Source organism: Silene latifolia, chromosome 11 (assembly GCF_048544455.1).
Source record: "Silene latifolia isolate original U9 population chromosome 11, ASM4854445v1, whole genome shotgun sequence".
NCBI classification, from domain to species: domain Eukaryota; kingdom Viridiplantae; phylum Streptophyta; class Magnoliopsida; order Caryophyllales; family Caryophyllaceae; genus Silene; species Silene latifolia.
Genome location: NC_133536.1, coordinates 208,007,792 through 208,079,880, shown reverse-complemented (window position 1 = coordinate 208,079,880; position 72,089 = coordinate 208,007,792). Strand labels below are relative to the sequence as shown.

Here is a 72,089-nt window from a genome sequence, read left to right as displayed (position 1 = left end):
CCTTATCCTTAGGCGCCTACGTATCCGTTTCTGACGGAATCAAACCCGCGTCGTAGTTCGGCCACTGCTGACACTTGCCCAAAGTTTATCATCTGCTGGCGTTTGTCCAAAATTCTCATCTGCTGACATTTGCCCAAAATTTATCATCTGCTGGCACTTGTCCGAAATTCATCTGTTGACACTTGCCCAAAGCTTATCATCTGCTGGCAGGTGTCCAAAATAGGACGGGACTTTCCGAGGAGGTTGCCGCCACTTTCATCATTTGCTTTCAGCTACGGAATTCTTCAATTTTCACATTCTTGTATTGAATTGAATTCTTGGTGGATGTCATCCTTTATATCTTGATAATGGTCTCTGAAGCCAACGGCTTCAGAGCCCCCAGTTTGCAATGGCTCTAAAGTCGAAGACTTTAGAGCCCCCAGTTGAAGCATATCCTGTTATATTTGAAACACAAAAACGTACTAGCAATAATCATCACATAAGCACATTTGGATCATCGATCTTAAAATTGGATTATTTGAAATACTGGGTCATCGACCCGAAAATTGAATTTGAAAATTTTGAATAATTGGGCCATCGACCCGAAGTTTAAATTTGACATCACTTGGTATGTTGGGCCATCGACCCGAAATTTGAGTTTGAAAGACAGGGTCATCGACCCGAAATTTGAACATGTTGAAAATTTTGAATAATTGGGCTATCGACCCAAATTTTGAATTTGAAATGAATCACTTGGATGTTGGGTCGTCGACCCAAAATTTGATTTTGAACTTTGAGATTTGAACCTTGACTTGGATCATCTATCCATAATTCGCAAAAAGTTTTTGAAATTTCGGAATTCTGAAATATTTGGCATTTTGAAATCGAACCTTGACGGGTGAGCATGAAACACGACTCAGACACTCTGTATGACTGCAAACAACGTGGGCGTAGCCCGCTACCGTAAAACAAAAAAGGAAAATAAAACCGTAAGTGTGCACGGGTTTTAATTCAATTATTGACTTGTTAGGGGTAGAAATGTAAATTGGCCATTCCGGCGCCAAAAGATGGCAAATGGGAATCACAAGGTCGTCGAACTTGGGACGGAGATATCGTATGGCATGGGCGTGCTCCCAAGGGCACATGGGAATCAAGATCACTTGGCATTGACAAGGTGGATTAAACTCACGGAGCAACAACGTTAGCTTCGCCTAGACACTAAACAAAGACTGATTTTATGAGAGTACTTAGACATCACACATCACTCTTGTTGGGAACATTCTGCCACTCTTCTCCTCGCCTCCTTTCTTTTCAGCGAGTTTCATCATTTCTTGCCACCGCCTTCTTTCTTTTCAGCGGGCTTTTACTATTTTTCTTCCACGCCTTCTTTCTTTTCAGCGGGTTTTTCATATTTTCTGTTCCCAACACAAACCCACATCTATGTGACTCAACATCTTTGCCTACATCGTTAAATAAAGCTCATTCCGAGACTTGACACTACTCATCTGAACCTATATCCTTATCCTAGCCTACATCGAGTGCTAAGACCGACTCAAACAAAGGTGGCTTCATTTGGACTTGGTTAAGACCCGTAAGAAACCGACAAGATGACAACTTGGTTGATGAGTGGATTGAATCCCTTATTCTGAAGGACTGCCTACGTATTCGCGTGGAGCGAAATCAAATCCGACGTAGTTCGATCATGGTGCATAAACATGGCATTTTGATTTTGTGTACACACTCTAAGGTTTCACCTAAGGTATTATGTCATATCCCATTCTAGCCTGTAAAGTATCGTTAAATCCCGTGTCTAGGGTTGGTACGAAAGGTTGTAGTTCTTTGGGATGTGGAGCTTGGTGAAAATAGGTTCGCAAGGTAAACCATCATTCTGAAGGTTCGTTTTGTGGTGTTAAGGCCAAGGGCTATGGCTTATAACGTGGTTGGAAATGGTGTCTCAGATTTGATGAAACCCGAGTACAAATGGGTTGGTAATCGATGTGGGTTCAAATTTCCATGTCTGGACCCTAAAGGCTAGGTATAACAACACAAGCGGAATGATTCTCAAAATTCCCGACTATCCCCTTGTAACTGTCTCAGGAAGGACTTAGGGGTAAAGAGGTTACTACTTAAGCTTTTGGGCTTCGCCCAATGAACTTCAACTATGGGTACTTGACTTGACTTATGGCTTCCGTAACTTCGACATCCAACCAAAAGCATTCTGCAATGACTTCAACATCTTTTTTCCTTTTTTTCTTTTTCTTTCATCACTTTTCTTTTTCTTTTTCTTTTTTCTTTTTTCATTTTTCTAATTTTTCTCTTTTTCTCATTTTTTCATTCTTTTTCATCTTTTTTCTCTCTTTGAAAATGATCTTCTATTCATTCTCTTAGTCACAAATGGATACACCTTGAAAACTGGGCTTCGCCAACTAAATTGGGTAGGAACTATCAATTCCTTGTTAGAACGATTGATATCTTCTCTCTTCGAGATGGGATGATTTTGTTGGGGAAAAGGCTTGCCTTCCATCATCGATAGGGGAAACAAGGAGCTAGTCCGGGTTTGTCATAGAATCATCTAAAAGCTTGTCACAAACATTGGTTCAGATGGAGGTTTTCTACCACCAGACATGGAATAGGTAAAGGAATCAAACACGGGATCCTAATGTACCTTACATTTTGAAACAGGACATATTTCTACCCCAGGGATTCCTTTGAGTGTGTTGTGCATTTTATCATGTTTCGAAATGATTGAGGATTGGAAACAAGACAAATTTGGAAACGAAACTGCAACTTTTATTGGAATGACAAATGCTTAACAGACTCGAAGAAACGATTCCTAGGACACATCCTAGGTCATCGCGGAACAAACGACTCAAATTCAAAAAAACGAAAGTCCTAGACTCGACTCGACTAAGATAAGAAAACAGATCCCGACTTATAATTTTCAAATCTGGTCTTGAGCTTTCTCTTGTTCAGCTGTCCGCTTAGATGCTCGGCTCTTGTCCTTGATCCCTTTGATGGTCTGCCTCCATCCCGAGGTAGTCCTCTGAGGATCTACGCCAGTGATGAAGGTTAGTGAATCGAATTGTCTTTTATTAACTTCGTTAATGAGAGGAGTACATTCTAGAGCGAGACTCCCGATTTGAATTTCATTCTTCGGGTTTGGCAAGAATTCACAGCAATCCACAAATATCTTCCCGATGAACACCCCTTTCAAGTGACATGGGCGTATAAGATGGGAATAATCGACATTGTCTTCGACAGAAACAAAATTGGTGTGATCACCAAATGGATTGGTGATGTTATTGGGTTTAACAGTTGGGATTGGGAGTGTTCCATTCTCAATCATGTCTTGGATTTCGTGCTTCAGTCGATAGCACCTTTCAGTATCATGGCCTTTCCCTTGATGAAAGGCACAGTAGGCATTTGGTTTATACCATTTACCTTGTTGATCAGCGGGAGGGTCCGGAGTTGGACCAATAGGCTTCAGCTTTCCTTGGGCTATGAGCCTTTGGAGAGCGTAGGCGTAAGTGCACCCGATATCGGTGAATACCCTCGGAGCTTGGCGCGGAGGCCTTTTTGACTGTCCATCTAAGAGATTGACAGTTTCAACAAAGTGGGCCGCTGCGGGCGCTTTTGCTTTAGATGACGAAGCCCCTTGGTATCCCTTTGGCTTCTCAGCTTCAGCAATTCGGACATCGTCCTCTACCTTTATCCCGATCCTTATCAATTCTTTGAAAGAACCAAAATTCTGGTATTTCAGAGCATTACGGTAAACAGGTCGTAAATTCTTCACGAACTTATCCACCATTTCAACTTCATCAGGCTTCTTAGCTAACTTCACGCTTTCAGCGCGCCATCTTGCGAGGAATTCAGTAAAGCCCTCTTTCTCCTTTTGTGTCATAACCTCCAAAGTTTTTATGTTGGTTTGAATCTCAACATTATCAGCATAGTGCTTACAGAACTCCACCGTAATATCTTCGAAAGTGGGGAAGTTCTTGAGGTCAAGATTATAGAACCACGCCTTTGGGTGTTGAAAATTTCAGAGAGCATATCAGCAGGTACTCCCTTCAGTGCTAAGTACCCTTTATAGGCCTTAACATGGTGGACTGGATATTCGGTGCCCTTGAACTTTGGGATGTCAGTGAGTACCATGTTCGTGGGCAACTTATCCTGAACTGGGGCATAAGCCCTAGCATTCTCATAGTGAATGTTCTTCCCCTGGTTGTAACACCCCGGTTTATGAAGGAGCCTTTAGCAAGACGTTCCCTAATAAACCGGACTGTTACCATCTCGGTTTCCCGAGGTAGTGAATAACAAAGTACAACGACACCAAATTACTTTAAATTAAAACTTAACGATTACATGTTTATTACAAATTATCCAACCAAACTTATGATAAGATAAATACAACTCGCAGCGGAAAATAAATTAAGTGATAAAATCCTCTATGTGGTCTAGACTTCTAGGTAGATTGGCCAAGTCCTCACGCATCCCATAGCTCCCAAGTCAACTAATCTTTAGTACCTGTCAAATCTGCTCCCCATTATGGTTCATCACAGGTGTTCACGAATACACAGGGTCAACCACGAGGTTGAGTAGAGAAAACAATGAAACAACAAAATATGTTATGCATGCTCCTCCGTCACCTCCATCTCCACCTCAACTCATATATCATAACTCATATCTCATAACTCATAACCCGGACAACCCAGCCATACCGATCCCCGGTAGACTATATACATCGACCGTAGCCGATCTGCCAGCTCGCAGCTGAGGACACCAGGGCAAGTCCTGCAGAACCCGCCTGGGCCTTATCACAACCTCATCATCACCACACCCTATCACATCATCATCCTCCACCTCCAATGCATATGAAATGCTCAACAGTAATCAATGCAACTTAATATGTATACCAATGAATGAAATCATGCCAGCTATCAAAATGATGAGATAACATAGTCAACACGAACAGTTCAGTCCACCACACTCCAGTATAAGAAATATAACATAATCACAACCACGAACAAGTCAACGATCACAGCTTGGTCACATGGAACACAACAATCAACACAATTTAACAACACCGGTAAGTCAAGTGTATTTCCCTACCTCAGAACTGCAGTCAAATAGTCGGAAGCTCGGTGATAATCCACAACAATTCGCCCTCTGAAAGATAATAAAATGATAACCAATTACTTAACTATTCCCGTTCCCAAAATAGAAGTTACTAAAAATAGAATTTCTTAAAATGGAAACTTTCCCGATATAGTAACTTTTCTCTTTTAACAAACCCGACTCAATACCCGTCTCTAATTATATTAAATAACTCGGGGATTAAATTAAATAAATTATTTAAAGGACTCGGGAATAAAATTAAATACGAATATGATACATAAAAGATTAAACGAATTAAACGATTTAGAAAACCCGAATCAACCATAAAACAACTCGAAAAACCCGACTCCACCACCCGTGACATCTCACTCGCCCAAACCCCTCACACGACGCCTGAACCACCGCGACAACCGCCAGGCTTGCTGCCCACTTCGCCCCAGCCACCAACAACCAAGCCCCACCTGGTCGACTGCCGCCGGCGAGTCGAACCAGGGCTGACATTGGGCCTGGTTCACCACCGAGCCTCACCACAAAGAAATTCTACACCACCCCTCGGCCACCACCACTCACCAACAAAACACTAATCTATCACCACCCTTCTGCTCGCCGCCAACCCACGCACACAGACAACCTAGCGCCACCGTTTCGACCTCCCCCTGGTCCACGGTGGCACCACCCCAAAACTACCCACCTAAACCCGTCTGAAACCGCAACCCAAAACCCGTTTTGGCTACCCCCCCGTCGCCGCCGCCTCTCACAACCACCACCACCACCCAAAACCTCCCTAACCACCACCAATACACTCGTCCCTTTCCACCCAATTCCCTTACCCTATCAACAACCACCAGCCTCACCTCTCTAAGGCACGAAACAACCAACAAAACTGCCAGAAAGTGAAAACCGAGAAGAAGGGTTGTGTTCTTACCTTTTCCTGCCACCACTACTGCCGCCGGAGCCGCCTATGAATGTCGACAAACACCCCTATCCCTTCCCTGCTGCGCCGTTAATGCCCACGCCCTCTCACTCACTCTTGAATTGCGTGAAGATGGAGATTGGTGTTGCTGAAATGAGGGTGACGGTTTGAGGGAGTGGCGATTTGTGTTAGGGTAGATTTAGGTTAAACTTAGGTTAAATGGTTAATTGGGTCATGGGTAATTAATTCTGGGTAAATGGGTAAACGTCATGGTCCGCGTGGTTAAATGGTTAACGGGACTTCGTTCAGATAAACCCATCTTAACAAGCTCACGAATAACTTAACCCTACGATATCAATACGACCAGACAATTACTCGACTCGATAAACAATATAAAATACGGGGTATTACAGTCTTCCCCCCTTAAAATGAACTTCGTCCCGAAGTTCGCTCAACTACCAAACAGCTTTTCTAGTACAAGGATTCATGGACTCAAGCGATTGAAACGGAATATTACATTCTACCCTCCTAAAAAGAAAGTTACGTCCCGGAACTTACTTCATGCAAACCTATCACCACTCATAAACTCATGCAAACTATCGAGCACCATAACAAAGACAGCAGCTTTAATTACACAACATAGAGGACTCATCTGTGTGGGTACCACGCAACGAAACATCAGCTTGGTCAAAACTACGATCTACAACTTGATCAAAACCACAATCTATAAACAAGTGGGACATAAACATTAAGATTTTACAATCCTACCCAACTAAAAACACGGTTACGTCCTCGTAACCTCTTCTCAACTTTCATATTCTTATGTAACAAAACACTGTCAACATGTAACAGAAAAGAACACGTGATAAAAGATTGCGCAGGAACATTAACGTCGAAAACAAGGTTTTATTATGGGATTAACTGATTGTCAACAAGTAACACTTATTACTTAGCTCATGCTTGACTTAAAACACAACATCAAACTAAAGAACAACAAGAAAGGAGCCAAAGGTTTACACGGCTCCACAACAGACCGATCATGGTGTCACTAACCCTAACCTAACGGTTCTTAGGTCGCGCCTCCTCGATTCTTGGTGACTTCTATGTCATTCCCTTCCTGGTTCACCTCTTCCCCGAAGTCTGGCATGGGTGGTTCAGTCGTACTTTCGGCATCAGATACATTAGCGTAAAATTCATATCTCAGGTCACCTGCTATAAAGTCAAAGGTATGCTCGGGCGGGTATCCGGCCCCGCCGATAATTGGGGTCACGGAATAGCCTCATGCAATGGGTGGTCAACTCTCTCATATAGAAGCGTTTGCTGTCCTTTAGTATGCCAGAGTCAGGGATAGAATCGATAAGGGTATACGCTCTTAACTGAGTATTAGTTAGGTACTCAGGGTGCCCATTATGGCCATACTTGTCCATGACAGCACAAAGTTTCTCACAATGCTCATTAAAGTCAGCGTCAAGTGACATGTAACAGTCTTGCGGGTGTACATTGTAGGGATCCATCCTACAAAATGGAAAGTTAACAAATTAAGACACAAGGGTGTTAAGACAAAGGATTCGTCCTCGAGGTTTAAGTGTGCGAAAGCTATATAACAAGTTTTCAAGGTAATCGTTGTAATACCAGGGTTTTGGTCAACTCAAGATCATCACAATTCGCATTATCTACCAGGGAACAACCACTTTAGGAATATCAACCGCAAGAATACACGTAACTCAAAGATACAATCTAACATTGACTCCACCGAATTCCTCTCCCAAGTCAAAACTATTACCAATTTCGAACAATTGAACCGCCCTACCACTAATAAATCACCAGGAGTATTAAAACATGCGGTACATAAGCACTACTTAACACCTTGAAACCATGGAAACATAACACGTAATCAAAACCCTTGACTCATCAGACATACAACACGAATTAGCCAATTTGTTTGATATAATTTCTGAATGATCCCTGATAACAACAACATTAATTCCATATCACACATGTGTTTGACATTTTAGCAACCATATCGTTCAATTGTGTCCAGCACTTAGTACAACTCATTTTCAGCAAAACAAACGATATCACATAAAGAGTCTAAACATACATTTGCCATCATATACTTTGTAGAATTCTAGCTATGGTAAAAGATTAGCAGCTTGGACAACTTCTCTGATTTGCACGACTTAAATACGTAGGCAACTCATAGGCTCAATTAAATGCAGCTATAACGACTATCATTAAAACCAATGCATATCATGTGAATCATCAAAGGATTATCCTATTATAATTGTCAACATAGTTATCATAAAAATCTTTATTTTAATATAATTGATAGTAACGATTCGAGAATATAAATATGCCAACTGTCGTGTTATATCAAACAGTTTCCTTTATATCACGCCCATACAATTGTAAGAATCACTTTAGCATATTCGACATTGTAATAACGAACATATTCAATAAGAAATAACAACACTGTTTATTATCATGTTATAGGTTTAGGTTCAACTGAAATACTTTATTGCAATGAAAGTACTAAGCATAACTAGAGGCACACAAGATTCGCATAGAAGACATTGGAACTCAGATGACACCCTACACGTGTGAACATTTAGACACAATTATTATAATTATTCATGCGTGTATATTGGAACGATCAACTAACTTTTAACACCATCAACTTACCAAGATATAACAATATAGTTTTATATTTATATATATACCCGACCACTATGCAAATAGGTTGCACACCCAGAGACATTACACCATGCCAAATGTATACAAAGTATGCAAACCACTAGACTCGTATAAACATTTTACCCTCGATTAAGAATCAAATTAAGCTATCCAATTTTATTCATGTTATCGTGCCAACAATGTTATCAACTAAGTTTTAAATTTTATCACTTGTTAAGGTATATAACTACTGAACATGCGTGCTACTATCATCATATAAAACATTATAATTTCACATTACTAAGGCTCATGAATTAATCAATCAACTGTATGAAAACTTAATATATAACGCACATTTTACAAAATCGATTCACGTTGTAACTTTCAAAAATCACGAATAAACAAAGTGTTCAACGAAAACTTGAGTTACATTACTTTTCATAACATACAGAGAGTTAATAATTCGTGATAAAAGAAGGAGGTCGAAAGTTCAAGAATTCAATTTTTAAAGAATTTTACAACTCAGTTGGTCCAACAAGTATGTGACTGCAATTGGTCCGAAACTTGGGTCAGTTTGCAACGCTTACCATTTAATATGGAGACATCAAGAATTTTCGTGGCTTATCAATTTGAAAACGTATGCGAAACCTCTAGTCGATGGAGTTGGAATTATGCAAAAATCATTTACACAATTTAAATGAGGATTTTTACAAAATCGTTGGTCAAAACATCACTGCACAGGAACTTCCCGACCACAGCCCACTAAAACATTTATTACTCCTAATCCTTATATCCTATAAGCATGAAACCAACGCCAAATGAACACTAACTCACGAGGCTATCTCTCATAAAATTTCCATCCATAGAAAATTAACAGAAAAGAAATGACAGCAAGATCAATTACAGAGTAAAATAAAAAAAAAACGGATTTCAACACTAAATCATTCATTTTCCATGTTCCAAACTCTTACAACCATACTATCGATACTAACTCATCCTAACTTAAATCTCACACTTTTGTATTTACGTAAACATCTATCCCATAAAAGTCCCCTCGCATCCTGACCTACCCCTTACATCTAATCACGATTGCTACGACTAGAAACGAGCAAGTCAATAGAGTTTCTAATTACTATCACAATACTATACTAGCATGGCTTCGGGATCACATAACCGCATATCACTGGACATAATAGTACTATCAGCACATCATTCAACATCTATCCAGATAATTATCATCAATTCGCAATTATTTTCACGCTCACGATTACCACAATCCAACACTTCATTGATTATTAAACTGAACACGAAAAATTTATTCTCATCTCCACGACATCATATGGTTACGTCATCATTTATACAAAACACTTACCGTAACGTTGTCCAAATAGAAATGGTTAGAATATATGGGTCTCAAGGTATACATCAACCCGCTTATATCCAAGGTTTTTCTTCTAACTACCCCATTCACTCGTTTTCTCTTGGGTTGCCTGGTTCAAAACTGAGAGGGCAAAAGAGCACGCATTAAGGGCGCCTTCTTAACCGCACTGTGAGCTCCTAGCAGTTTATTCCCAGGGGTTCATTTTATTTAGACACATCCTACGTTCATTAGGTTCATTGGTTTAGGCCTAAGGATCATTCGCTCTGATACCACTTTGTAACACCCCGGTTTATGAAGGAGCCTTTAGCAAGACGTTCCCTAATAAACCGGACTGTTACCATCTCGGTTTCCCGAGGTAGTGAATAACAAAGTACAACGACACCAAAGTACTTTAAATTAAAACTTAACGATTACATGTTTATTACAAATTATCCAACCAAACTTATGATAAGATAAATACAACTCGCAGCGGAAAATAAATTAAGTGATAAAATCCTCTATGTGGTCTAGACTTCTAGGTAGATTGGCCAAGTCCTCACGCATCCCATAGCTCCCAAGTCAACTAATCTTTAGTACCTGTCAAATCTGCTCCCCATTATGGTTCATCACAGGTGTTCACGAATACACAGGGTCAACCACGAGGTTGAGTAGAGAAAACAATGAAACAACAAAATATGTTATGCATGCTCCTCCGTCACCTCCATCTCCACCTCAACTCATATATCATAACTCATATCTCATAACTCATAACCCGGACAACCCAGCCATACCGATCCCCGGTAGACTATATACATCGACCGTAGCCGATCCGCCATTTCCTTGTGAGGACACCAGGGCAAGTCCCGAGAACCCGCCCGGGCCTTATCACAACCTCATCATCACCACACCCTATCACATCATCATCCTCCACCTCCAATGCATATGAAATGCTCAACAGTAATCAATGCAACTTAATATGTATACCAATGAATGAAATCATGCCAGCTATCAAAATGATGAGATAACATAGTCAACACGAACAGATTCACCACCACACTCCAAAGATAAGAAATATAACATAATCACAACCACGAACAAGTCAACGATCACAGCTTGGTCACATGGAACACAACAATCAACACAATTTAACAACACCGGTAAGTCAAGTGTATTTCCCTACCTCAGAACTGCAGTCAAATAGTCGGAAGCTCGGTGATAATCCACAACAATTCGCCCTCTGAAAGATAATAAAATGATAACCAATTACTTAACTATTCCCGTTCCCAAAATAGAAGTTACTAAAAATAGAATTTCTTAAAATGGAAACTTTCCCGATATAGTAACTTTTCTCTTTTAACAAACCCGACTCAATACCCGTCTCTAATTATATTAAATAACTCGGGGATTAAATTAAATAAATTATTTAAAGGACTCGGGAATAAAATTAAATACGAATATGATACATAAAAGATTAAACGAATTAAACGATTTAGAAAACCCGAATCAACCATAAAACAACTCGAAAAACCCGACTCCACCACCCGTGACATCTCACTCGCCCAAACCCCTCACACGACGCCTGAACCACCGCGACAACCGCCAGGCTTGCTGCCCACTTCGCCCCAGCCACCAACAACCAAGCCCCACCTGGTCGACTGCCGCCGGCGAGTCGAACCAGGGCTGACATTGGGCCTGGTTCACCACCGAGCCTCACCACAGCAGCCCCTACACCACCCCTCGGCCACCACCACTGTCAACAAAACACTAATCTATCACCACCCTTCTGCTCGCCGCCAACCCACGCACACAGACAACCTAGCGCCACCGTTTCGACCTCCCCCTGGTCCACGGTGGCACCACCCCAAAACTACCCACCTAAACCCGTCTGAAACCGCAACCCAAAACCCGTTTTGGCTACCCCTGTCGCTGCCGCCTCTCACAACCACCACCACCACCCAAAACCTCCCTAACCACCACCAATACACTCGTCCCTTTCCACCCAATTCCCTTACCCTATCAACAACCACCAGCCTCACCTCTCTAAGGCACGAAACAACCAACAAAACTGCCAGAAAGTGAAAACCGAGAAGAAGGGTTGTGTTCTTACCTTTTCCTGCCACCACTACTGCCGCCGGAGCCGCCTATGAATGTCGACAAACACCCCTATCCCTTCCCTGCTGCGCCGTTAATGCCCACGCCCTCTCACTCACTCTTGAATTGCGTGAAGATGGAGATTGGTGTTGCTGAAATGAGGGTGACGGTTTGAGGGAGTGGCGATTTGTGTTAGGGTAGATTTAGGTTAAACTTAGGTTAAATGGTTAATTGGGTCATGGGTAATTAATTCTGGGTAAATGGGTAAACGTCATGGTCCGCGTGGTTAAATGGTTAACGGGACTTCGTTCAGATAAACCCATCTTAACAAGCTCACGAATAACTTAACCCTACGATATCAATACGACCAGACAATTACTCGACTCGATAAACAATATAAAATACGGGGTATTACACTGGTAGAGTTTCAAATGGTCTTCGATGAACTTGAACCGTTTTTCCAGATTAGTCAGTGGTGGAGGGGAATCTTCACCCAGCTTAGATTCGATTGCATCCATTCGGGTCATCATGAGGTTCACGGCCTCAGTGAGTTTGTTAACAGCATCTTTCATTACTTGAAGTCGGGTTTTTTGGCGGCCTTTCTACAAGAAAACCCCGTACTGAGTCAATATTTAAAGTAAGAGCCCCTGCACACTTAAGGACACGACCCCAACTTGACTTAAACAAAGACTCGACTTGAGACTGATTAAACAAGGGTTCGACTCACGGTTTGATTTAGACATCGGTTCACTTTAGACTCGACAAAACGACATGACTCAAACTGTCATAACTCGATTCTAAACTGGACTTGGTGTGACTAAACCCGTGATTGGGCTAACATAGCCCATGGATTCGAGTGAAAACGTCCTAAAGGGCCTAGCTTGGACGTTTCTGTGGACTATCCTAGACGAAAAGGTCGACCAACATGACTCGAAGCCCAAGAGGTGAGCTTGGGTGACCCAACAAGGTCGTGTTCTAGACTCTTAGAACAGAACACACCCGGCCTAACACGGCCATGACCCGGACACGACTCGCCGCATTTCATGCTTGGTTGAGGTTTGAGAAACATTTTGGATTGATTTTGAAAAAAGAAGGATTGATTTGAAAGTGAGATTTGAAATGGGCAGCATGCCGGCTATAAAAGCTCATTTTGGGCCGAAATTTCTAGTCCTATTTGGGCAGCGTTCCGCGTTTTTAAAACCATGCTATTTTGAAAATAAGTTGTTCAAAAGTTCGGTTTTGAAAAGGACATGGGAATTTTCGAAAATAAAGACTCGGGAAAACATATTGCACATTGTCATTCTCATGTTATAAGGATGTATGCTCCTAGACATCTCTAAGTCTCGGCAAGTCTTCTACAAGAAGGTCTATGCCCTCCATCCTTTTGCGGTCTTATAGAGCAAGGTGTCTTAAGGTAAAGTACCTAGAAGATCGTCCCCACTCCCAAGAACCACGCGAGGCGAAGTGGAAGCGAGCAATGTGCAGCTTCTGGCATAGTGGGACGTCGCCCCCACGCATCACGAAGAAACGCCGGGACGGCCCGGCAAGTCCTTAAGGGTTTATGCATGAATCGTAGCACTATGAGTAATGTTTTACTTTCCAACACTTTCTTTTCAAGTTTCACCTCGGAGGAAAAGACCCTAGAAACACAAAGTGTAACTAGTCCTCTTTTCCCAAATGAGTCGCCAAATCAGGGACAAGGCCCTCGGGAACTGCGTCCGAGGGATCCACACCCGGCATAATCGACTCGAGGTTCTTTCGAATCGAATTAAGACAAATTAGAGTCGCCACCAAGTTTTTTGGGAACTTGGAACCGTTCAAGTCAACTTTACACCTTTCATCGAAAAGCATAAAGCCAATCGACTACGAGTGATTAAAGATAAAGACTTGTACCCTATATCACTCGATTTGAATGACTCTCGTAATCCAATGGTATTTAGACGGATCCACAAACCATAGATCTTGAGTAAGGGGTGAGGGTACGTGTTGGGAAGCCCATAAGGACACCCAACCCCGCCCGTCAATAACGGCCTCTGCTAAGTCAAGTGTCGGATTTCAAACAAGGTCATAGCTACTGCGATGTATGAAATGCAAACGTTGTTTTAACCCTATCATGTGACAACAATTTCTATGTCGTTTTAGATGCAACTAAACCTACTTTGTCAAAGTTGTAATTTAGCATGTGGGTTGATTAATCTAGGCAACATACAAAACAAACAAGGCTTGATGGGGAATGGGGGAGCCGTTGGGATCTACCTATTACAAACCAGGCATTTCATGCCGACACAACGAAAAAACTAAAGATACAACTCGATCTAAAATACAATTGCTACATACGAAACCATACACGACACAAAACACGGCCACTTGGCCTAGAAAACCGTGCACAAAGGGGGTGACTCACGGCCTACATAACACACGGCCTTGGGTCACTCCTCGTAATGCGTGCTTTCACTTAATCTCATCGAATTAGACATAGGGCTACGCACCAAAGCATGCATTAGCATAAACCGGGCCATGTTGCTTTAGACAACATGCGGTTTACTACGCTCCTACAAGCATTTAGGAACAACCGTCTAACCAAACAAGACTAAGGTTTTTTGAAAAGGTTTTGACTCAAATAAAAGACAACTAACTCGAAAATTACAACTCGATAAACAAACGATAAATTACAAACAATGAAACAACGAGAAAACAAACGGTATAGAAACAAAACGAGAAAGGTAAATAAAACGGCCACCTCACGGCCCAAACCAACGGCCACCCTCACGGCCAAGACAAGGCCAACCTAGTTCCTAAGTTAGGTTCATTAGTTAGATCGAATGATTGCGAAACGGATTAGAAAACGAGTCAGAAAACAAGTTATAAAACAAGGTTGATCGATTGAGAAGAAACGCGCGAGTGTGTTATTCTACACGGCCTAAAGGGTCCAATTAGGTCAGATATCATAAGATTAATGCTTACTCGTCGAGTGTTAATAGGAAGGTGCTAATCACGCACTCCTATGCTAGCGAGAAATCAAGTGATAAGAAAGATGTATTCAATTAGGTTATAGAATTGTTAATCGATTTTTAAATCTATGTCGATGTACCCTGTGTCTAATTAGGTTATTAAATTAAATTAATGTTATCTAAATATGTCGTAGGTTAACAATCAGAGGTTAAACTAACATACAACGGGTCCTAGGGTATGTCGATTTGGCCGAAACAAAAGGGGGTCGAAAGCGAAGAACGAAGTTAGACAATTGTTTTATTTATGCCCTACCTTGAACACGAGGATATGTAAATGAGACGGGGGTGTACGACCGACAGAAGGAGCGGTTTCTTTTCCCATCTCAAGTCAACGCGGGTGTTCATGGTGGTACTTGAACTCATACTCGGACTAACTAGTTTCATAGTTAAATTAAAACAAACGATAAACAAAACGAAAACAAACAAAAAACAAACTATGAAAAAACAAGCATAAAACAAAAGAAATAAAAGGGAAAAGAGGAGGATTTGATGCACCCTCAACCTACATGTATCGTTGACACCGTCTTGGGTCGTAATCGATGGTAGATTTTATCTCGAGAGGCCGTCGTCGACGAAGAATAAAGCAAACACGCGTTTTGGAAACTTTCTGGACAGCGATTTTCAAACAGTGATATCTCCCTCGTTTCACGACGAAAATTCGATTTAAAAGATGTTTTGGAAACTAGAAAGAGAGGAGAACAAGGATCTTAAAGCAACCCCTGCTCGTTTTGGGTTATTGGGCACGAAAAACGAGCACAAACAGAACTGGACAGACAAGAAGAAACCGCGAAAACAGAGTGTTATTTCACTCTGTTTTTCGAGGGATTTCGTGTACTCTCAAGGGCAATTTGGCTCGTAATTCTTTGTCTAATGTGTAGATGGATGTTATGTGGTTAATTAGGAACAAGAAACTCGAATTTTTATGGAGGTTTGATGGAGGAACGAATGAGTTTTCGAAGAGGACACACAAACAGTTTCAGTTTGTGTGTCGGTTTTGTTTAGGGTTTTTGGAGGATGTTTAGGGTTTGTTTCTGAGGTTTAAAGCTTGTGAGTGATGGTTGGATGTATGGAGAACTTAGAGGAATGAATGTATGGTGAAGGGGTGGTATTTATAAGGGTTTAAAATAGGGTAAAAGGGAGGAGGAAGCAGTCGGGCTCAATCCCGTATGGCTGCTGTCCATGGGTTTTTGTGAGGGTTTGAGGGGGGTTTTCTTGGTGATTAAGTTAGGATAATATGGGTAGGATACTAGGGTATGGGTTAGGGTTAATGGGTACGGGTCTTGGTAGTGTTTGGAGCGGGTTTGAGCTCGAGAATTGGCTCGCAAAAACAGGGGGCTCGGTTTATGCGTGGGCTGCTTGTGAGGGGTTTGGGACGAGAATTTGGGCTGCTTGTGAGGGGGTTCGAACATGGGTTGATGGGTATTGGTCTAGGTGGGTTAGTGTACTCGAGATTCGTGCCAATTCGTAAAAGAAACGGGCTCAAAAAACGAGCTAAAATCGAGCTCAAAACACACGGTTAAAAACGAGTTCTTCGCTTTTAAAATCGATTTTTCAAATCAATAACCCATTAAAATAAATGACTTTTCAAATCAAATATACCCAAAAAATGATTTTTCAAATCAAATACTTATTTTATTTTCAATAAAATAAACTTAAGAAAATAAATTCAAAATAAAATAAAATAAATTGAATTTATCTAAAAAACCATATTTTAAATATCATTTAAAATAACAAAATGAACTCACTAAAAAACATTAATTTAAATATCATTTAAAATAATAAAAATGAATTCACTTAAAAAAACATTAATTTAAATATCATTTAAATTAATAGAATACTTCATCGACGACGCCCTTTCTACCTCGTAAAACGAGCTCCAAATAATGACAATGACAACTAAAGAATACATGTGTCCTATCATCATCGGGTGTTTGTCGGGTTCTCTATAAATTCCAATATCGACGGATACGGGTATCTACAGCTCGTTATTAGAGGCTGAATCGAATAGACTAACTCCTGAAATGACCTCGGACGCATGATAGCAAAACTGGGAGAAAAATAAACTGGGTCCGTTACGACCTCCCGAACGGCTCAACTTTAAGTGTACATATAATACACGGTTTTTCGGCATTCAAGGGTCACGAAACAAAATTCTCCGGAAATAACATAGAAAGTTCCCCGGTTGAGATAAAGCGGCCACGCAAAATTTGGGCAGCAACGGAAGACATTTGGGGGTGCCGGTATGCCATAAACCTGCATTCGTCGAACCTCGGATAATCGTGAAAAATGGATTAATGCTAGTTTAATGCTCGTTATTAGAGGTTGAATCGAATAGGTTAACTCCTGAAATGACCTCGGACGCGTGATAGAAAAACCAGGTGAAAAAGAAACTGGGTCCGGTACGACCTCTCGAACGGCTCAAATTGAAGTGTATAATAGACTGTTTTTCGGGATTCCAGGGTCCTGGAAAAAAATTCTCCTGAAATCACATAGAAAGTTCCTCGGGTTAGATAAAGCGGTCACGCAAAATTTGAGTAGCAACGGAAGACATTTGGGGGTGCCGATATGCCAAAAACCAGCATTCGTCGAATCTCGGATAATCCTTAAAAATGTATTAATGCTCTTTAAATGCACGTTATTAGAGGCTGAATCGAATTTGTTAACTCCTGAAATGACCTCAGACGCGTGACAGAAAAACAGGGAGAAAAAGAAACTCGGTCTGATACGACCTCCTGAACGGCTCAAATTGAAGTGTATAATACACGTTTTTTCGGGATTCCAGGGTCCCGGAACAAAATTCTCCGAAAATCACATTGAAAGTTCCTCGAGTAAGATAAAGCAGCCACGCAAAATTTGAGTAGCTACGGAAGACATTTGGGGGTTCCGGTATGCCATAAACCAGCATTCGTCGAACCTCGGATAATCGTGAAAAATGGATTAATGCTCGTTTAATGCTCGTTATTAGAGGCTGAATCGAATAGGTTAACTCCTAAAATGACCTCGGACGCATGATAGAAAAACTGGGAGAAAAGAAACTGGGTCCGTTACGACCTCCCGAACGGCTCAAATTGAAGTGTACATATAATACACGGTTTTTCGTGATTCAAGGGTCAGGGAACAAAATTCTCCGGAAATCACATAGAAAGTTCCCTGGGTGAGATAAAGCGGCGACGCAAAATTTGAGTAGCAACGGAAGACATTTGAGGGTGCCAGTATGCCATAAACCAGCATTCGTCGAATCTCGGATAACCGTGAAATGATCTTTCCCGACTACAATGTAACCTAGTGGGACCCATTATCCAAGTAAATAAAATTAGCATTGTGAAATGAGACGATTTCTCATCTCACTCACGTTTTTCGAGCATGGGGAGCGGGAAAGGGGACCAAAATGCAAACTAAAAGCACTACTATACTCCTAAACAGGTTTCTAACCTAATGCAATCATCAATTTCACTCGAAATGGGCTCAATCAAAAACGCCCAAATCGATTTTCTAGGGTAAAGGTTCGCCCTAATTCAATTAAGCTAAAGACCAACAAAAAAAATGGATTCGAGAGGAAATGCATACCTTGAGACGACATTATTGTTGATGACACGAATGGAAGCTAGCAAAAGTCCAACAATGGCGAGTTTTTGCGGGTTTTTATGTCAAAGGTTAAAGATGAATGAGGAATGAAATGCAGTCAAACCTCGCGTCTTTTTACAGAAAAAAGGGAAGCCCCTTTGGTTCGCCAGGTGGCTCGCGCCTCAATTAGGTGTCCCTTACTCTTTCAGCGAATTTTGGGCTTTAGCCCAATTTCCACATAACAAACTTCAAATTTTCATTGACGATATCAAATATCGTCATTCTCTCAAAGACCAAAAACAAATAGTGAAAATTTACCTTCGCTATTTTCGGAAATTTCAAACAAACGGCGATCAAAACCGCCAATTTCAAAAATTATAGTGAAAATTCAAAATTCGCTATTTTCTTCAATTTTCAAAAATAATAGTGAAGATTCCAAATTCACTATTCCCATCAAATGTCAACGGCGGCACATAAACCGTCACTTCAATCAATAGTGAAGATTCCAAATTCACTATTTCCATCAAATGTCAACGGCGGCACGTAAACCGTCACTTCAATCAATAGTGAAGATTCCAAATTCACTATTTCTATCAAATGTCAACGGCGGCACATCAACCGTCACTTCAATCAATAGTGAAGATTCCAAATTCACTATTTCCATCAAATGTCAACGGCGGCACATAAACCGTCACCTCAATCAATAGTGAAGTTTCCAAATTCACTATTTCCATCAAATGTCAACGGCGGCACATAAACCGTCACTTCAATCAATAGTGAAGATTCCAAATTCACTATTTCCATCAAATGTCAACGACAGCACATAAACCGTCACTTCAATCAATAGTGAAGATTCCAAATTCACTATTTCCATCAAATGACAACGGCGGCACATAAACCGTCACCTGAATCAATAGGGAAGATTATTTCAAATTCGTTATCCCTTCAAATGTAAACAGGGGGCTTCCTCACGGAACCCGCTTATTTCAACAACATTGATAGTGAAATTCAAAATTCATTATTTTCACGGCGGCATCACAAGTTCGCTACTTCCAAAACTAGCCCATTTGACGCGGCTATTCTCACGGTCCATTAACCGACCGCCATGGCTGGCGAGCCTTACTACGCGTCGTGGCTGGCGAGCCTTACTACGCGCCATGGCTGGCGAGCCTTACTACGCGCCATGGCTGGCAAGCCTTACTACGCGCCATGGCTGGCGAGCCTTACTACGCCTCATAGCTGGCGAGCCTTTGTCCACATACACCCAAGGACATATCCCGAAGATGCCTCGGGTACAACTCCTTGTCACAGCTGGGGAGCCCTTGTCCGCAAACACGTAAGGACATATCCGAAGATGCCTCAGGTATGACTCCTTCTTATGGTTGGCGAGCCTTCATACGTAGTCTAACGGACTTTAAACGACCCACACGGATAGTCGACAGACTCTAAACTGTTCCCGACGATAGGTCCTTGACTCTTACCCTCGAGTCGCCTCGGCGTCGCCCTTCCCGACGGCAGGTCCTTGGCCCGAATCCTTTCGAGCCGCCTTGACATCGCTTGGGTCTCCAGGTTGTAATCTTCGATTGACCTGGGGCTATACTTTGAATTTTGTCCTATCCAAGCCTCAGTCAAAGTGGGGGCTCTGTAGATACCCAGTATCTGCTGAGACTCCAACAAACACCCGATGATTATCGGACTACAACATGTTTTGGAATCGCGGCGTTTGATCGACAGTTTGTGTACAACTTTACGCCGGAAAACTTAAAACGATTTCGAAAATAAGACATTTCAAAACATTTCAAAAATACCTGGAGTGTTTAATGCACGACGACGAGGTCGCAATGACACTAACTAGAGTCAAAACCGACACCGGACTAAAAACCGACTCAAAAATTCAAATCCCGACTCCAACAACGAGTCAAACCGAGTCAACCACCAAAAACAAAACATTTCAAACCTTCTACCTTAAGTTTTATCGGATTTATGTTTGGTCAAGTACCAAACATATGACTACAAAACCTAGGATAGAACAAATCATGATTGCATTTGTGTGAAAGCGACAACACACCTCGAAGACCTGCGACGTGACTCGCGCCTCTTTGAGCGGCCCAGGTGGCCACGTCGCTCAAAACTCACACAACCACTCATTTCCCTATAAATACCCCTCAAATTCCCCCCTTTTGGGACTTACGCGAGTGTCCGCCCCCTCTTTTCTCCCTTAAAATTCTCGACTCGACTTCTTAAGTCCCAATCCGACGCGTATTTACGACCTACCGATCGTAAATACAAGCCTTACACATTTTTGGGTACCGTCATCGTGCATTAAATCACTTGACCGACCACTTCGACCACTACACCGTCACTAATCTTAAAACACTCTTTTTACTTACCAAAACGGTTTTAAACCGAGTTTTTTCCGACCAAACGAGTTGTCACACTTACGTCGGTCACTCGCAATAACCAAACATGTAAGTATGAGGGTGTAAAAATCCTCTTTTTATCATGTTTTCATTTGTTTCATGACTATAACATGCTAAAACGTGCATAACATGAACCAAAATATGGGATAAACGAGCCAAAACCGATTTTCGGCCTGAGGCAGAAGCCCCTTGGTTCGCCGGCTTGCCCGCGCCTAAATGGGCTGTTCAGGTCAGAGATCAACCGTGTTTGTTCTCGTCTTTCCCCTTTAGTTCATTTTCATATTTGTAATCAGTTTTTACCATTTCAAATATTTTCAAACCCTTTTTTATTTCATTTCATGTACTTTAACCATAAAATATTTTTCACCCTTGGTTCCTCATACCATGACAGTTAAATCCGTGTTTCGGTGATAATATTTGGTTAATGACATTTAAAAGGTATTTAAAACCTTTTTATTTCATTTCTTTACATTTTGGAAGGTATTTTAAAGCCTTTCGTCATTTCTTTACATTTTCAAAATAAACATATTAGTCACCAACACAAAGTCATCCTTGGTTCTACATACCATGCCGGATTTCAACCCGGGTACGATGATGAGTATCGACTAATTATATTCAAATGAACTTAAAACAATTATTTCATAATCATTTTCAAAACTATTCATGTCAAGCTTGTCAAGTCGAACCCGACACCGAATATTATCAAAATAATGATGATTATTCGAGTTTAGTTCTTCAAATCAACAAATGCGGTCTAAACGACCCTTTCAAACAAAATCGGGTTCAAATACCCATTTTTCAACACGTTTTATAACGTCTTCAAAAGGTCAGAACACGGCATATAACCGTAGGCTGACCCGCGCCTCAAGCAGGCCTTTTCTTTCTCATTTTCAGAACCAGGGGAGGCCCCTTTACACCGTCGGCTGGCTCGCGCCTCATGTAGCCGTCTGGTACAGGGCCTGTTCCCTTTCCAGCATTAGTCTAGGACGATCCCGACTCCGGTTAGCCCGGATATAGGACGGATCAGATGACTATTCGTTTATTTAAAATCATATTTGCAAAATGCTTTACTAAGACAAATAGATCACGTTATGCACCCTAAACCTAATACGGTAAATGGATGTTTAATTTCCGTCTTGCATGCAAATCAATCATTAATCCAACTCGGCATCTTATACTTGATACTTGGATTAAATCAACCGACTTAGAAAGCTCTCACATGTTAGGTTTAAATTATTGGATGTGCATTCATGCATTTAAACCGTTTTATCAACTTTTGCATTCAACCAACCAAGATCGATCCGTAGAGGCCGCTACCGCGGGCGGGATTGGGTGTCTGATTAAAGGGCTTCCCAATACATACCTTCACCTCTTACTCAGAAACTTTGGATAGTGGACGACCTTATCCAGGGCGTACGAGAGTCATTCTAGAGATAGGATGTTAAAGATGGACGATTTCCTTATCTTTAGTATCTATGTCAAACGCTGCTTTGTGCTTCGATTTGACCGAGGTATAAAGTGGAATTCGAATGGGTTCCAAGCATCCCACAAATGCTTGGTGGCGAATCCGAACATCTCTAATCGTTTCGAGACCCTTACCGAGACGAAACCGACCGATCTAAAACGATCCGGTCGAAAGCATTTTTACGCCGCCGAGCGTGGCTTTCAAAAGACCGCTGCATGTCCACAGATTGGCCTGACGTGCAGGTGGCCCGTGACTACGGACCGGTAGATGGCCCGAAATCCACAGATCGAGGCGTGGCCCATGTCCACAGTTAATGTTACACCATTATATTAAAAACTCGTACACTTTTGTCTGTTCACCAAATTATTAGAAGACAATTGATGTTCCCAGAGGAATATGAACATAAGATGTTATTTATCCGTTTGTCTTTCAGACTACAATAAAACTACACATCAAAATAAAAATAAAAATGAACTACAGATTACATTATAACCAAATACTACCTAGCTACCACATCCGTTTGTCTTTCAGGCTCGGGATTAGGAACTGATCGTCACTGTCATTCTCCAGAACTCGCACTGTCCCATATTCTGTGCCATCCAGGATGCAGCCACCTAAAACAATGCGAGTCATAACTGATAAGGAATTCTGAGCTTAAAAAAATTGACAAGGCACTACACGTAGGAAACCATTACATTATTAAGGGTTTTGAGTAAACTGCGAGGCCATGTCAACCATTTAAGCCGCAAGAATCTCATGTAGGCCATGATAGCCAATACAAAATACGAAACAAAAAAACGGGAAATAAAATAACATAGATAGAAACAATTCTAATGAATCCCAAGTTGTTACCCAGCCAACAGTCACAAAATCTCTTGAAAGTAAAGTGTCCAGAAGCTTACTGATTGAATTTGTCTGGGTTAGCCTCTTCAATCACCAAGCTCAAATTCAATTCCTCACCGTTGGTCACTCTAAAAACATTGAACTCTACAAATTTCTAATCTTTTTCCCATATTGTCTCGAAAAACTAAAAATCAAAAACATTGTACGAAATCAAACTCTGATGCTAGTCATTAAACAGGAAAAACGGCAAATATCATCTTATTTACAACATAAGCATAATTAGCATAACCACTGTAACTGAATTGTCTACTCCCCAGATTGAGGTTTTTTCTAAGACACGAAATTTGATCAATAAAAAAGAAAGGTAAAAACATCTGGGAGGCTAAAGAACATCAACAAGTCTCAATAACAACACAACCTGAGGCCAAAACTGATTTGGCTTGCTGACATGAACTGTCATGTTAATCATCAATATACTCTCATTTAACTTGAAGTTTACGTATTCCGTTTTTTGGCATGTTCAACTACTTGTTTATGTTTCCTTTTAATGAGACTTTTGCAAAGTCAGAATACCAAACTACTACTACCACTCTACGCTTATCAATTACTATTCTCCCAACTCTCAACTTAGCCTCCAGAGTCCAGCCCCTATCCACCTCAACCACCGTAACAGACCACCCCTACCTAGGAACAACACTCATTCTGCCGGAAAGGAGGCCACCAGCCCTGGGGGTCCTACGTTGTTTTGATACTATGTATATTGCCACGATATATTTACATTTACCTCAATTTATTAGAAATTCGCCCCGATTTATTAATATTTTCTCACGACTATTGTTATCTTTATTAGTATTTTCTCAAGACTATTGTTATTATTATCATTCTTATTGCCATTTTTCTTCTTTTGTTATTCTTTTTTGAAATATTGTGAGCGCCTGGTATAAGAATTTTTAAAGATGTCCAATGAGAGGAAAATCACTTAGTAGGAGATTATAGCAGGGTATACTTGATAGAATAAGCTGATATTTGAAAAAGGAATAACAAGACATTCTTGATAGCTAATCTACATGTCAGCAAAAGAAACTAAAGCAATTAATAGAACAAAACACTTCGTTGAACTTGGAAGTTAACCTTCAAATTTACAACACATGATAGTTATTCGTGGCTTCGTTATTGAGATAGATCTCACACAAAACACAAAACTTCCAGTATTTATAGGGTATACTTGATAGAATTAGCTAATGATCCCAATAAATTAGAGATAATGATCATAGCAGGCCGCATATGACATATAGCACTCGTTAGAGGCATAGAGCAACCCCTCACCACTTTCTTAAATGCTTTCATCAAGAGCTAATTTTATCAAACATCATTACACTAGACAAAAAAATGTACCTTTAATTTACTGTTCACTAGTTTGCCATTTACTTTTACTATGACATCTCTGATTTGTAATCCTGAACAAGAAGCTGGAGAGCCTTCCTCAACCTGCTCCATAGAAAAAAAAATCATAAGGTTCTAGAATCATGTATAGGGCGATTCATCTAGGGTAAGAAGCTTACGAGCTACTCTATCTAACATTCCCTTCGACCATACATATGTAATCACAAACATTTATTCTACATTCAATACGAATATGCATATAATATTCAAAATTATATTGTTCAATTTATCAAACACGAGCATTGAGGTCAAATTCACAATTTCGACAATAAATTGTAGAGTATGGCTTCTAAGTCCTAACCTATCAAATGGATGGGAGCGAGTATTAATTTTCTACAATTCTACATATCCATTATTCCAACCACCACCACCATGGCGCGATTCACTTCCTCCCCTTCTACACAAGGAAATTTTCTGAATACATTATTAATTCAAATTCCTACCCAGACCAATAATGAGTAAACAAAATAATGGAAAAGTAATAACATAGTGAAAAAAAGGTACGATACATAGAGAGGTAAATGACGAATGACGAATGACGACCACAAGGTGATCCTGAAGTTCACATAGCAGCAAGGGAAATAACTAACCTTTGTTACAATTACACGAGTTGAGATATTGGGAAATTTAGTTGTAAATAGTGCTAGAAAATCCAAATCAATATCAAGAAGATTAACAACTTCCAAACTAAGAAAAGAGTGGCAGAATTCCCTAGACCAAATAGTTCATATATAGTTAAAGATATGATAATGGCGAGGAAAATAATAGGAATATTTATAATAGTTGGGCATCAACCATCACCTTAAGGTTTTGGTTGAGATGGTTCATCTATCAGAAAGTATCAGAGCCAGTGTGACCGAAGGTCACGGGTTCAAATCCTGGCTACCTCAAAACCCCTCAAAAACTCGAAGTGAAAACCCAGCACACGGTACGGGGGAGCCGGTGCACAACCAACCACTTTTCAAGCCCAACGGGCATTTGAGTGAGGGAGCGTAATAGGAATATTTATAATAGTTGGGCCTTAACCATCACCTTAAGATTTTGGTTGAGATGGTTCATCTATCAGAAAGTATATATTTATAAAATGAAAATTTTTCTTGAGGAAATTGTAAACTCGACAAGGACAAATCAAGTTATATATTAGATTTCCACTTCCACCAACCTGAATTCCTGAAATTATGTTCTATTAGAGCATCCACAATGAGTTTTGTTTCTTTCTTGCTACCATCACTTGTAAGATTTTCATTTCAAACATTTTTAAGCTAAACTACTACAACTGATAAAATACTAGTGTTGTGGCTTAGATGGGCCCATATGCACAACAACATTTCTGAAAATGCAATTGTACTTCATGCCTATTTCCACGTGTATTAGTTTAGTTGACAGATTTTTTTTGTAGGACCATTTGAGCTACTAGCTCCATGGAGCTAGTTGCTCAATTTAAGCTAGTTCAATGGGAGTCTTTCCGATGGTTAAACAAGTAAATTTGAATTTTTTTTTATTTGCAAGTTGTTCTTTTGGGTAGAACTGGAATCTTTCTTACCTTCTCTCCAGGCAACAAATTCCAACAAGGAGCAAATGAAGGGAAAAAAGGAATCACAATTATCCGTTTGTCCCCTCTGCAATTTCTTTTATTTCCTCTCTCTATGTGTCTCTACCGTGCTCTAATCTCCCCCACTACTCACTAACACGAGATATCCGCCACGCTCTACCCACCATCCGCTTAAGAGATGAAAAGTGAAGCAATGGTGAAATGAAGCATATGATTTGAACTTCTGAATTACATTAAACGTCAAAAGGCAGAAGAGGAACTAAGCTCTCTGACTATTTTCTTCGTTGTGAAGTAAGCTCTCTGACTATTTTCTTCGCTGTAAGAAGCTCTATCTCAGCTTGGGATGTTACTGTCTCTGCCGATCTTCTGTTCTCGTTGATTTTGTCGACTGTCTTCTTCGCTATATGGAGCTCTTGCGCCTTTGAACTCGCTTCCTGCTCAAAGATTAACAATGTCAGTTTGGTGAATTCATATAAGTAGACCTGTCAAAATTCGACCTGCATTTTTTTTACAGTTAGTAAATTTTTACCTCTGAGACTGGTGCATCTGTCTGAGGGTCAATTCTGAGACCCGGTCCTCTATAAACCTTCCCACCATATCTGTTAATGGCCGCTTTAACAGACCCGAGTTCACTTCCGAGTTCCGCCCTTTAATTCTTTATCCGCCATCTCAACTCAATATTCTGAAAAATACAGCCTTACATTTCCATTGCCGGTTTTCTGGTAAACTTTGATTGACGTCGATTGCTCTCCCGTATTTGTTCCGCTTAAAATGGATAATGAAATCGATAAAATGGGAGCTGAAGCTGGTTTATTTTTTTTTGTATTGTATAGAATGGTAGGGTCTGTAGAAAGAACAATGTTTGGTGGAAGTTGAATAGCAATGTCATCCATCTATTTTGGCTGGATTTTGAGACTGCAACGTTATCTATCATCTGTTTTCTTGTAAATTTTTCCAACTTGCTTGCTGTATGTCATTTTCTAGTTATTAATCTCTCAGAAGATTTCGACCGGCTTGGGTCGTAATGTTGTTCGTCTTTCGGTCACCAAAATATGTTGCAATTATTTTTATTTTCCAAGTACAATGACGCGGCTCTTTTTTTTTCTTTTTCTTTTTTTGCTTTCAATTAAGAGGCGTAATCCATTGATTCGAAAACGTCTACTAGATAAGTAATCTTCATCCCACTGCTGCCGGAGATACGAGATTCAAAAACATTACTCTCACTCGTCTTGACGGTTGCATGACTTGCCGAATTGTGGTGTTATTTTAGGTAAAAAGGCACTGACCGTACTACTCAGTCCGGCTGATAGACGATAGTGTCCGATCATTACGATATTTTCGTGAGCTCAAATGTGCCTACTGAAACGGTCTTGGACGTGAATTATAACCCCTTCAAATTCCGCTTTGTTTTAATAACTCGTGTATGTATACCTTAGGAGCATCTATCGTAGTCTCGTGTTATGATACATTCTCGGCCTTTACATCCATGATTACAAGTGTATATAGTGGTGGCACATGGGTCAATCGCGTCGGTTATGGGTCGGGTCATTTTGGGTCTGCCATACATTTCGGGTCGGGTTGGGTCAGGATGGGTCGAGTCGAGTTACGGGTCAATTTCGGATGACCTGTTTTCAGGTTACTTTCGGATATGGGTCATTTTGGGTCGGGTCGTTTTCGGGTTAATGGCTAAAACACTTTAGTTAGTACTGTTTTAATTAAGAAATACTATTTTGCAAATAACTCCTTTTACAGCCGCCAAAAAAAAGAAAAAACTATTTATTAAGTATGGAATACTATGGAGGTAATCAATGAAACTCTATTTTGATGTATATAACATTAATATGACTTAGTACTTGTCGTTTTGGATCATTTTGAGTCATTTTAAGTCATTTTGAATCGGGTCAATTATGGGGCGGTCTTTCCGGGTCGGGTCAACATTGGTTCAATCAAGGTTCGGGTCAAGTCAATTCGAGTTTCGGGTCATTTCGGGCCTGTCATACATTTCGAGTCACTTTCAAGTTTCAAATTAGCCTTATCGAATCGGGTCAACTCTGGCACGTCTAAGTGTATACAACCAAACTTCCACATACACTCAACACACACACTTGCACAACCTAGCATGCACCCAAGTGTCTATGCACATATTTTGACATCACATTCCATACAAAAATGCCAAATCTTCATCTATATAAATATAAATTTTCATTTTACAAAACTTATTTTATCATACAACCTTAATTCTAGTTTCCATCAATAAAATCTTATTCCTTGATCATGGCAAACAAGGTAATTATCCTTGCCCTGGTGGTGGTGGTTGTTGCGGCGACTACAACCCTGTCAACGGCCCAAATAACATGCAACCCGATGATTCTAGCACCATGTGGACCGGCAATGATGTATGGTCAACAACCATCAAGAGCATGTTGTACGCAACTCGCGTACCAGAAACCATGCCTTTGTCAGTACAAGAGGAGTCCTGCTCTTCGGCGATATGTCGACTCACCTAATGCTAAGCGCATTGCGTCTGCATGTAATGTCAATGTTTCATGTCCTTAATCACGGTCGTCTAGTTTTTTTTATAAAGAACCTGTTGAATGGGAGAGAAGGAATACTTTTATGTAATAAGGATGAAGCTATTCATTCATAGGCTAAGACTCTCGTTGACAAGTCATTTCAGCTTGCTTATTTAACTAAAATCGCTAATTTAAATATGGTCAATAAGGTAAAGAGAACGATAATTTGATACTTTATTTCATCTAACTTATTTGGTTAATGTAGCTAACGTAAATTCGATCAATTTACGTAACAGCCCATATATAAACGAATAAGTGGATAGTGATGTGGTCAATAAAATGATTTGAAACAAGTGGTGTTAGTCCAGTGATAGCCGGGTTAAACCTTGAAGCTTGCAGAAATGCAGGAGTTGAGAGGTCCCGGATTCGACTACCAGTTGAGGCGATGATCACTTGGTCACTGCAGCCCCCGAAGGGGTGGCTTACATGGTCCATGTGGTGGGGCGGGAATGCATGGCCTCGGGCCCGGGGGATTCAACCCCTTGTCATCAATAAATAAAATAAAAAAAATAAAATGATTTGAACTGAGAGAGTACATGTTACGTTCTTAATTAAATAATCTTTCAAAGTTTAACAATTATTCTGTATTTATCAACTACGAATCTAAGATAGATATGTTTGTATTAATGATATAGGGAGTATATCATTAAAAAATGTCGTGCCATGCATGTCGAATATCTTATCCTTCTAAAGCAGGGAATTCTTCTTTTTATTATTGATTTTTATTTTAAGGATTTGATCAAATATAGTAGTGAAACATTTCTTCTAAAGCAGGGAATATCTTATGTCGAATCATTTTTTTTTTTTTTTTGATTTCGAGTCTAATTAAGAAAGTCGGTCATATATTCTTTTTATTATTGGTTTTGGATTTATCTAGTCTATTCTTTTTTTGGTGTATCACTTTGGATAAATAACAAAGTAAAATCTACGTAGAATAAATAACAAGGTTTATTATTTACCGTGTGTATCATAATGTGATATACTCGACATACATGAAAATTTTGATTCATATCTATTTATTAATCGGTCAAAACTCAAAACCACAATATGTATTTTTTAAGTTCGTATTCAATTTATGATAAAATGATAATCAACTTCCGATAAGCTATACTACATACATTTATATAATTGTTATATAGGTACATAGCAAGAAAATTTGTCGTCACCACTACTCGTTTATTTTATACTTACATGCATTGCTCTAGGCAACTTTATAATTTTATCTAGTTTTATATACTAGTTTACGCCAATTATCACGTTGTAGATAATGCTTGTAATTAAAAATCATTTCATTGACTAACTGAATTGCTTTGCTCTTTTAAAATGTATATGTTCCAGGATAAGGATTATGAAAATTATTCGAAATAGGAAATTAAAATGCGAAAAGAGGACCTACCACCGTCCAGCTGAATAATAATAGTTAATTCATGCAAAACATGATCTAGATATTTTATTTAGATGCTCAAATAATCCCCCATTAAATTAAAAGTACACTTAATTTATGCAAGTATACTTTATTTATGGAAATAATTTAATTGATACCGTCTCCATAAACAAAAAACAAAACAAAAAATTACCGTGCAATAGCACGGGAATTACACTAGTATCCAAGCATATCGTTATCTTAATTACTCGTATTACTGAACTCCGCTGCAGAAACTAAAAACACAAATTTTCATTTGTGACATCTGTTTTGTCTTATCTATCTATATGAGTAATACTTAACCCGTCACGAAGCGAGATTTGCTAACTAAAAAAATGCTGTCGTAAACCAAACACGTAACAAAGAAAATCTGACGTTGCATGCACCATGCACGCAAGTTATTACTCTTTGTTCAGCATGCATTAATTAATGTGGCTTTCCTAACATTGAGGGGTTCAAATTAGAAAACCTAAATTAATCAATAGATAACGCATTTAAACTTATTAGTGACTCCTTGTGAGCTAACATGATTGAGAAATACCCCTCTATTCCGGTCATTTATTTAATTTTATCTTGAATGTCTAAATTAACTCTTTTATTGTTGTTATTTCTTTTCCTAACAATTTTGGTGGTTATCATTCTTGTGTTCTCATATAGAGTAATAACGTTGTGTACTTTGTATACAAATTTGTGGATTAAAAACTAATAAATCGAAGTCATACTCTCTCTATCTTGAAATAATTTTTTTAGTTTAATTTTTACTTCTTTCATGGTTCTGCCCTATTAATTTATTTATCTTTGATTAAGAGTGATATCTATTTATATTAATTAAAAGGTAAACAAATTATTAGAACAGAGGTTGTGTAATCAACATTTTGAAACAGTGACCTTGAATTGAATAATAGAAATTATAACATAATAATTAAAAATATTCATTTATCATAAAAATTAAAAGTCTTCGACGTCGTAAAAACTATGCAATACGTCATGGCTTCATGTATGATTAACATGAGGAAAAGAGTCACGTGGGAATTATGAGGTGCAGTGAACCAACATAACTAAATATTAGGTATACGGATTCCGTTTTCATAATATTTGGATTTTTTTTTCTCTCTTTCCTTTTTTGGAAGGTTTTGTGTGGTCTACATTCAATTTTATGTAGGATAGAGTATTTTTTGCGGTCTAAAATCATTTTCTTACCTCTTGTGCAAAATAAAAGGAGAAGAAATGATCATTGAATTCGGCCCAGGACAACACTTTAACTTGTCCTCGACATTCCCTTGCTTCCATGAATAACAACTCTAGCCAATAAAAACTTATCACAAATTCTTATTTAAAGTGGCATTATCCGCTAAAATGATAAAACGAATTATTGAAGTATAAGAAAACGACGTCTAATTTAAAAAAAATCGTGACCTGAATTTAAATCTCTTCAAATATAAGCAACCACGTTATGTAAAATAGCATACGCGGCGCACCCTTAATAATCTCGAGTCTTACATGTAAAAAAGGTATATACCGCGTGCATAGCCGATCTAAACCCGACCTGACTAACTCGATTGCCACACGTAAAACAGGGTACCGTATAATCTGGAGTGCTACACATATTTTTCCACATATTCCATGCCCTTTGTATGTCTAGACAACAGTTACATAATTTCAACGAACTTTTACGGTCCTTAACTCCTTTTCGTTGGTGTTTCCTTAATTCTCATCAACTGCTATAAAAAGGTACAAAACTAGCTCATTTGCTACACCACAACTAAAACATACTCCGTATTACACAACTTTGTTCCTCTTTCTTACATAAATAAAATAAATGGCAGCTAACAATGTCTCCGAAATCCTTCCTCGTGTTCTGATTGTGTCTCGTCGGACCCTTCGCAAGAATAAGTTTGTCGACTTCGTTGGTATTATTTCATTCTCGTTTTCTTTCATTTCTTCACTTTTGTGTAATAATAAACTGTTGGAAATATAGTATCACTATAGGGGCGAAGATATAATTAGAGAATATTTGTTGTTGTGTCGTGGTATGGAGGCCACTGAATGAGAAACGAAATCGCCCCGACTACGGTACAAATCGATGTAGGCGTCGTCCCCCAAGGTCACACAACACTCCTAAAAGTTGTGTACTCAACTATTAGGAGTTGGAACTCATATGGTATGCTCAAAATTATCATAGAGAAGGTAGTAAAGATATATGAAGATGTGTCTCTCAAATGACTACACTTCTCATATTTATAGTGATTAATTAACATAATAATCACAAAGATAATGGCATAACTCCACCATAAACATGGCAATAAACATGGAGTTAATGGCTATAATTATGCAAGTAGTGGTTAGATGCTTTTACGAGGTAATGGAAGGCATCTCTCTAATACAATGTATTTAGACGACATTGCTAGCCTTAGCATTACTTCCAACAATCCCCCACTAATGCAAAGGATAGGCAAAATTCTGAGCATATTAATAAGGATTGATACTTAAGCATTAATATCTTTCGATTTGAATTAACACATAGTGAAATGGAACAATTCTTTCATCACCTAGAGAGTGAACGAATCTTGAACTCCTAGACTCCGGGGTAAATTCCAAACACATATCTCACCTTAAGTTCCAGACGAGTTCCGCGATACAATTCAACAATTTTATGGCCAAATGAACCTTGGGATTCTCACGAGTGCTCTAGAGAGATAGCCTAGTCTCTCATAGAAGGAGGCCAATCCTTCACACTCACGTAGGTGATTCCAACAAGTCTATCTCCATATAAACCACTCACGCATGAGCTATAGAATCATTAAGAGCTCTAAGGCTCAACCTCTCAACATAGCGGTGAATCATCAAGTCCTTCTCAATAAGACCACCCAAATAAAGGGATATAGATTCATTAAAAGCTCTAAGGCTCAACCTTTCAACGTAGCGGTGAATCCATCAAGTCCTTCTCAATAGGACCACCCAAATAAAGGGATATAGATTCATTAAGAGAAATATCTCAACCTCCATCATTACGGTGATCTCATCAAGTCCGTCTCACAAGGACCACCCAATTTTGGGCTATAAGACCATTAAGAGCTATATGCTCAACCTTCCAAAATAGTGTACATGTCATAGGAATGGGATGTGTACACAAGTATGAGTTATCTATGGCTTCGTTAGACCACCCTTGCATAGCAAGTTCCGGTATCCACCACAAATTCCTCAACTAATAGGCTTTTGCCCATTCCCCTCGACAATTCTAGGACATTTTCTTTCTTAGTCCATTAGCTTAAATATGTTTCACTCAAATTTCACAAAGATAATAATTTGTGAGCATATTATTCTCAATCAACTTTCTCAAATTTCAAATCTGCATAAAATGTGTAAATCTGCAAGTCATTATACACATTATTTTTGCATTATTAAGTTGATGCTAGCATTATGCTAAAGATAAACATTAGGCAAAACTACATGCCCCCACAATTAAGTAGTAGTTAATAATAACTTCACAATCACCTTGCATCTTACCCTGCAAGATTATGAGCAATATAATATGCTTACACAATAGACAAGGTTATAATAGTCTTCTCAATAGACTTAAAACAAGATCACCATTAAAGGTGGAAATGTATAGTACTCACCATAAATCTCACCTTGTCGATCGTCATTACCTTTTTGTCGATCCAATATCTTTCTAGATATTCAACATAGTGCAATTCTTAATATTGCGCCTTAGGCACTTCACTAAATGTGAATGATAACTTTGGTAATGAATACACAAACAAAATGTACTTAGCTGCATAAGCTACATTGAAACAACTATAATTATACATATTAGACTTCTCACAATAGTCAAAACATGTTTTCTAATAACTCATTAGCATCATTGTTCTAATTAAATATAGAGCTCCACTCTCATGTCGTTTAAAAGAACAAATATCTTCTTTATTATTTTCTCTTTCTAATAAATTGACATAGAATAAAACATACACGTAGTATTTGTGATTTTGTACCCAAAATCATATTATTTACTAAAAGCTCTATATACATCATCATTCTTATATTAGAAAACAACGAATCTCGATGATTGTTTCACTTATATTTACTCTTTGCAAATCCACAATATTTTACAAAAAGAATTTTACACCTTACTCATATAATAACAATCACCAGAATCTCATATAATGTGGTATAAGCTAAGTGACGTAACCAACAAAATACACTACAATATTTTAGTCAGTTAATCATGTATAAAACATACACTCGTCATTTTCTATGTACCCCCACAATCAAAATATTTCTTAGATACATACTCCACATAGCTGAAATATCAAATCTAAACATGATGAATAATTTTATCAAATAATAAATTGAACGTCTTCCCCCACATGTTGTCACGCCACAAATTAGTGACAAACATAATCGTTCAAACAAAATATACACATTATTCATTCATTAATCATCTCAACTTTTAGATATCATATAATTGTACAAGACAATTTATAATCTCCATAATCTACTTTTATGAAGGTTTAATAAATAATCGTTTCCAATTTTTGTCACACATGTCCAAGATATTATATCAATTTAAAACAAAATATTTAATCCCCACATTTGGTTCATAACTCAAATATCAATTTTAGTTTGTCTCATAATCAAAACTAAATAACCAATCCAAATGTGTGAAATATTTTGCTTGATAAACATATTGTACACATAACAATATATTGGACACTTAATCATTCTAGCTACTTGTCAATCAAAAATCTTGGAACAATTTCATTCACATATTCTTGAAATCAATTATCAAAAGAGTAATTTTGCCAAGATTATAGACATATCATACCAAATAAAGTAGTAGCTTAAACATACGAACGATTAAGGCATATATAATTTGACCAAACCTTCATATTTATCATCATAAATATTTTAAAGGAAATTCTCGAGAACATACCTTAACCACAAGAATGGAATTGAGCAATAAAATTATAGATAATACCATTCTTTTATAAGTCTTCATAAAAACTTTCAGCATACTACCATGACATTGTTGTCCATTTTAAGGATGGAATATGACCGAATCTGCTCACGGCTTCAACTACAAAGTTGTAGCCCTTCTTCTTAGCTTTCCAACGCCATCTTACATGCCTCAAACAAAGCTCTAGAGACCGAGTTATGGCCAAAATACCAAACTGTTGTCTCACCCTTCGCGGCCTGATTCTTATACCCGAAGAACAATATTTTTGGCCAATAGAAATAATTCCAATGACAAAAAAAATGAACACAACAACAATAATAGCGATAAAATTTCGTTTCTCATTCAGTGGCCTCCATACCACGACACAACAACAAATATTCTCTAATTATATCTTCGCCCCTATAGTGATACTATATTTCCAACGAATGAGAAACGAAATCGCCCCGACTACGGTACAAATCGATGTAGGCGTCGTCCCCCAAGGTCACACAACACTCCTAAAAGTTGTGTACTCAACTATTAGGAGTTGGAACTCATATGGTATGCTCAAAATTATCATAGAAAAGGTAGTAAAGATATATGAAGATGTGTCTCTCAAATGACTACACTTCTCATATTTATAGTGATTAATTAACATAATAATCACAAAGATAATGGCATAACTCCACCATAAACATGGCAATAAACATGGAGTTAATGGCTATAATTATGCAAGTAGTGGTTAGATGCTTTTACGAGGTAATGGAAGGCATCTCTCTAATACAATGTATTTAGACGACATTGCTAGCCTTAGCATTACTTCCAACATAAACAAGTAAAAGGAACGATTTCAAAAATTTAACGAGTTGTAAAAGTAGTTAGTCTCGAGTAAAATGATTTTATGTAAAAATTTTACCTTTAAATGATCGATCTTTTGAACGTGACACGTGTATTTCAGGAGAGTACCACCTAGACTTGATAGTAAAATACGGGGCAATACCCGTAATAGTTCCCCGGGTAGCAGGTATTCACATGCATTTAGCGAGCTTCGAGCCTATTCACGGCGTACTTTTGTGTGAAGGCGAAGATATTGACCCGTCAAGATATCAACCTGCTAACTCGGAAACTGATAAACTCTCACCCGAAGAGCTTGATGAGATTCGCAACCTCCATGCTAGCGATACCGCTATTGATAAAGAGAAGGACTCGATCGAGTTTCACCTTGCCAAGTTGTGCCTTGAGCGTAACATCCCTTTTCTTGGAATTTGTCGTGGCTCACAGGTATATACCCGTTTTTATGTACTCTCTACGTACCAATCATTTGTTTACCTTTTTTATTTTCTTAAAGTTACGATGAATGTTCTATGGAGATTAGGTTGTATGTTCGATTCTAATTCCATTTGTGTTAAAATTTTAAAAGGTTATACTATATACTCCCTCCGTTCCAATCATTTGTCTATGTTGATAAACAAACTAGTGTAAATCCCGTGCATAAATACACGGTATTTTTAGATAGGGATGTTAAAGAGCTTAACAAATAAAGATGATAAATTTAAAGCGAATTTAAATATTTACACACTATAAATAAGAGAGATATTAAGTTAAAGTGGAAGAATATATATGTATTCGTAAGTTTAATTATAGTATTAGAAAGCTAAAATGCTCTATGAATATTTTCATAGATAATGTCAATTAAAATTACGTAAAACATTTAGCGGAGAATATATGAATTTTCATATTTATAAAATTTAGATTAAATATATTATTTATATGAATTTTGTTTTATTTTAATTAAATGATTACAATTCAGAGCTTAGAAAAGATTATATCATGATTAAAAGATTATAAATTAATGAAGAGAGAAAAATTAATGAAATAAAGACTTGTTTCCTTATATAGTGAGATTACTTTTGAAGGGAAAACTTTTGAGAATATTTATTCTCTTAGTATATAGTGGGATGATTGAGACCAAGAATGTAGTTTAGACCGTACAAAAACTCAAATAATACCGTCTTAAGAAGCTCAGTCACTCACACATCGATTAATGTGGTTCACTTGCATTTGTTGTTTATAGGTTCTTAACGTTGCATGTGGTGGAACATTATACCAAGACATTGTGACGGAGATTTCACGTAAAATACCCGAAGAGAATCGGGTTAAACACATGGATTACGACAACTACGATGGACATAGGCATAAGATTAAGGTATTGGATGGTACCCCATTGCACAAATGGTTCAAGGATTCTTTAGAAGGAAAGGATCAAATGGATATCATGGTTAATAGTTACCATCATCAAGGTGTCAAGAAATTGGCCCCACGGTTCGTTCCTATGGCGTATGCCCCGGACGGGCTTATCGAAGGATACTACGACCCAGATAGTTACAAACCCGAAGAAGGGAAGTTCGTCATGGGCCTCCAGTTTCATCCTGAGCGGATGAGACTAGCCGACTCGGAAGAGTTTGATCATCCGGGTTGCCCATGTGTTTATCAGGTACATACTAAAACAATTCTAAAATTACATTATCCATATTTATAAAAGATATACATGTCGTGTTCAATTAATAGGACGACCTATGAACAACTCTGCTTTAAATATTTTATGTTTCATTGATTTTGAACAAATGAATAGGAATTCGTAAAGGCGGTAATTGCATACCAGAAAAAGGTAACTCGTGCAACGAACGGGCCTAAGTCGCTAATGTTGAACAATCACGTTTTGGAGAAGAAACGAAGAATTGTTCGAAGTTTTTCACTTGCTAGGGATATTTACTCTGCTGGAAACGGGTTTAATTCGATCAAAGAATCTGAGCTCAATTTTGGAGCAGATTTTCTTGCGGTAAGCATATTAAATTATAGAATCATGTGCGCATTTATTCATAATTTCGTACTCTATAATACTCTTTTCGTTTCGTGGCATTTATCTTTAATCAAATTACAAATAATAATCTCTGTTGTTGGCAATTACGACTCGGTTATAAAATAGTCGACTTCACTCAGACTACATAATCCGTATAAAAATATATATCAAGTATTTATAATCTAGTTTGGATAATCATGATTATATATGTTTCGAAATTAAATTTAATAATTTATGTAATAATGTTTGTGACGTGCAGACAAAGACAATGTTGAGTGAGCAGCAAGAAATAAAGCTAAAAGAAATAGGGGCGACGGTTAGGAACGCATTCACGTATTATAATAACTAGTTGAGATCCCATGCTAAAGTACGGCATTTGTGAGGGTTAATTAATTGAGCTTTAATTTTTACATAAATGAGTTGTAGTTATAATAATATGTTGTAATCTGCTGATTATAATGTTAGTAATATTATTATAAAAAAAAAGTTTATTATTCAAAAGAATTTTAGATTAAGTTATTTTTGTGTAAATTTATTTTTATTATTAAAAATAATGATAGCATCCTAGATCTTTTTATGATGAGAATATATAAAAAAGCACAAAATAACAATAATAATATGGGAAGTGCTAGGGCGACACCGGGTGTTACCGAGTTCGGTAACACCCTAATAAAAAAATATAAAAAATTAAAAAGTAATTTTCTTTTTTACGCCAACATCGTAAGGATAAGACCGTAATTTACAATCTATTATATTAATAAAATAAAATATACAAGACACTAATTAAAACTAAACTATATCTAATGTTATACAATCATACATATCATAACAAACACATTATTCATCTTCCTGAAATCATATGTTTACCATAAAAAAAAAGAGAGAATTATATTGTTAAAGTTAAACCTTCATGACAAATACCTTACGGAGATTTCCTCCACTGGATTGATAGTTGTTAAGATACATTCAATTGTACGAAGGAAAGATGAAATATAATTTATTCATTAAATTTATTGTGTTTTAATTCACATGGAAGAACAAATAGCCATTTAGTTCTCTAGCGGTAATCGAAATGTTGGTGTTAATTAATAATAGGGAAATGATAAATACAACCTAGTGGGTTGTATTTAAGCATTTAATACCCTTCTATATTTGACATTAATTTAGAAATTATAGAGTAAATTATACATAAATCAATGTAATTAATGCATATATTAATTATTTATTTCCTCTTTTAGTTGCTTAAATACAACCCACTGGGTTGTATTTATCATAACCCTTAATAATAATATTGCTGTTGCTTTTAGGTATAATCCTAATACCAACATCGTACTTTTGTTGATAGTGGCAATGCTAATAATGATGATAACCATTACTAGAAATGAATGTTTGGGGAGGAAAGCTGGGGAACCATTGATGTTGGAGAATTGGAGCTCGAAAGTGAATACAAGGATGGAAAGGAGTAATACGTAAACAAAGGAGACACTTTAATAAGAAATATTTGTTTCGTTACATAAAAACGAGTCCGTTTTTGAAATAATGCTCAAAAATAAAAGAATTGTCGTTTTGGGTCGGTTTTGAAAACAATTATCGAAATGGTGTCCACGTAGGCTCGTTTTTGACGAGCCTGTATGAGGCTTAAACACGCCATACGTATTGGCGTGTTTACTTCAATGAACACGCCATACGTAATGGCGTGTTTAGGCAGTTCAAAATTGGAACCAAAGTCAGTTGTTGAATAAGGAAGGAAAGGAAACACGCCATTACGTATGGCGTGTCTTAAGAACAAAACACGCCATTACGTATGGCGTGTTTAAGCAGCCCAAATTTCTTACCTGACTCCAGTAGCTATCATAATGGAAGAAAATAGAACACGCCATACGTAATGGCGTGTCTTAAGACAGAAACACGCCAATACGTATGGCGTGTTTAGGCAGATTCTTTTTTTTTTTTTTAGTATATCCGTCCCTTTCTACCAAATTAAACAAAACATTCATCATCTCCGCCTCACAAACACCAAGTGCGATAGAACAAACCTCAACAAACCTCACTCCCCTTCTTATTTCTTCACCTCACACTCATCTCCGGCGAATCTCCGGCGTATCTCCCTTCGATGTAGGTCACACTTAGTTTCGCACAAGGGGTTTTTGGTAAGTGATCAAGTAGTTGATTTCATTAGGGACACTCAGTTTTTTTTTATTCATAGGTTAGTGGGGTTGAAGTTTAATGTGGAATTAATAAGTGCGTTGGTTGAGCGATGGAGGCCGGAAACCCATTCATTTCACTTGACTATTGGCGAGGCTACTGTGACCTTGCAAGATGTTCAAGTGTTGTTAGGGCTACGGATTAGAGGGGATATTATTAGTGGACCAACCGCTTATAATTGGCCCTTGTTAATAACTGAACTCTTAGGCAAAACACCGACTAGTGCTGACCTTAAGGGGGCTTCTTTGAGGATTGGTTGGTTGTTAGAACAATTTAGTGGTCTTCCGGAAGATGCAAATGAAGATGTTCTACATCAATATGTGAGGGCATATTTGCTTATCTTAATGGCAACTATCATGTTTCCGGATAAGAGTGGTAATGACATACAAGTTATTTATTTGCCTTTGTTGAGGGATTTGAGTAACTTAGATAACTACTCTTGGGGAAGTGCCGTACTTGCTACTTTGTATCGCAATTTATGTAGAGCAAGCAACGTAAAGTCCAAAGACATTGGAGGTCCCCTTGTTCTATTGCAATTGTGGGCATGGGAGAGGATTAGTATTGGTCGACCTACACTCACGAGACCCGTTAATGCTACCCATCATGGACCGAACCCATTAGGTTCACAACATCAAATCAGGATTGACTCATTGGGTCGTAGGTGGGCAAGTGTGATTCGTAAGAGGCCGGAAGGGGTGACCACACTAATTGGGTATAGGGATGCTTTTGATTCAATGCGACATGATCAGTTTACATGGCAACCTTACACCCGACAGGTTTTGTCTTTTTGCCCCGTTTTGTTATGATGACTCCGACGATTGGACAGTGATGGCCCCTATGATTTGTTTCGACATTGTTGAGTGGCATTTTCCAAATAGGGTAGCTCGTCAATTTGGGTGGAAACAAATTATCCCGTTAAACTCTGATACCGAACCAAAATTGCACAAAGTAGACAAAAGGGGTGCCTCTTCACGGAATTGGATTGAAAAACATCAACCCTACATAGCAAATTGGGTTAGGAGGGGTGATTTTCGGTTTCGTGGTGAAGAGGATGATATTGAAATGAACTACTTCGACCCCTACATGGTTTGGTACCGGGATCGCACTATTCTTCGCTTGAACCCTTTTCCCCCACAAGCTACTTATCAAGCACCCTTTGGAGCCACAGAATATCTTGTAAGTACACTTTACTATACTTGTCTTAAAATTCTTAACCAATATATCATAAAATGTGATTAGCTTATACTACTTATTTTGTTTTAGGCGCAAGGTTTCGTCAATGTCCATAATACATGTGATACGGAGCTTCGACAAATGCCTCTTGAGGTGCCTCCACATTTCCAGGACAATGGTTTCACACCTACGGGACTACTCCTCTCAATCGCTTGAACATGTAGGCTATTCCCATCTCCTTCAACCAACCGTAGAACCAAGGCAAGAAAGTTCACCAATGGTTCAAGATTCCCTCAACTCAATGAATGTGGATGACGATGCACCATTGGTTCAATACACAAGGAGAGGTAGACGCTCTAACTCATCCATGCCGGCTAGACACTCTATGTCTTCCATGCCTTCCATGTCTTCAATGCCGGCCATGTCTTCAATGCCTTCCATGTCTTCAATGTCACCCGTCAATGAAGAAGGTACCCCGGAGCCTAAGAAAGGGTTTTGGAATCGCCTTCGACGAAAAAGCAAGAAGAAGACTTGAGGACTTGATGTAATAGTTAGAAGATTAATGGTTTGTTTGACATTTTAGATGGTTAATTTCTTTGACATTTTAGTTGTAAAACTTAGATTTTAATCCCCTTGTGCGAAACTTATGTGTTGTGTAAACTCGGTTTTTATTTATAATAGGCAATGGTTTGTGTTGTCCTTTGCATTGTTGAGCATTGTTGAGTTTGGTTTTCTGTTTTGGCAAAGGAAAGATACGAGAACGAAGGGAATTTGTGCAGCAATGAAAAAAAAAAAATACAACTGGCTAAACACGCCATACGCTATGGCGTGTTTAAAGAGGAAGACACGCCATTACGTATGGCGTGTTTAGTTTTTGGCAATTTGATCAGTCACTGGAAAGGGGTTGGAAATTTGGGCTGCTTAAACACGCCATACGTAATGGCGTGTTTTGTTCTTAAGACACGCCATACGTAATGGCGTGTTTCCTTTCCTTCCTTATTCAGCTACTGACTTTGGTTCCAATTTTGAACTGCCTAAACACGCCATTACGTATGGCGTGTTCATTGAAGTAAACACGCCAATACGTATGGCGTGTTTAAGCCTCATACAGGCTCGTCAAAAACGAGCCTACGTGGACACCATTTCGATAATTGTTTTCAAAACCGACCCAAAACGACAATTCTTTTATTTTTGAGCATTATTTCAAAAACGGACTCCATAAAAACGTAAAAACCCAGGTTTAATATCAAACTTTTAACTAAAATAATTAAAAAATATATAAACAAAATGTATGTGTCAACAAGTTTGGAACCTCCGACTAACCAGTACCTCGCGTAAGGCTCAAATGCCACAATAGCAAGGTGATCATATCATATGCTACTCTTTGAATCATTAGTTATTAAGTTATAAAAGATGAATCATGGTCAAAGGAAAGATCTTTAATGTACAGGTATCAAGGTATGGTTCCACAAATATAGCACACAATCGCACGGAATCTTTCAATTTTTTTTTTTTAAAAAATTGTTATTATTATTCAATCGGATTTTCTAACATGTGCTCTAAGGGCACATGATAATAATCTAATTAGGAAAATATTGTTGTGAATATTTCATGATAAATTAGAGTTGAAACTCATATTTACCATAATTAGTGTAATAATCTTGAAAATTTTCCTCTATTTAGCTTATTATCATGTGCCATAAGGGCACATGTTAGAAAACCCCTTATTCAATTAATTAATTACTGTTAAATTCCTAAACTACCCTTCAACACTAATTAGTTTGAAATTTAAAATTTGATGGGAATGAAGCAAAATATATAAGTAAATTACAATAATACCCCGGGTGTCGCTCAAATTGAGTAACATCCGGTGTCGCTATCTCATTTTCCTAATAATATCACATTTTTATATTGAACATTAAAACATGTTAGCTTGTATAATTGTATAAGATGAAAAGATTGAAAAGAGCGAAGTTGACACGTTTTATTTATATACTCAGTTGATTTTTTTTACTTAGCTTTAATCAAATTCAGTTTTAATGTCAAAATTTATTTATACATCACAGCTAATTTTTGTACGTTATTTAAAAAGGCAAAATTTATTTATTCATCAAAATATATTTATACATCATAAGATTTTGGAGATTTTATTTGTATTAATTATACTCTATAATCTATATTATACTTTATACATACACTATAATAATTGGAGCTAGAACTTTTCAGTGTATAGAAATACAGGATACAGAATATTTTATTTGTGGCAAAGATTGCGCATATAGTTATGGAAATTCTATTATTATTATTAAATAAGGTAATATTAATATAAAATATCAATATTTGGGGACCACCGAGTTTCTTGTTTTACAGAAAAAATTATACTTACTCATTGATTTTAAAAAAAATAGGCCCACTTATAGGAGAATGTATTTTTTTTTTTTTGGCAGCTGGAAATAAAGGTTCCTAACAATCGCGCATAGCCCTTTTTGCCAGACTATGCGCTAGCTTGTTCAGGTTCCTGCGCACAAAGCTAAAACATAAACAATGAAAAGAAGTTGAAATAGACGCAATCTCCTCCATGATGCCCTTAATATGATGGTGCTTATGAGCCACTCCTCCCCATTGTTGAAGCATACTAAGACAGTCCGATGAAACTTCTAGATGCAAAAAACCTTGAGACTTCGCCCATTCCAGCACCTTAAGAACGCCAATAGCCTCCGCTTGAAGTGGTGATTCAGCCCTCCCTTTCAACATACCTTCGAAAAGTGGCTTCCCTTCCGCTCCAAGTACAGCCCAACCAAAAGCTGCGATCCCCGTTTCTTCCCAACTTGCGTCAACCATTATTCTCCATCTATTACAAGAACCAAAGGGGCCAATGATGAAATGGGGTAGGCCATTTTTAAGACAATTTGACTCATTCTCCAGTTCCTCTGATTCGTTTGTTATAGAAACCCCGTCCCCGTCCCCATCATTCGTATTTTTCATCTCCAGGGTCTTGGTGACCAGTGAAACCAGAGCCCCCAACTGCTTGAAAAAGAACTTTTGTACAAAATTTTCACCTCTAAAAACAGAGTTGTTCCGCAAAAGCCAAATACTATTCAGAGTAGCCAAGAAGTGTGTAAGTCCGTAACAGTTCTCCTTTTGGCCCTTAAGGTATGTAATCCAATTGATAATCCACTCACCTAAATCCAAGGAGTTATTCTGATCCGTTCTGATGCCCAGTACCGATCCAAACCAGATCCTTGACGATACATCACAATCCCTGATCGAATAGATGTTCCAATGTTTCAACCTCCCTCAACCCCTTACCACACAGAGTGCAACAAGGATCCCATCCAAGATTTCTCTTAATAAACTCACTCCCAACGGGTAGGGACCCAGTGATAATCTTCCATAGCAAAATCTTCCACAGTTGAGGTCCTGGAAGTTTCCAAAGAGTAGTTTTACAGAACCTTTTCTTTTTTAAGTTCAGTCTCTCCTTATCCTTTAAAGTTCCATTGTTGTTAAAGAACTCCTAAAAAATCACCCCATATCCACTTTTTACCGTATACCGTCCGTCATCCGAGAAGGGCCAGAAGACTTCATCATGGATCCTAGTGGAAATTAGAGGTGTAGCCAAAATCTTATCCACACTTTCTTGTTTAAAGATTAACCGAACCATCCCCTCATTCCAGCCTCCCCCATTAAAACATAAATCCTTAATGCGCAAGTCTTTCATAAATCCAAACCCCTCTTCCAGCAGTATATCCACTGGCTCCGGCATACTCCCATCAACCCACCGGGCACTCCAGACATTGAGATTAGAATCAATACCAGGCTTCCAAGCAATGTTTTGCAAGACAAAATCTAAGCCATGTAAGATACTTCGTACCCCCCAAGACTTATTTCCCTTATGCCTAATCGGCATTCCTTGCACATAACTTCCCCGACCAAAAATCCTTTCTCGAAAAACACGACAAAAAAAGCGACTTATCCTCATTATTGACTAACCGCCAAGCATGCTTAGCTAGTAAAGCACGGTTCAAACACTCAATATTACGAATACCCAGTCCACTCTCCCTCTTAGGCAGACTACTGAACAGCCTACTACACCAATGAAGAGACCTCCCTGCCCTGAAACCCGCCCACCAAAAATGTGACAACAAAGAGTTAATCTTCTTTGTCACACTTACCGGTATTTTGAAAACCGCTAGAAAGAAAATAGATAAATTTGATAGGACAGACAGGATCAAGGTTAGCCTCCCAGTCGGTGAAAGGAAAAGACCATTCCAAGATGAAATTCTTTGCAACACATTCTCCACAAGACCCTTAAAGATATCCTTTTTTTATTCTTGAAAATCAGTTGGAAGACCCAAATATTTTCCGAAACCTTTATTCTTCTTAATTCTGAAAAATTTTAGACACAAACGAACTTGTCTTAGCTTAGTATTCGGACTAAAGATAAGACCTGACTTATCATCATTTATCACCTGTCCCGAAGCCGTGCAGTAATTTTTTAAAATGCGTCTTAGATTAGTAGTTGACCTCCCCTTATCCTCCATAAAAAAGAGTGAGTCATCCGCAAAAAGGAGATGTGTCAAAGGAGTAACTCCTCTACAAATTCTTAACCCCTTATTCTTCCCTTCCCATTGCGCTTTTTCAATCCTGCTTGAAAGGACCTTCATGCATAAAATAAACAAATACGGTGACAGAGGATCTCCTTGTCTTAAGCCACATAGGGGTCTGAACTGTTGAAGCGGGGACCCATTGAACAAAACCTCATAGGAGACCGTAGTAACACAGCTCATCACTAGGGAGATGAAGCTATCTGGAAACCCCATCTTAGATAGAACAGCCTGCAGAAAGTCTCATTTAACCCGATCATACGCCTTACTCATATCTGCCTTAAACGCAATCATACCCCTTTTGCCGGTTTTATGCATATTAATCTTATGAATCGCCTCATGCGCCACCAGAATATTATCCGTAATGCTACGACCTGCTATAAAAGCATTCTGGTACTCACCAACTAGATACCTCATCACCTTCTGCATCCTATTAGTAATACATTTTGAAACAATCCGCATGAAAACATTGCAAAGACTAATAGGCCAATAATCTTTTACCTCCTCCGGGTTTTCACATTTTGGAATAAGGGCAATGAAGGTCCTATTCATTTCCCGGAGGACCCTCCCAGAATTCAGCGTAGATAAAACCGCTTTAGTGCAGTCCTTCTTTATTATATGCCAACACTTCTGATAGAAGATAGCCGGAATACCATCCGGACCGGGAGATTTTAGAGGCCCCATTTGAAACACTGCTTTCCTAACTTCCTTTGCTGTGAAAGGTTTCTTCAAAGCATCCGCATCATCACCGGTCACCCTAGCCCGTAGTGAAGATAACATATCGTGAAACAATCCGTCTCAACGGAGTCTTGTGGTTGACCAGAAGACGAGTACAAGCTTTTGAAGAAGTTGTGAAAAATATCACTTGCCGCTCCAACATCGTAACACCATGAGCCATCCTCATTCTTTACTCCCAGAATAAAATTCCTCCCCGCCCTTCCTTTAACCCAATTGAAGAAATATTTCGTACACGTATCCCCATCCACCATCCATTTGATTTTTGCTCTTTGTTTCCAAAAGAGAGCTGCGGCAGTCGCAAAATCTCGAACTTCCTCATTGACCCGAGTGTACGCCTCATCATTTCCTTCAGTTATTGCGACCTCCATACCATGTTCAAGTTTCTTATCGAAATCATCCCATTTCCCATTCCATTCCTTCCTTTTATCCAATGTCCACTTTTTAACCATCCCTCGTACCCGTGCTAATTTCCGAGCAACACAGAAAGTCGGGGAGCCCCTATCATTGAGTTTTCTTATTCTTTTAGTTTAGGGGGGATAATACGGTCAAAGTCAACGAAGATAAACAAAAATTAACGAGGAAAAGCAATATGGATAAATTATCGATCGAACAGCTCACTGATCTTGTATCATTCTATCAGGGAATGTCCCATATTTGTTCTGAAACATTGGACCAAAAACTCCACAACATTATGGATTAATATTGTATTATTCTTGGAGTAGTCTATCTCTCGATCGATTGTGTTATTTTTCCGACATAATTTCAGTGGCGGAATTAGGAGGAGTTGGCTATTATATATGGTCATACTTGGTTGCTATATAGTGTATATCAAGTGTAATTTTTTCTCTGTTTTTGGGGAATATGATTTATACTAGATTGAGAACTACTCCGTACTATGTAATTTTCACTTTCGAAGATTTTAGTCTTCCTTTACCACCAAGGCACCAAGTTCATATTAGGATATTTCAAGCTCATATGGCTTATCAAAATTAAAATTGAGCTATATATATGAGCTAAAATAGCAAGTATTTATTTAAACTTAATAAAACATAGTTTACCAGCTTGTCACAATCCCCCTACTACTAAGAGGATAAAAACTCTAAGTAGTTTTCCCGCCTAAGAAAATAACTCTCAAAACTATATATTATATTTATATTTACCTCTTTTACAAAAACAATTATTATCCCTAATTTATTAGTATACAATCATTCCCATAAATGTTATCCTTTATCAGTTAGACTTAAAATATGGTTTTCTATGACGTAGCAAATTTTTATTTAAATAAAAAAATATTTGTTAATTATTTATAAATTGTCTTTTTAAATGCGTAGTATATTGTTTTTACATATTTCCCCGACTACTAAGAGAATAAAAACTCTTAGTAGTTTTTCCGCCTAAGAAAATAACTCTCAAAATAATATATGGAAACAATATTACATTTATATTCATCTCTTTTTACAAAAAACAATTATTATCCCTAATTTATTAATATACAATCATTTCCATAAATGTTATCCTCTATCAGTTATACTCTAAAGTTACGCAAATCTCCTTTTTGTAGTATTATCCTTCATCAGTTAGACTCAAAATATGGTTTTCTATGACGTAACAAATTTTTATGTAAATAAAAAATAAAAAAAAAATATTAGATAATTATTTTAAATTGTCTTTTTAAATGCGTAGTATACTAATTTTACCTGTTTTCGTTATAAAGTAATACACATTTTAATTAGATCTTACATCACTTAATTTTATTTTATGTCATATCATATAACGATATAACATTATAGTTAAAAACAATTTCAGACAAAAATAACTTATAAAGTGTCTTTTGATTGTAGTAAACTTTCGTTTTCTATCTCTTACTAAGATTATATTTGTACTCCGTACATGCATTATAACATTAAACTCCAAGTATAGTTAATTTATACAATTAATTTAATAAGAAAATTTCTTTATAAAACAAATCTAAAAAATACCGTGCAGTAGCACGTGAACTATACTAGTAAATAAATTAATTAATTTGCTTTTCATTTAGATAATTGGAAACAAGAAGATTCAATAATATTTTATTTCAAACGTATTTTTAGTCACCTGCTATCAATTATCGGACAACCTAGATACTTCCTCAAATGGGCTGCCTCATTCATGCCAAGGATGTCTTTAAAAGAGTTGTGAAACGCACAATCTTTCAATATTTCTAGTACAATAACACTAGTATATTTCCCCTTTTTATCATATCTGTTTTCCTTTCCCTTTCTCTAACAAAACGTTCCCTTTCTTGATGTAGGCCTTGTTTGGTAAACGAATTGTTGGCCAATGTTTAGCATATTCAAGGGTTTTAGCATGTTTGACCAATCAATTTACTAATTTTAGTGTTTGGTAAACAGTATATTGAAACAACATATTTGAGGTCAATATGTTGTTTTACAATATGCTTGTTCCAGGGTGTAATTCCAGAGCAGATATTTGTTACCACTCGTGCTTGTAGAATGACGTCTTTGCTTGACTCTTCCTTTCGGCCTCTCCTGAAACAATGAACAAACTGGGGGCTCGGCTTTGGCCGAGCGTACTCACTCCGACGCTCAAGTCAGTAAACTTAAAGGGATTAAGTTGTGTGTTACTTGGCGAAGTATAGATAGAGAGATAAGGGAGTTTGATACCAGTTTATGTGTGATATTTGGATGAATTGTGGATCCTTTTCTCGTTGAGAGAAGTGGAGTATTTATAGACTTTCACCTTTTGTCACGTAGTGGCCAAGTGGCCAAGTGGCTAGCAGGTGGAAAGACTGTCTTGCCCTCGGCCGAGGGACCCGTGGCAGGCCGGCAGGCCTGGCTGACTCCATGCCGAGGGGGCCGGATGTGAGTATGCTGATATGCCTCTCGGCCGGCTAGTTGCCGTGACCGAGTAGTGAGTGACAGGCCGACAGGCTGCGTCGGTTAGCCCGTCCTTCAGTTTGACTTGTTGTCTTTTAGCTTTGACCTTGGTCAAGATGTTGACTCGGTCAGCGGGTGCAGAATATGCCCCATCAATTTGCCCCCAGCGTAGTCTATGCCGTGGTATGGACCTTCGATGAGTGTTGAGCGTATTCTGCGCATGTTTGAACTTCTTCATCGGCGAGCTTCTTCCTCGGCTTGATCATGTTCAGGCCGTACCATATCCCCCCTCCACATGGTTGTGTAACGGACATCCAATGTGGAAAAGAAAACAGGCGCTGGCCGAGACCAAGGTTGGGAGTGTCGTGTGCTTCTGATTGCCCCCAGGCCGGTGCTGTCAAGCTTGGTTGATCGGCTGACCGCTGGTAATTGGATACCAAGGGGCGTGTTGAAGACGATTGGTTACTGTTGCGTTGATTGACATTCAACTGTTACGTCATTTGACATTCCGTGGCTGCATGTCTGACACGTGGCTTGGCGCTGATTGGCTGACGTTTCGTGGGCTGTGCCCTGATTGGCTGACGTTTCATGGGCTGTGCCCTGATTGGTCCTTCTTCGTGGGCTTTGCTCTATAAATAGAGCAGTATGCCCCTTAATTTTCCGCACAAATTTCATCTTCTTAAAAATTTTCTTCTTTCTAGATTTCTTCGACGAAACTTCTCTCTAGTCTTCACAGCGTTACTCGGCGTAGCACTTTTCTTCAAGGTAAACAAACAAATTTTTCTCAATCTTTCATTTGTTAAGTAATTGTTGCTACCATGTCTTCTGCTGATGCTGGACCTAGTACTTCTGCGTCGGGGGGCTCCCCGTCGCGTCCTGATGAAGAGGAGGTATTGGTTGTCACCCCATTAACCGTTGGGGGTCCCAAGCCGCTCTCTCCTGAAATTGACGAGGAATTTCTGGAGGGATTTGATGATGATGATGAGGAAAGGACTCATTCTGGTGAGGAGAAGCCGCATCTCCTGGATCACAGCGGCGCCTGTACGATTAGTCCTGACCGTGCCTGGACGAATAAGTTTGCTAGTTGCTCTGGTTCCGATCTTTTTGAAGATCATTACTCCTTCGGCGGGGGGTACAAAATTGTTATTCCTGAGGAGGGTCAGGCGGTCTGTTGCCCTTACGAGGGGCATATCGGCGTATACATCAGACACCTGGAGTATGGGCTCCGGTTTCCTCTGAATGCATACGTTGCGGCCATCATTAAAGCCATGAATGTCACCGTGGCTCAACTGCATCCGTTGGCCATTAGGACTATAGTTGGCTTTGTGTGGCTCTGTCTCTTCAAGGGGGAGGCTCCAACGGTTAACTTATTCCGCCGGCTTCATCATCTTCGGCCGTCAACCCCCGGTAGCACGGGGTGGTACAGCGTGCAGACGGAGCCGGGTTACGTCTCCGTGTCCAAAATTACATCTTGCAAGGACTGGAAGGGGCGGTGGGTATACGTCGAGGTGCCGGAGGACTACCCATTGCCTCGGTCATTCCAAAGCCGCGTCAATTTGCGGTGCGAGAATCGGGGGGAGTACGAGAAATATGTCTCCCGGAGTAAGCTCAAGATGGACGCCTCGAAGGTCTATCTCAATGAGGATGAGAAGCGGACAATGCGGCTATTTGAGGCTGAGAAGGATGGTACGCCGAAGGGATGGTTGCCCCCGACGCAGATCATTCTCCAGGACGAGCTGCTCTGCCACGTCGGCCTCATACCGGCCCTCAGCCAGGGTGAGTGGGGTCGGTGTGAGGCCCATCTTTGCTTTTTATGTTTCTGTATCTTGCCCTTGTTTTATCTTCTTTTGGATAATTCCTGCTCTGTGTCTTTTGCAGATCGGTTTGGCGGGGATCTGTCTGTGGATACCCTCAAGAGGTTGGGGCTCGTCGAGGACGGAAAGGTTGTTGAGCTGCATCCTAAGGCTGAGCCGCGTGATCGCAGACCGGCCCCTAACGAACTTATGGAGCAGCAGATGAAGGTGCTGGATGTGGCGGCGGCTCAAGCGAGGATTGGCGGACGTGTGCCGAAGAGAAAACCAAAGTCAACGGCGGCCACGACGTCAATTCCAGCTCCATCTTCAATCCCTGTGGTCCAAAAGCAGCAGGTGGTCATCGATGTTGAGGAGGAGGTCACCGTCGCGAAGGCTCCTCCTTCTTTGAAAAAGAGAAAAGAGACAGAGTTTGTTGCTGCTGCTGTTACCGAGACCGCCAAAGAAAAGGGCCCCCCAACCAAGAAGGCCAAGGCTGGTACGGATCTAACCTGTGGTTCAGACTTAGCTGGTTCATTAGGCATTCCCGATGACAGACTCTCTGACATGTCAATGAATGTTGACATGGATGCTCTGTCTGAATTTTTTGTAGATCAACCGCTGCCGGCTGTTCCTTTCACCGAACGGCAATTAGAGAAGCAGCCGGTGCAGGCGGGTGGCTAAAACGTCACCGCCGACTCTTCCACTCCGAAGGTTTCCCCCGCTCAGCTTGTGGCGGAAGGCACAAGGTTAACCAAGAAGCTGACGATATGAAATGAGCTGGCCGGCGCTCATATTGTAGAGCAAGAAAAGGTTTTGGCTCGAGCTACCCCTGCGCTTGAACGGCTTAGGCTCGAACTCGCCGCTGCTAAGAAGGAGGTTGTACAGTCGAGGGAGGCCGCTATGAATGACATCCTTGCTGAGCGAAAGCTTAGGCGGGACGCTGAAAAGGCGGTCCTAGCCGAGAGAGCCAAGGTTGAGGCTGCTGATGCTGCCGCTGCTAAGCTGCTGGAGGAGCGGGACAAGCTTCGGGGTGCTTTCGACGCTGCGGTTTCTAAGAGGGAAGAGTGGAAGTCTCTGCACTCGGCTCAGGCGGAGGGGCATAGGAACACAAGGGCTTTCCTCGCCCAGAGGGAGAAAGACATTGAGACGCTCCAAACTGAGGTCATCCCTAACATGTGCGCCCAATACCGGGACCAGGCCGAAGAGGCCACCAGGGAGGCAATCAGGGAGCTCTTTCCTGAAGGGTCCTTTCCGTGGCAAAAATTTGACCAGCTGCTTGATGATAAGGCGGCAGCTGCGGAGAAAAAGGCTGCGGATGAGGCAGAGGCGAGGGAGGCCGCTGAAAAGGCTGCGGAGAAGGCGGCCCATGTTGAAAAGGTGAAGGCGGCCAGGGAAGAAGCTGAGAGGGCAAAGGCACGTGAAGCTGCCAAGTCTTCCTCTAAGCCGTCCACCGATGGTAATGCCACTGCTGCTGCCGGTGGCGAGCAAAAGCAGGCATAGGGAGACGGGCGGTCGTCACCAGACTCACCCGGCATTTCGGACAGCTTCAGCTGTTCGGGGGCCAACTTTTGAGCCTTTCCTCCCTACCACCCTTTTGGCACTTCAAATCTTGATGTCTGTAACCTTTTGTTTTTCTTTTTCCTTTGTTTAAACATTGGTAGGTTGTGTTTTGGCTCATCCCTATGGGGACGGCCGTCTGTATTTTCCTTACTTGTAAAAATTTCAATGAAGTTTATCTAATTTGCCTTCGGCTTGGCCGAGGCTCTGATCCTCCATTTGTCTTCTTACGTTATTAATTAAGCGCTTTTTCTTTTCTGTTTTTACCTTCGGCTTTGGCCGAGGCAGTTAGAATGCGTATCTCAACTATACTTAACGTTTTTAAACATGTTGGCATGTCGGTCGCTTTCTCCTTCACTCACGGTCTTGCCGAGGCGTCAGATTTGCGCTTCCCAACCGCCGCTGTGAACATGTTAGCGTATCGACCGTTGTGTCCCCGTTACTCTTGGTCTGGCCGAGGGAATCAGGGTTACGGCGCGACAGCGTTCGTATCTGTAGACATATTGATCGCTTCCTCTGCCAGGCCTTCGGTTGGCCGAGGCGGCTAGAATTGCGACTCAACTGTACTTATACGTTCCTAAGGCATGTTGGTCGCTTTCGCGAGTATCAACTGCACTGATAGTGACTGTCGTGGCGTCTACTTTGGCATGTTGGTCGCTTTCGCGAGTACCAACTGCATCTTCGGTGACTGCCCGGCTGTGGCCGTGGCGTCTACCTTGGTATGACTTCGGAGGGGACTTTTCATTTTGATGGAAAACTTGGATTGTTTCTCATTAGATATAATCATGCGTTGGGGTGCCACAACGGTCTCGGACACCTCCGCCGCTATATGAAGTACTTTCTAAGGTTGTCCGTGTTCCAATGGCTCATTAGAGGAACACCCTCCATGTCTGTCAGCCGGTATGTACCCGGCCTCATTTCTTCAACCACTTTGTAGGGTCCCTCCCAGTTGGCCGTCAATTTACCATGAATGTTTCCTTTGTTTGTGGCGGCCGACTTTCTTAGGACTAGATCTCCAACTCTTAAGTCCCTCTTGTGGACCCTACGGTTGTAGGCTCTTCTCATACGGTTTTGGTATACTGCCAAGTTGAGGCGTGCCGTGTCTCGAGTTTCTTCGACCAGGTCTAGGGAGGCTCGCAGGCCTTCCTCATTTTCAACCGGGTTAAAGGTAGCTGTTCTGAATGTTGGCACCGTTGCTTCAATTGGTAGGACGGCTTCAGACCCATAGACTAAGTGGAATGAACTGTACCCCGTTGCTTCTTTCTCCGTGGTTCGAAGGGACCACAGGACGCCGGGTAGTTCATCGACCCATCTTCCCTTTAAGTCTTCAACCTTTTTCTTCAAACCGTTGAGTATTGTTTTATTGGCTGCCTCCGCCTGTCCGTTGCTTTGAGGGTGGCAGACGGAGGAGTATGCAAACTTGATACCAAGCTCTTCTAGCCAGTTCATTATCATGTCACTCCAAAATTCTCGGCCGTGGTCAAATACCATGACTTGGGGTAACCCAAAACGAGTTATAACATTCTCCCAAATCACCTTTCTCACGGCCGCCGTTGTCTTCGCAGGCACCGCGACTGCTTCAACCCATTTGGTGAAGTAGTCAACGGCGACGATTAGGTACTTCCTTCCCCCAGAGGCCGTCGGGAAGGGTCCTAGTAAATCCATCCCCCACTGTGCAAATGGAAGGGGACTAAGCACCGGTTGCAGGTCTCGGGAAGGAGCGTGTATCACCGGAGCATGCATCTGACAGTTCGTACACTTCTTCGTTTTTGTTCTGGAATCTTCAAGCATGGTGGGCCAGAAGTAGCCGTCTCGGAGAGCTTTGTGGGCTAGTGTTCTTGCCCCCATGTGGTGTCCACAGATGCCTTCGTGAATCTCTGTCAGTATTAGCTATGCGTCGGCTGTGCCGACACACTTCAAGAGTGGTCTTATTACAGACCTTCTGTATAATTCTCCTTCAAACACTAAGTACCTTGCAGCGATCCTTCTTATCTTCCCCGAGAGACTGCGGTCCTCCGGCAACTCATTTGTAAGTTTTTATTTCATTATCGGAGTCATCCACGTCGTCTCGGCTTCCACGTCGCCCACCATGCCGACGGTCTCAGTGATGCTTTTCGCATTCCTGATGTCCACCTGCACGGTTCGGCTGACGTTCTTGATGCTTGAACTGGCAAGTTTTGAGAGAGCGTCGGCTCGGTTGTTCTCAGACCTGGGGATGCATTGGATCTGGAAAGATTTGAATTTTGCTGTGTCAGCTTTTACCCTTTCCAGGTATCTTACCATCCCATAGTCTCGCGCCTCATACTCTCCTCTGATTTGGTTAGTCACCAATAGTGAGTCTGTCTTCAACACAATGTGTTCTGCTCCGGCAGCTCTACCTAGCTCAACTCCAGTTATCACCGCCTCGTATTCGGATTCGTTGTTTGAGGCCGAGAAGGTAAATTTCAAGGCATACTCAAACTCGTTCCCGTTTGGGCTGATGATAAGGATGCCGGCTCCTGAGCTGTTCGTCGTGGAGGACCCGTCGGTGTATACTTCCCATACCCCGGGATTTGGCTCTTCTTGGTATGTGCATTCGGCCAGGAAATCTGCAAGTGCTTGCCCCTTTATCGAAGGCCTCGGCTTGTACTGGATGCCGAAGCCGGAGAGTTCCACTGCCTATTTGATAAGCCTGCCAGATTGTTCGAATGTTTCCAATGCCTTCTCCAATGGCTGGTCGGTTAAGACCGTCACGGGATGTGCGTCGAAGTAAGGTTTTAACTTCCTTGCGGCAACGACGACGGCGAGGGCTGCTTTTTCGATCAGTGGGTAGTTTCTCTCGGCGGCCAGCAGTGTATGGCTGATAAAGTAAATTGGGTGCTGCTGCTTGTTCTCTTCTCTGACGATCACGGCACTGACCGTGGCCGAGGTAACTGCTAAATATAGATATAGCGTCTCCCCCAGCATCGGCCTGGACAGGGTCGACAGTGTCAGAAGGTGAGCTTTCAGTTGCCTGAAAGCTGTGCTCTGTTGCTCCCCCCAGTTGAAGCCTTTATTCCCTTTTAGCACTGTAAAGAATGGAGTGCTTTTGTCGGCTGACCGAGAGATAAAGCGGGCAATTTCCGCCATCCTCCCGGTCAGCGTCATTACCTCTTTTCGGTTCCTCGGCTCCGGCAGGTCCAGTATTGCTTGGACTTTTTCTGGATTGGCATCAATTCCCCTGGCACTGACAAGTACGCCGAGGAACTTGCCGGCCCGGACACCGAAGTTGCATTTCATTGGGTTCAGTTTCATCTTGTATTTCCTTAGTGAACAAAATATCTCGTGTAAATCGGCTAAGTGCTCGCTGTCAGACTTGTTTTTTACAATAGCATCGTCGACGTAAGCCTCAACGTTTCGCCCTTTTTTATTTTGGAACACTTTGTCCACCAGTCTTGTGTAAGTTGCGCCAGCGTTCTTCAAACCGAACGGCATCATTTTATACATGAATGTGCCGTCTCTGGTGATGAATACACACTTAGGCATGTCTTCTTCGGCCATGAATACCTGATGATACCCTGAGAAGGCGTCCAGCAGGCTCAGCATAGTGTAGCCTGCCGTGGCGTCTATTAAACTATCTATTCGAGGCAAAGGATAACAATCTTTGGGGCACGCTTTATTAAGATTGGTAAAATCTACACACATCCTCCCCGCCCCCGATGATTTCCTCACCATTACAACATTAGCTAGCCATTCAGGATAAGTACAAGGCATGATAAAGCCCGCCGCTAGTAACTTGTCTACTTCGGCCTTGATGGCTTCATCCTTCTCGGCTGAGGAGTTCCTCATCTTCTGCTTGACAGGGCGAGCGGTGGAGAGTACGTTCAGCTTGTGATCAATCACCTCCCGGCTCACGCCTGGCATCTCGGCCGCTGAGTAGGCGAAGACATCTTTATTCTTCCTCAGCAGGTCTAGGAGGTCGGCTCTGAATTTTGGCTCCAGGTTGACACCGAAAGTTACGGTGCGGCCTGGGTCAATTTCCACTTCCTCGGTCTCTGCTCCTTCGACCATGCCGACGTTGGTATCCATGAGTTCGCCCTCCTGTTGCAAGGATGGGCTCTTCCCCTTCTCGGACTTCTTTGCCACTTTGAGGGATTGCATGTTGCACCCTCTGGCAGATATCTGGACATTGACCACTTCGTCCTTTTCGTCCTTTGAGACGAGCTTATACGCTTCCCCCCGGTCCGAGACATACATTAATGTCAGGGCCCGGATAGACATCACAGCGTCGGCCTCACTCAAAGTGACCCGGCCTATGAGGACGTTGTAGGCAGACGAGCCGTCAATGACCACGAACTAAGACATGACATTCTTAACCGTTTCCCCTCGCCGAACATCACCGGCAGTCTGATTGACCCCAGGGGTACCAGGCCGGCCCCAGAAAAACTGTACAACGGGTTGGTGCAGGGGCTCAAGTCTTCAACCTTCAGACCGAGGTTGAGAAAGCACTCTCTGAACATGATGTTCGTGTAGGCGCCTGTGTCAATCAGGCACCTCTTCACCAGGTGGTTGGCTATGTCCAAGTGGACTACAAGTGGGTCGCTGTGCGGGGCGATGACTCCCTCGTAGTCCTTCTTCCCAATAGTTATATCGGGGATGCTAGAAGCGGGGGCTGCTGTTTTGGGCACAAAGTTGATGGCTTGGTATAGCTCATTCAGGTGTCGTTTGTGCCCATGAGCTGACCCACCGTTCTCGTTGCCCCCGATAACAACATGGATGACTCCTATCCGCTCGAAGACTGATTTTTTGTTTGCCCCGCCGGCATTCTTTCCTTGGCTCCCAGCAACATACTTGCTGAGGCTTCCTTTCCGGATCAGCTCTTCGATGGCATTCTTCAGATGACGGCAGTTGTCGGTTAAGTGACCGGTGTGGCCGTGGTACTCGCAGTACTGGCTCGTGTCACCGTCCCTCCTCGCCTTGGGGGGCCTTTCCCACTTCTGACCCTCCTTCTGGCTTAGGGTGAAGACCTCGGCGGGAGATACGGCCAGGGGGGTGAGACCATTGTACCGCTTTTGGTAGTACTGTCCCGAACTCCCCCCGGCGCCCGCCAAATTCTGTTTCCTAGCAGATTTGTCAGGCCGTGACCTATTCCCGTCACGGCGGTCTTCATCCGGGTTGTCCTCCCGGCGGCTCTTCCTCCCTGAGTGCCCAGATTCACTGTGGCCTACCCAGGTCTTGTGATAATCCTCCACCTTTATGGCTTGGTCGGCCAATTTTCTGGCGGAGTCCAGGGTGAGGTCCTCGTACTTGATGAGCTCGTCTTTCAAATCCCCTTTCGGGAGGCCTTTCATCAGTGCGAAGGCCGCCAGTTCGGAGTTCAGCTCTCGAATCTGCTGAACCTTGGCGTCGAACCTCTTCACATAGCTCCGGAGAGACTCGTCCCCCCCCCTGCCTGATAGTCAGGAGATCCGATGTCTCCACGGCCCTCCTCTTATTGCAAGAGTACTGGGCTAAGAAATTGTCCCTCAGGTCGGCATAACAGTATACCGAACCATTGGGCAGCCCTTTGTACCAACTTTGAGCCATCCCATGCAAGGTCGTTGGGAAGACTCGGCACCAAACCTCATCGGGTTGCTCCCACACCGACATGTACGACTCGAAAGCCTCGGCGTGGTCGGTGGGGTCGCTATCCCCTTTGTACGAGAGTGCCGGCAACTTCAGCTTGGTTGGCACGGCGACTTCGAGGACATAGTCACTGAAGGGCTGTCTGACCACGTGTCGAATGACACGCGGCGATCGGCTCCTCACATCTTTAGTCCGGCTTCCCTCCTCGTGGCGGGGAGGGCTTCTTCTCCGACTCTGGTGAGTCGGGCTTCTTCTCCGACTCTGGTGAGTCGGGCTTCTTCTCCGACTCTGGTGAGTCGGACTTCTTCCACTCCTTTGGGGCAGGCCTCGTTGGTGCCGCGGCGACGCTGTCCTCCCGTGTGTGCGGGAAGGACTTAGGTCTGCCACTGGAACTCTGGGCACCGCCGCCGTCTTCGCATGGCCTGCTTCTTCTATAGCTCCGTTTAAGTTGTTCGGAGTCACCTTCAGGGCCCTGGTCACCTGTGGGTGCGCTGCCGTTACCGTTGTAATGACAGGGGTAACCGGCGTACTACCCATCAGGTCCAGGAATAGCTTCAGTTTGGCTGCATCGACCACATGTCCGATGACAGTGACATGGCCGGTGGGCAGCGGTGTATCTTGTTCATTTGGCATCCCGTACGCCATGTCAGTGACTTGGCAGGTGGGGGATTGCCTGACCTCAGAATTTGGGAATGTTTCGTCTTGGTAGAATTCAGTTTCTACCCTCACAATTTCTGGCTGTTTTGACATCTTCTTAGCTCGGTGAGTGGGTTTTCTTTTTGTTTTGTTTGGGAATGTAGGTAACTAGCTTTTAGTACGCGTGATCCCCACAGACGGCGCCAATTGTTCCGGGGTGTAATTCCAGAGCAGATATTTGTTACCACTCGTGCTTGTAGAATGACGTCTTTGCTTGACTCTTCCTTTCGGCCTCTCCTGAAACAATGAACAAACTGAGGGCTCGGCTTTGGACGAGCGTACTCACTCCGACGCTCAAGTCAGTAAACTTAAAGGGATTAAGTTGTGTGTTACTTGGCGAAGTATAGATAGAGAGATAAGGGAGTTTGATACCAGTTTATGTGTGATATTTGGATGAATTGTGGATCCTTTTCTCGTTGAGAGAAGTGGAGTATTTATAGACTTTCACCTTTTGTCACGTAATGGCCAAGTGGCTAGCAGGTGGAAAGACTGTCTTGCCCTCGGCCGAGGGACCCGTGGCAGGCCGGCAGGCCTGGCTGACTCCATGCCGAGGGGGCCGGATGTGAGTATGCTGATATGCCTCTCGGCCGGCTAGTTGCCGTGACCGAGTAGTGAGTGACAGGCCGACAGGCTGCGTCGGTTAGCCCGTCCTTCAGTTTGAGTTGTTGTCTTTTAGCTTTGACCTTGGTCAAGATGTTGTCTCGGTCAGCGGGTGCAGAATATGCCCCATCAATGCTGATTATCCCAGGATATTGGTTAACATATCGTAAAATAGAAATATTTTCTCCATTTTACAAAGAAAACTAACAATCTACCAATCGTAATCTGTCAATTACCAAACACTCAAATTAATTATGGTAATTATAATACGCTGGTCAAACCTTCTGTTAAAACTTACCATTTATAACTTGCTTTTACAATTTGCTTATGTTGAAATTAATCCGCTCTTTACCAAACAACTACCGAAGATGCATATTTTTAAGTGGTTCATTGACACGGATTACATTTCTTAGTTCTTACTATACATGAAGGGCCGAAAAAACCCAAATGGCTCGAAAAGTCCGTGTTAGCCTAATGGTTCTAGGGTTGGGACAAGGCCCAAAATTCAGCCTGGACCGGCCCATAATTTTGGGTTGATTTTAAGTATAGAAGTTCAGTATTTGGCTATTTGGTCAACCATGATCCCCATCATGGCATCACCTATGATCTCATCTGCCTCTTTTCTTTGCTCCAAAACAAAAAGGTTGACTTTCCTCACCAACATGTTACAAAATACAAACCATCTCCTCATCCTTCCAAAGATCTACATAATACATATACTCGCTTCGTCTCACCGCGACACCAAGGTAAACAAATGACTGAGACGTAAGACGCTTAAAGTAAGCTTTGTACAGCAGTCCAGTACTTCATCATTCCTTCAATTTTTCTCGTAAATCTTTTTTTTTTCAAGGATCTATACACTCGAAAATATATTTGAGGCCAAGGAGAAAATAAATGGGGTTAGTAGCTGTTTTCTCATGGCAATGCTGCTGATTTAGGTCACATGTTAAGGTTTTTTATACAGCTCAGTAATCAACTTTGCGTTAATCTTATGGGGTAAATTCTTAATTATTACCGAGTATTTATTTATTTATTACTAATGTTTTGGTTATTTACTTATTGATTCCGGTTCTTAGTTGCACTGATGTTTTGCAGGTATGACTACTCTGGATACGGACAATCGACAGGAAAGGTAATCAGTAATGAATACCCTGTTTCGCGAATTATTAATAAAGGTTTTGACGGTTACTGTGACCATGTTTTAAGGTGTTATAGGCGTCGTTAAAGGTTAAATGTCGAAATTCAGGTTGGACTATACAACAGTTGTATATGTTGTACGGTGTAGAATCTGAGCTTTATGTTAATGAATATGAGATGAGATTTATTAGAAAGTATTGAGCTCATCCATTTACAAATTAAAAACATGAACTTTGAATTAGCTCAAAAAGAATATATATAAGCTCGGATTCTTATACCTTGATTGTACAATGCTTATGGTACAACTGAATGTATAATTCTATTTGGAATGTGTCGTTTTACTTGCGTAGCTTATCTATGAAAATTCCGTCATATAACAGTGATTAATTTTCCATGGAACAGCCAACGGAAAGTAATACATATGCAGACATAGATGCAGCATATAAATGCCTAAAGGAGAGGTACAAGGTTAAAGACGAAGACTTGATATTATATGGACAGTCAGTAGGAAGTGGTCCGACAGTCGATCTAGCATCACGTACTCCTAATCTACGAGGCCTTATTTTACATACCCCTATCCTCTCTGGTATGAGAGTACTCTATCCTTTCAAAACCACTTGCTGGTTTGACATTTACAAGGTATTTGGATTTTCAGAAATATCTTATTTGTTTTTCAGAATCTTCAAATAGAAACCTCAAAGAATCTACTGTATAATTTGATGATCAAGTCAAGATATCGGAAATTCAGTCCATATCTACAAATTCAGAGATGTTGTCATGGATCGTTCTTAGAAAGTAAAACTCGAAAATTGTTTAAATGTACATTCAAGATCGAAAATTCTAAGAAATTTGTTCGCTGATTGTAAAAATCTGTAGGTTTCATTAACTCCTATAATAATATTGAGTTCGACATTTAATATTAATGTTACAATCGATCTATCATTAGTTCAATACCCGCCATAACCAACCCAAAAAGAAAATTTACATCATGCACGAAATGTGTCGGGTGAAACAAGCAAGGATATATGAATATTGGTTCATCATCGTCAAGGAAATGATCAGTTAGCTGACCTTAATTGGTTCATCATCGTCAAGCGTTGGGTTTCGAAGAGTTCCAAAGAGCCAGTCCATTAGAACAGTATAATGGCCGTAGTTATGCCGGTAAGTGGTGTGGTGGATGGTATGGTAGCCTGCACCCATTACCGGCCATATTTTGCCGTGGATGGAATCGTGAAGGTTGGCGGTCCACAACCCCTCAAGGAAAAGGAGGGCTACGTGAGTACGGAATTGGATCGGGATCAGAAAGAGCGATATGGTATGAGGCAAGGCTTGTAGTATGCCATCTAAAGGATGAAATGCAAGACCTGAAAAATTGGTAAACCAAGAAATTAATTAGGAATATTCTCTCGTGTACCCCTAAACTTTTTCGTTTTCTAAAGTGTACTCGTTTTTCACAAAAAAGCTTTGAACGATAATAATTCTCTGTTACGAGTTTAGAAAAAAGTGATATTTTTTTCAAACCGATTATCTCGTCAAGGGCTTGAATTTGAAAAAAAAAAAATTCACCGCTTTTTGAACTCGTAGCCGGTACTTTTGGTTGGTCAAAGCGTTTTTAACGAATAAATTTTGACCGACCGTAATTCCCGACTACGAATTGAGACGTCGGTGAATTCTTTTTCAAACTGAAGACCTCTTCAAGACGATCAATTTGAAAAAAAAAGTTTATTTTATTCTGAACTTGTAGCCAAGAGTTATTGACCGTCAATTTTTTTTTTTGCAAAAAAAAAGAGGGGTATATCTTAGAAAATAAAGGGTAAACAAGAGATCGAGGAAAGGATGGACGTACCTGCGAACGGAGAAAGAGTGGATTGTTTGTTGTAGATGTGATGGGTAGTATGGAGGAGCTTGTAGAGTGGTTTAACGTCGTGCAACGCACGGTGCGTCCAATAAATCCCGAACTCAATGAGCGAAAGATAACTAAAGAGGGAAACGAGGTAGAACGGCCAGCCAACGTCGCTTACACGAGGAAAACATTTCGTCCATCCGCTTTCAACGACAAATTCATTAAGAGTTAGATATAGGGTGTACCATGGCATGGCCTTCATTGCTACATATATTTGTAATAGCATTGATTTCATCGACGGTACGCAATCTGAAATATTTTTCAAACTCGTCAACTAATATTCATTGAACCATACTCGTCAACAAATGGATAACACATCATAGATGGATTAGGTAAATAAATGACCTGGACAGAGTGAATAACTACACTTGTAGCTTCGTTTTTCGCCTTGAAAATGACTTATCGATAGGTGATTGAAAGATTACCCGTCACAATCTTTCTATTTTGCGATAACACAAAATCATGCTATAATATTTTAGGAGGGTGCCCAAATATATCAGTATTTGAGACCCAAAGGGCAACCATCAAGTCCTACCAAAACATTTTTACTACGAAAAATCCACAATAATAAATTCAACGTGAATTCAAGTGCCAATAATAACAAAAATACAAAGCTCTTTATAGGCCCTAGCTAAATGGCCTAATCACCAACATTCATAGATTTAGAATCCATAATAATGGACACATATCTAATGTTGATCGACCCTACGATATACTCCCTCCGTCCCAGTTAATAATTATTATTTTCTATTTTTAGGTGTATCAGTCAATAGTTATCATTTTTCATTTTTAGATATATATTAGTCAATAGTTATCATTTCCATTTATAGTATATATTATCCCATGTGCAAGTGGTAAGCTTGAGAAACAATATTATTAGTATTAGAGTACTATCTCACACCTTTTGTCTTTATGTCGAAACCAAATGATAAATAATGAGTAGGACGGAGGGAGTATAAATCGATAATGCTAGTTGTTTATGTGATAATGCTAGTTGTTTGTGTGTGAGAGATGTCGTGTCGCCAAAACAAATCCTCTGAGTTCTAATGGATAGGATGTACAGATGTCAACTAGTTTAGTTGGTAAAGTCATAAGAGGTAATAATTATAGTCTGAGTTCAAATTCTATCAGCATCAAAATCGCACTTATATCAACTTCTAAAAAAAAAAAAAAAAAAAAAAAAAAAACATAATTGGATGGGGCCATAGACGGAGTACAAGTGCAGGGTGAGACATCTTGATGAGATTCTTTATGTGAGGTGTGGACTAGGATCTAAGAATGGTTTGTTGTGTACTTGTGTGAGGTTTGACAAGTTGTCGTTATATGTCATGTCTTAGTGAATAGTTTACTTTGCCTTATTTTGTGAAGATGAAATAAAGCAAATATTAACTATTGACCGACAGAAGGAGTATATACTATTAAACCGGAAATGAGAATATATGATTGATGAAATAACCGATATAGGTTTTGTTAAACACTTTAAAAATCGTAATTCTTCTATTTTTCCTCTTACGCGTAAGCGACCGAGTGTCAATTTTTCCCAACATACATTATTTTGATGTCCCTTATCGTACTATTAACCGGAGTTTTTGAGACACAGAGATAATATTATGGTTGTAAAGAACGTATCCATGCTCATAAACTTATGAGACATAGTCCTTTTGAAATACATATAAACCAAAAATTAGTAGGCATTCCCGTCACCAAGAAAAGCCATTAGACAACAAAAAACCGCAAAAGCAAAGCATCAAGAAATCTAATTAAAGTAAACTTTTAGGAGACAAAATTGCACGGGTGATTGATATTAAAACAATAATTCCTAAACTAAATTGGACCATAAAGAAGTGACAACATTAAGAATCAAGACTTAATCTTGTCTAATCCTTGCCTCTAAACACCAAACAATATGAGTAAACAATTAAAGTAACTCTAAAAAATTTTATATAAAAAGGGTAATGTTGTGTGTGATGCAATGTATAAAGCACATTTTGTTAAGGCATATTGAGTGCAACTAGGTATGGTTTAATATAAAGATAAGATGCTCAAATTCTAGGCTTATGGACCAATGGAGGCTCCGATAAGAGATGGAGGGGTCCGTGACACCGAGCCCCTCTCCGAATTTTATGTTTTGTAGCAATTTTGCGGTGTATTTTGTAAAAGGTACGCTTGGTCTGTCTTAAATTGGGCATATTAGTTTTAAGCTTAAATTAAATAGCAAGGGAATCGTCCCTTGGGTTGATTAACGGGAAATTTTTTACTTTTAGTTAAAACTATCGATTTTTATTTACTTTCCATTAATAATTTAGGTCCCGAAGAACAAAAATTTGATAGCGAAGTTAGACTATGCACTACTACTTCATTATTAAATTGAGAGTTTCAATTTTCTTCTAAATTACGTATTAAACTGTGACCGTTAAATTGTTTCAAAACCAAAGACGGTTTATTAGAACAAAAAATTCTAAATTGGATAAAAGTCGAGACTCTAGGGAGATGTAGCATGAAACCAAAAAACTCATCAACATTTGCAAAACTCCTTTCCCATGCAACTGAATTAAGTGATTATTTTACTAATTTAGATTGGGAATTGCATTACCCGCTAAATGCACCCAAAATATCAACATTTGGGAATTAGCTAGTTGCATCGTTAATTTAAATGTGCATGTTTAATAAAAAGACGATTAAACGATCTCTCAAAAGACTTACTCGACTTCATCGACTATATAAATAACTACTCGAGCATGAAACACTCGCTCACGTACCCCTTGCCCCTTCCCAAGTATAAAAACCATCAAATACGACCTTTCATGTTAAATTAAAAGAAATGCAACGACAAATTAAGATTTTACTGTGCTACTAGTATAGTATTTGTAAGACTCGAGAAATGTGGGGGCAGTTGTCAGTTAATTGCCATTTGCCAACACTTTCTGTAGTCTTCCCCCGTTGATTCTGCGATAGGAGAAATTGTTCAAATTATAATTTCTTGTATGCGAGACTGTCTCACGTAAAAGTATTATAACGTAACACATAACATGTTAACCGACGAAAGAGAGAAAAATTTAGTCACCTATCATACGAGAGGTGTCACAAACTACAATAAAATTGTCCTAAAACTGTATTACACGAGGATTAGTATTGTAAACGAATACCGTATGAATCCTACACTTTAATGTTATTACCGAGTTTATATGTTATAATATCCATGTGAATCTTGCACAAAAAAAAAAAATGAAAAATGATAACTTTCCTTATATTTATCTTCCTGTTTTAGGAATACAGATCACAAAGAAATTGTAACATAAATGACTTTTAAAACTTAAAGAATTAGAAAAATACAAATTAATTTTATATAAGAATGTTTTAGGGGAGCTCGCCTTCGCTGAGCAATGAAAATTTCGAATTTTTAGTTAAGATTTTCAAACTTTTTTCAAAATATCTAGTAGGAACGATCGCCGTTAGTTATATCGAACTCATTTACTATTATTACTCACCTCATTTTACATACACGATGAGTTTATATAGTTATGATTGAATACGAAGGATAAGACTCTAAAGTCTAAAACAAGAATCATGATGACCACCAAATAATAATGTACTCCTTCGTACTCTTACTTTCATCCACCCAACAAAAGGGAAAGCACACGGTCCAAAAAGTGAACAATCAAAAACATGCGAATAGAGAACCAAATAATGACAATAAAAATCATATACTAAAATGATAAGAAACGGTCTCTTACTAAAATATCAAGAGATTATCATTTATGAAATAAACGATAACTAAGCGTCCAAATGAAATATAAACACAACACAATTTTAATCAAATAAAATTCATACTCAAGAATAAAACCTCAAATATGATTATAACACTTTTGTAATAATTTATTCTCGAGTTTAATTACTTGTGTTATACTCTCACCGTTCGCTCTACCTTACTACATTTAACCAGATTCCCCCTACGTATTTGGTCAAATGTAGTGAATTTGTCTAAACAAATGTATATAATTAACGGTATATATATAAAAAAAACTACGTGAAAAAATAAATAAAATGGGATTATTCTCAAATTTATTTACTAGAAATTTATACGTGTTTCCTATACTATAACGTTATGTTCGGAATTTACCCAGTGCGCACCTATTAAAAATAAATAAAAACAAGAGAATTAAGTACATATATACGAACCTTTTGGAATATAAAGATTGCGACGCCAATAATAGATGATAACGGACCAAACCAAACCCGGAACCAAATAAACAATGGACCCACTTATGAAGTTCCGAAGCCAAGCTTGAAGAAAATGAGGAAGTTGAACCTGCACCGCCGACGGTATGAAAGTACTCAAAACGACGTCGTTATAGAATGTTGTTTCCTTGAGGAATAAAGCTTTATATTCATCTTCGAGAGAACTGTCCCACATCGCGCTAATACTCAGTAAATCACTCCAAACTCTGGAGACATATAATATAATATAATACAATACCGTGTATACTTCGGAGTAGTATTGAAGTTGGTTGGTGATGAACTTTATTGTTCGAAAGAGTGTGAAGTGAAGTGAGGAAGAGGGGAGTGTAAAAGTACAGGTTGTAGGACTGTTTTGTTTGCTAAGGTATTCTCGTGGAATGGGTGTATTTATAGGTAGACCTATATTCGGGCCGAGCTAGAGGCGGGCCAGGCTCTTCTGGTCAGGCCCGGGCAAAGCTAAGGGGAGGGCAGGCTTGGTCGGGCCGGGCTGGGACATGCTTGACCTGGACCTGGTGGGAACGGACGGGACTGACGAGCCTAATCTAATTTTTTATTTTTTTCTAAAATAGACGGGCCAGGGGGTTAGGCTGGGAAAATGAAACCTGGGTCAGACCAAGGGGAAGGGCGAGCCATGTCGGGATGGCCCGTGCTGTTGGCCTGCTTTATTTACAGGTTACTAAATTCTAAGGTGTGTATTATTGTATCGCATCATAAAAATAAAAGAAGTATTTTAATTGGTTAGAATGTACGGTGACATGATATATCATGTGTATTTAAAGTTTTATTTATTTATGATTCAAAAATAGATAACCAAATTATATCAAATTGTACTCCATATTTGTTTAAGGCTAACGGGTTAGAAATGTGTGTTAATACGAAGTATGACGTACATAGTTGGGCAATAGTGGAGCAAGGGGGCATTAACTTATATGGAAAATTAAAAGAAATTATCTTATATACATTGTTTTTTGTGTTGACCAAGAGTATTCCCTATCGACAATTGGAGCAATCTTCTTCGGGGTACTGAAGGCAAATTTAATGGGTTGACCCCTCCCAAGTTTGGTTTTTTCATTCGCAAGAGTCAGAAATCGAACCCCTGACCACTTATTTAAGAGATGGGAGCCTTTAATACTCACACCAGCCAACTTTGGTAATAAAACTTGACCACCTGAATTCAAGTTTTATTACAATGTATCTATTCAAATCCGCACTCGCCCCCGTTGAAAATGGAAAAATCCGAAATTTTTAGTTAAATTTTTGAGTTTTTTCAAATTTGCCTTGTGAAATTACTCGTTCGCCCCCACTGAAATTTTTCGCTCTCCTAACGGGGAATCTCCACCCTCGATATCATATATTTTATTTTTTGTGACCATGAGTAATATAATATCGAGGGTGGAGATTCAAACCTGGATTCTATGATCCATTTTATTCTTCTTAACTAGATCACTAGGCTAAGATATTTTCAGTAATACAAGAGAGACTCCTTAAACAAATAATTTGTAATACCAATCTGATTTAACTACCTCGATATTCGTACAACTATTAAGCCAATCAAACACAAAATAAATAAATAAATAAATAAATAAATAAAACTATTAAGTTGGTGGCATTTTTTCAGTTTTTCTAACGTGAATTTAAGCAAATACTCCCTCCAATTCTATATTTTCTCCCCTTTGTTAGTGGGCACGGATATTAAGGAGGGGAATAAAATAAGAGTAAAAGTGTTGGGTGAGGTTTGGTGATAGGAGAGAGGGGTGCATAATTAGGAGTTAAATAAAGAATTGTGGGGCCAAAACATTAAGGAAATTAATAAAATATAAGTAAAAGGGTTGGGTGAAGTTTGATGATATATAGGAGAGAGATGAATAAAATAATAGTAAAAGTTTCCAAAATAAGAAAGGGAAAGAAAACCTGAATAATCCGTTTTAGGAAATAGGACAGAAAATATAGAATAAAAGGAAGTATATTTAAGATTCAATCATGATAAATAGAAAAAAATACTCATATTTGCCATTTTAGTGAAGGAATCTTAAAGTATTATCTTATATAACTTCTTATCATGTGATACAGGTTAGAAAAACTGTTCTTTTTAATACTATATATGGTCATATGGACTATAAAGACACTTAATAGTGCCATGCATCATTCAAATTCCTTTCTTATTACATATACACATCTCTTGATGTTATCTACTTATCCCAAAATTGAGGAGCATCATATTACTACATACTAGTTTGAAAGCCCGTACTTCGTACGGGTTAATGACCTTGATTATTTTAAAACTAAGTTATAGAACATTATCGAATAGGTGTTTCGAAGTTCAAATCCGGGTATCACATAATTCTAAAAAAAATGAAATATCCTAATCCCTTATGATCTCTTAATACGTACTTGATTCTAAGCATTAAGTAGCCTCTAAAGCTTTGTTATCTCGCATTCTAGCAAAATTTATTAAGTACTAATCATCATAAGTGTAAGCCAATAAGGACGCTTTGATAACCCTTATGATTAATACAAAGACATGTGGGAAATTAGTAAATAGTTTACATTTGCTATATTTTGGTAGGGAGAATAAAACAAATGTAAACTATTGACTGAGACGGAGGGAGTATATATTTTGTTTGAACTTCAAATATGGACAATTTACTTACACATGTCATTCTTATAAGTTAGTCATTTCAAGTTTTTTTGTTCAATTAATAAGACCGTCTTACATAATAGTAATAATAATTAATCTTCTAATTACTGATACATAGAGTTCATTTTTATGTTCTTTCTTTCACAAAGCACATGTAATGTATACTCCTATGATCATCTTACTGCTATCATTCCATCATTCCACCGTAAAGGCATAAAAGATAAATCCGTCTATGTTTTTTGCCACTATAAGCAAACATATAATTTATTGACAACAAAATTAAAGTTTCTTAAATTCCAATTTTAACCGTTAATAATAGAAACTCTTAAGAGCTTTATATCACAATAGTTAAGTGACTTAAAATATTTTGGCAGTTTCAAGGATGTCTTCTATTTATAATCATAAGATCGGCCTACCTTATGCATGCTAATCTTTCAATGTGGGACAAATCTACTATTTATACGTAGTATATTCACAACACCTCAATTATTTTTCAATGTGAGACAAATAACATACTAATAAATACACCATCTTTTTCACACCTAGCTCGACATCCAACCCGAATCCTGAAATACGGACAATTGCTACTCATTATATTTAATAATAGTTATTGTTCCGGGTGTAATTCCAGAGCAAGTATCGTTACCACCCGTGGCTTGTAGAATAATGTCTTGAGTTGAACCCTTCTTGCCTTTATGGTTCCTCTCGGCCTCTCCTGCAACAATGAACGAACTGAGGGCTTGGCTTTGTGCCAAGCGTACTCACTCCGACGCTCAAGTCAGTAAACTTAAAGGATTAAGTTGTATTACTTGGCTAGATATGTATTGTAGAGAGATAAGGAAGATATTACCAGATGAATAGTGTGTTTAGGTTAAGTTGTGGGATCCTTTCCTCAATGAAGGTTGAGGAGTATTTATAGGCTTTCACCTTTTGTCACGTAGTGGCCAAGTGGCCAAGTGGCTAGCAGGTGGAAAGACTGATCTACCCCTCAACCGAGGGACCTATGGCAGGCCGGCGGGCCATGTTGACTCGCCGCCGAGGGGTCTTGGATATGAGTACGCGGGTATGTGTCCCGGCTGGCAGGTTGTCGCGCCGAGACCCAGGCTACCAGGCCGATGGGCTCCATCGGCTAAGCAGTCTGAGTTGTTGACTTGCTGTGGATATCTTTGACCTTGTTCAATATGTTGACTTGGTCAGCGGTGCAGAATATGCCCCATCAATTTGCCCCAGCGTAGTCTATGCCGTGGTATGGGCTCCGATGTACGTTTGAGCGTATATTCTGCGCAAGTAATTTGTAACTGTTGTTTTGCATTGGCTTCTTCTGCGGCGGCTTCTTTTACCTCCGCCGGTCTTCCTTGGGCCGTACCATATCCCCCCTCCACATGGATGTGTATTGGGCATCCGATGTGGAAAAAAAAAAAAAAGGGACGCCGGGCGAGACCGGTTGAGAGTGCCGGTAGTTTTTGATTGCCCCCGGCCGGCGCTGTCTAGCTTGGTTGATCATGTGGCCGGCGGAGAACAGATGCTTGGGAATTTGTTGAGGAAGGTGAATAGGCGGAGGGATATGAATGGGCGTGTTGAAGACGCTTGGTCACTGTTGCATTGATTGACGTCTAACTGTTGCAACGATTGACATCCCGTGGTTGCATGTCCGACACGTGTCTGCATGCTGATTGGATGATGCTTCATGGGCCGTTCGCTGATTGGTCCTTCTTTATGGGCTTTTCCCTATAAATAGGGTAGTTATTCCGTGAAATTGGCCACCAATTTCATTTTCCAAAATTTTCTTCTCTCTAAATTCTCAAGAGCTTCCTTGTTTTCTAATTTTCAGAGTTGTTACTCCGGCGAGTGTTTTTCTTCAAGGTAAACGGACAAATTTCTTCACTTTTTATTTTGTTAAATAATTATTGCTATTATGTCTTCTGCTGACGCCGGAACTAACACTTCTGCACCGGAGGGTTCTCCGTCGCGTCTTGATGGGGAGGGGATATTAGACGCCATCCCGATAAGGTTTGGGGGCCCTAGGTCTCCTTCTCCCGCAGTCGATCCACCAATTTTGGAGGAAAGGGAGGATGAGGATGACGATGCTGATGAGGGTGAGAGGACTCCTTCTGGTGGTGGGAGGC

General features: G+C 39.9%; 2 protein-coding genes and 1 long non-coding RNA gene across 4 annotated transcripts; 1 reads left to right on the top strand and 2 right to left on the bottom strand.

The window, feature by feature from the left end:
- Window positions 1-22,978: 22,978 nt before the first annotated feature.
- On the bottom strand, window positions 22,979-27,182 carry LOC141615410 (uncharacterized). 2 transcript variants are annotated; one of them, XR_012529843.1, is made up of 4 exons: window positions 26,959-27,182; window positions 26,662-26,863; window positions 24,830-24,922; window positions 22,979-23,205 (listed from the first exon to the last, which is right to left on the bottom strand). It is a non-coding gene; the product is annotated as an uncharacterized LOC141615410 (long non-coding RNA). The 2 variants fall into 2 exon arrangements; XR_012529842.1 differs by lacking the exons at window positions 22,979-23,205; window positions 24,830-24,922 and having other exon boundaries at window positions 26,487-26,863.
- Window positions 27,183-32,213: 5,031 nt separating this feature from the next.
- LOC141615409 (putative glutamine amidotransferase GAT1_2.1) lies at window positions 32,214-47,641 on the top strand. Its single transcript, XM_074433778.1, has 6 exons — window positions 32,214-32,335; window positions 36,320-36,642; window positions 37,436-37,855; window positions 37,994-38,200; window positions 38,481-38,554; window positions 47,473-47,641. The coding sequence occupies exons 1-6, from the start codon at window positions 32,245-32,247 to the stop codon at window positions 47,639-47,641; spliced, it is 1,284 nt and encodes a 427-aa protein (XP_074289879.1). The 5' UTR covers window positions 32,214-32,244.
- A 14,399-nt stretch (window positions 47,642-62,040) lies between these two features.
- Window positions 62,041-67,672, bottom strand: LOC141615408 (delta(7)-sterol-C5(6)-desaturase-like). The gene is made up of 3 exons (XM_074433776.1): window positions 67,266-67,672; window positions 63,030-63,335; window positions 62,041-62,547 (listed from the first exon to the last, which is right to left on the bottom strand). The coding sequence occupies exons 1-3, from the start codon at window positions 67,498-67,500 to the stop codon at window positions 62,246-62,248; spliced, it is 843 nt and encodes a 280-aa protein (XP_074289877.1). The 5' UTR covers window positions 67,501-67,672; the 3' UTR covers window positions 62,041-62,245.
- Window positions 67,673-72,089: the final 4,417 nt, after the last annotated feature.

What these genes read in the sequence shown, in the direction of transcription:
- LOC141615409 (XM_074433778.1), top strand. Translation starts at nt 32,245, where the DNA reads ATGGCAGCTAACAATGTCTCCGAAATCCTTCCTCGTGTTCTGATTGTG. An exon ending in GAATTTGTCGTGGCTCACAG is followed by an intron (nt 36,643 to 37,435) that starts GTATATACCCGT and finishes TGTTGTTTATAG; the next exon opens with GTTCTTAACGTTGCATGTGG. An exon ending in ACGGTTAGGAACGCATTCAC is followed by an intron (nt 38,555 to 47,472) that starts GTATTATAATAA and finishes CTTTTAGTTTAG; the next exon opens with GGGGGATAATACGGTCAAAG.
- LOC141615408 (XM_074433776.1), bottom strand. Translation starts at nt 67,500, where the DNA reads ATGTGGGACAGTTCTCTCGAAGATGAATATAAAGCTTTATTCCTCAAG. An exon ending in CAATCTTTATATTCCAAAAG is followed by an intron (nt 63,336 to 67,265) that starts GTTCGTATATAT and finishes AAAATATTTCAG; the next exon opens with ATTGCGTACCGTCGATGAAA. An exon ending in CACTCTTTCTCCGTTCGCAG is followed by an intron (nt 62,548 to 63,029) that starts GTACGTCCATCC and finishes CCAATTTTTCAG; the next exon opens with GTCTTGCATTTCATCCTTTA.